Source organism: Megalobrama amblycephala, linkage group LG3 (assembly GCF_018812025.1).
Source record: "Megalobrama amblycephala isolate DHTTF-2021 linkage group LG3, ASM1881202v1, whole genome shotgun sequence".
In the NCBI taxonomy this organism is placed as follows: Eukaryota; Metazoa; Chordata; class Actinopteri; order Cypriniformes; family Xenocyprididae; genus Megalobrama; species Megalobrama amblycephala.
Window position 1 is genome coordinate 42,641,365 of NC_063046.1, and position 69,640 is coordinate 42,711,004.

The 69,640-nt window shown below is 35.7% G+C and overlaps 5 protein-coding genes across 22 annotated transcripts in view; 2 read left to right on the top strand and 3 right to left on the bottom strand.

Annotated features, from left to right (window-relative positions):
- clcn3 (chloride channel 3) overlaps positions 1–4,238 on the top strand; it is a 61,505-nt gene extending 57,267 nt beyond the window's left edge. For 10 of the 11 annotated variants that reach the window (XM_048185534.1, XM_048185527.1, XM_048185532.1 and 7 more), the window contains one exon: positions 1,871–4,238. Coding sequence is in view for 9 of the 11 variants with exons in the window: in XM_048185527.1 (XP_048041484.1) it covers positions 1,871–2,035 (165 nt within the window). In the remaining 2 variants the exon portion in view is untranslated. The remainder of the gene's footprint in view (positions 1–1,870) is intronic. The other variant, XM_048185535.1, reaches the window with a different exon arrangement.
- Positions 4,239–10,780: 6,542 nt separating this feature from the next.
- mfap3l (microfibril associated protein 3 like) lies at positions 10,781–23,903 on the bottom strand. 2 transcript variants are annotated; one of them, XM_048185555.1, is made up of 3 exons: positions 23,496–23,903; positions 22,352–22,774; positions 10,781–13,434 (listed from the first exon to the last, which is right to left on the bottom strand). In XM_048185555.1, the coding sequence occupies exons 2-3, from the start codon at positions 22,629–22,631 to the stop codon at positions 12,539–12,541; spliced, it is 1,176 nt and encodes a 391-aa protein (XP_048041512.1). In that variant the 5' UTR covers positions 22,632–22,774; positions 23,496–23,903; the 3' UTR covers positions 10,781–12,538. The 2 variants fall into 2 exon arrangements, with proteins under 2 accessions (XP_048041512.1, XP_048041511.1); XM_048185554.1 differs by having other exon boundaries at positions 23,659–23,899.
- A 1,280-nt stretch (positions 23,904–25,183) lies between these two features.
- On the bottom strand, positions 25,184–39,349 carry aadat (aminoadipate aminotransferase). 7 transcript variants are annotated; one of them, XM_048185548.1, is made up of 14 exons: positions 39,276–39,349; positions 38,320–38,390; positions 37,667–37,835; positions 36,898–37,030; positions 35,671–35,745; positions 35,346–35,555; positions 34,169–34,234; positions 33,878–33,960; positions 32,346–32,442; positions 30,051–30,112; positions 29,797–29,861; positions 29,009–29,115; positions 28,206–28,307; positions 25,184–26,317 (listed from the first exon to the last, which is right to left on the bottom strand). In XM_048185548.1, exons 1-14 carry the CDS (start codon positions 39,299–39,301, stop codon positions 26,276–26,278), a joined length of 1,308 nt encoding a protein of 435 aa, XP_048041505.1. In that variant the 5' UTR covers positions 39,302–39,349; the 3' UTR covers positions 25,184–26,275. The 7 variants fall into 7 exon arrangements, with proteins under 7 accessions (XP_048041505.1, XP_048041503.1, XP_048041506.1 ...); XM_048185546.1 differs by lacking the exon at positions 39,276–39,349 and adding an exon at positions 39,111–39,255; XM_048185549.1 differs by lacking the exon at positions 39,276–39,349 and adding an exon at positions 39,111–39,245 and having other exon boundaries at positions 38,320–38,415.
- Positions 39,350–39,621: 272 nt separating this feature from the next.
- Positions 39,622–46,334, top strand: ino80b (INO80 complex subunit B). The gene is made up of 5 exons (XM_048185556.1): positions 39,622–39,954; positions 40,277–40,469; positions 41,836–41,993; positions 42,097–42,269; positions 45,176–46,334. The coding sequence occupies exons 1-5, from the start codon at positions 39,912–39,914 to the stop codon at positions 45,638–45,640; spliced, it is 1,032 nt and encodes a 343-aa protein (XP_048041513.1). The 5' UTR covers positions 39,622–39,911; the 3' UTR covers positions 45,641–46,334.
- Positions 46,331–59,124, bottom strand: intu (inturned planar cell polarity protein). The gene is made up of 8 exons (XM_048185552.1): positions 58,056–59,124; positions 57,618–57,680; positions 55,887–56,093; positions 53,273–53,806; positions 49,600–49,694; positions 49,220–49,409; positions 48,244–48,383; positions 46,331–46,998 (listed from the first exon to the last, which is right to left on the bottom strand). The coding sequence occupies exons 1-8, from the start codon at positions 58,056–58,058 to the stop codon at positions 46,887–46,889; spliced, it is 1,344 nt and encodes a 447-aa protein (XP_048041509.1). The 5' UTR covers positions 58,059–59,124; the 3' UTR covers positions 46,331–46,886.
- Between the last annotated feature and the right edge of the window lie 10,516 nt (positions 59,125–69,640).

A 69,640-nucleotide genomic window follows, 5' to 3' on the forward strand; every position in this document is an offset into this window, starting at 1 on the left:
CTTTTCACTTTCTTCCTGTCCGCAAACATCTTGCAGACATTTCACAAACATTTCACAAAGGTTTGACAATCGTTTCACGAGCGTTTTATGCCTCTAGTTTGGATGGATTCTCGCATTTCCGGCCCTCGTCAAAATTGTCACACCTTTTATCTGTGATACAATCTGTCATCAAGCTTAAATCCCTTTTTCGAAAGCAAAATCAAGAGCATATTTAAAGTAAAAAGTTGGTTGAACACCTACATTTAGAAAGTTTATCAAGAGAAATTAGTTTGGGTACAGATACTGTATCTGATTCTGAAAAAAAAAAAAAAAAGTGTTGGAGGTAAAGCGTTACAAGTAACGCGTTACATAATCGCATTGTGTGACTAGAAGCCTGTTACTTATAAAACAAAGTATTGAGTTACTTTTTTTGAATTCACACTATAATGCCCAATTTTTATTTTTTATTTTTTTTTTTTACAGTTTTATACTAATAAACAATACATAAGCAGTGAAGATGTAACAATGTGGTGTAGTTACATTTTCTTAATACTTTTTATGAATAATGTAACACCTGCTGTAATGCAGTAATGTCACTTTGTCTGTTGAACGCCTATATTTCAAAAAAATTATCAAGAGAAATTAGTGTTTGGGTACAGATACTAGAGATGCACCGATATGAAAATTTTGGCCAATACCATTAATTCATTATACTTGAAAACTGATAAATTGGCCGATAAATGTAAATCCAAATATAGTGATGCTTTGATATATTGGCCAAATTTTCTTATTAGGCCGATAACGATAACATTAAAAATGAACATATATCGGCCAATACCAATATTGTGGCTGATATATCATGCACAAAGTAATGTCACTATGTCTGTTGAACGCCTATATTTCAAAAGTTTATCAGCAGAAATTAGTGTTTGAGTACAGACATAGATAAAGTGTGTTGCAGGTAAAGTGTTACAAATAAGTTACATAATCACATTGTTTTAGAAGTAACAGGCTATTACTTATGCTGTTACATAAGTATATTACATATACTTATTTTTTTAAATTTATACTATAATGCCCAAGCTACTTTTACACATTTTGACATAATGTACAAAAGTACAGAAAAAAAGTGTTCTTGAAATAAATTGCTTTTTTAATAAAGTAATGCGTTTGTAGAAATATTGTAACACCTACTGTAACACAGGTACATTTAGAAAACAGTCTAGAAAACACTGATTTGATTTGATTTAGATTGAACTGTTATTATGAGTAAAATGATGTAACACTTAATATAACTAACATTGTGTTTGACATTGTGTCTATGCTGCAAATGAGTGAAACATGACAAAACTAGAAAAGCAGTAACGCAATAGTACTTTTTCAAGTCACATTCCCCCAACACTGTGAACAAATAAAATGCACTATATCTGTACATCCTTTAAATATGCTCTTGAATTTGTGTTGGAAAATTAACTTCACTTTCTTGTTCACCAAGGCCAGAGTGTGTGGATGAGATGGAGGCGTTCACTCACTCTGTTTCACTTCTGTTTCGCAACACTTGCTTTTCACTGTGTAGGTGCTGTCGGCTCATAGAAATAACGTAGCGTTTCCTGCCCTGAGTAACACGGCATAATCTTCCACACTCTCTGCCCTTCTTTAAACCAGAGACTGTCAGCTGTCTGTTGCCAAATTTCATCAAAATTCGAGCAAAGATTTGATTCTGGATCAAAACATCAATTCAATCCATCTGAGAATGGAGTTCTACAAAAAACGCTTTTCGTTGGGACCTTCCTGCAAAATTTGGCAACAGAAAAAGATGGCAGTTCTCTCCACACCTGTCAAAAATGTACGTAGTAAATTTCTCTACCTCTTTCTGTCTCTCTTTTTGTAGGCGCCTCCTTGGTATTATTACAAAAAAAGATATCCTCCGTCATATGGCCCAGATGGCAAACCAAGACCCCGAGTCCATAATGTTCAACTAGCATCCTCCTCTTCCCGATACAAAGAAGATGAGAGTGAAGAGGAGGTCCATTTACTGGACAATTCATCCCTCTGACCACACGCCCCTATGGTACCCTAAACCACCCCAGTAAAAACAAAAAAAAACTTTGCCAGATGGGATCCCAACCTGGTCACAACCTCTGGATACTTGCACAAGACTCGAAAAGGAGACTTTCGAGGAAGAGCCTGGCTGCTTGAAAAACTTGAGAGTTTTGGGAAAAGCTCAAGTCTCGGATGCCCCAAGTGGAGAAACTTTCTTCAAACGCTAACTCTCACACACGCATGCAAAAACACCCACCTGCTGTCAACACACCTTAACTTCCGCCTTTGGGTCCTGCTTCTTTGACCTCTTAGCCTCCTGCCTGAGAAAATGTCCAAATGAGGTGAAAGGTCAAGATGAACCGCTCGAAATGCGAGGAGGGACCTTCACCGCAGACCACCGTGACCCCTCACTGCCCCACTAAACACCCCAAAATGGACTCTATAACATTGTTTACTTGTTGCGTGTGTGGGAGAGATCCGGGAAAGAGACGGCGAGTTAGATCGTGTTTGAACGCACCCCAACATTCCAATCGGGATCTGATGCTGTGAAGCCGAAGAGATGTTCAGTGTCCCATACATATGGATGCGTTGCCCGCGCAAGTGAATTTTTATGAGCGATCTGTGAGGATCAAGTATTCAAAATTGTGAGATGATCAAAAATACAAACGTGGATTTTGTGCTACCTAGCAAAAGGATGTTGGAGGAGAACAGGGTGAAAATTCTCTTCATTCATCGTCTTCAACCTCTTCAACACTACGACGGCCAGTCTAAAGTGCAATGGGATTGTGGGTAACTAGCTAACCAAGTTCTATGAGTGCCCATGCTTTATGAAGTTTTGTGCTTTTGGTTCCTGGGAATGAAAAACAAAGACACTTTTCTTTTACAGCTGCTATCCTGGCTACTATATTTAAATGTACTTTGCAACTCCTAATAGTTTGAAAATAAAAATGTGACTTGACCAACTGTTTTTAAGTTTGCAAACAAGCATAAATGTTCAAACTGTGTTGGCTCCAGTGCAGTTAAAAATCACAGTTCTCTGTATGTTATAGTCTCAACTGCTGTTCATCCTTTCCTAACCAGTCAAATGTTTGAAGGCTCTGAAATTAAGCGACAATATCACAAATTGTACATCCGCATTTGACGGCTAAGAACAGGCTAAAGGATAAATCTCACAAAGAAATGCCCATGTCCTATTTGATCCCCCCCATCCCCCAACCCCATAAAGACAATAAAGCCTGTTTTGAGACCATTAAGATTTTGCATTTGGACACATTTTCATGACAGCGAAGCATATTTTACCAACAAATTGTCATCACTGTAGTGCAAAAAAAGAAAAAATCTTATTACTGAAGTTAAAATAACCAAACCATCTCGACAATGATTTGAGCATAAATTGTGTAAATAAATTTGAATAAATGAAAAGCACCATAATGTATACAAAAAACGAATTGTCCAAAAAGCAGGCTTCGTTGTTAAATTTTCTTCTTGTAATTTTGGGATGACATTTCTTGACAGTTTTTTGTGAGAATATAAACAACACATGAATACAGGCTACTTATAAACCAACTGAAATGTTTTTGGAGATACTGAACCAATCAGATTCAGCCATGACTGCACAGTTTCTTATTGGCACTGAAAAAGTGATGTTGAAATGTGACTGTTAGGAATGAAGCTCTAGTTCATTTGTGATAACTGCTGTTGGCTCCTTCAGTTTGTTTGTTTTTCCTGGGAAATACGTGGAACAGTTTTGCGCAAATTTGACACTTGTGGTAATCATTGCTGTGTCCCGTTCTGTATGTCAAACTACATATTCTAACCTACCAGTTGCATTACATCATCTGTTTTCCTGAAATTTAATTTTAAATTACATATTAGCATGTCATTTCTTTTTCCAAAACAAGGCCGAAGTGTTGTCTTTTTACAGATTGGTGAAATTATGTCCTTTTGCTTTTAATTTCATGGTGACCGGCGTTAGAACTTTTCCCGCTTATTAATTAACAGTAAATGAGCAGGTGTGGGCGGGGCCTCTGTTCTCATTAGCCTTTGATGTTCCTTCTGTTAATCAATGAAGAAAACAATGTTGTTATATATTGATCTCATTTTTTTTTAATTTTTTTTTTTTATTTATACTAGTGCTAGAGTTGTACAATATGGAGAATTTTACGTATGATTGATGGTTTGATTGTACATTAAAAGATTAAATTGTTTTAAATGAAGTATAGATTCTGTGTTTGTTTGCTCTCTCAGTCTGCGTACAGTGATGACGGCCGTGAGCACAGACCTCAAGGCCACGTGTTGAGGCGCTGCTCTCAGGTGAATCAAAGTGAACGTATGTATTCCAGTCAGGGAGTATGAAATCCATCAGCTTCAAATTTCATTAAATGAAGTGTCACAAGAAGTTAAATGTTGTAATGTTTTTACATAACTTATGAGTAAAGAGTTTGCCCAAATGCAGATGGGGAGTGTTTCAGAGACATGTTTGAAAAGTTCAGTTTGGTGATGACAGTTAAATGGTTAGTTCTCCCAAAAATAAAATTTGCCATTAATTACTCACCCTCATGTCTTTCCACACCCGTAAGACCTTCATTCATCTTCAGAACACAAATTGAGTTTTTTTTTTTTTTTTTTTAATCCTCCATTGAAAGCAATGAAATTACCCCATTCAATGTCCAGAAAAGTAGTAAAAACATGGTTAAAATAGTCAACGTGACTACAGTGGTTCAACCTTAATGTTATGAAGTGACGAGAATACTTTTTGTGCGCAGAAACAGAAAAATTAATCTCTCCCCTTTAGTTCTGCTACACTATTTTCATCGGTTCTACGTCCAAATGACGACTCAGTATTGGCCGACGCTATTTATGTGAGCTTTCCAAGAGACGTGTTTGATGCTGACGCAGGAGCCAGCCAATGACGAGCCAGCATTCTGACGTAAACACGGAAACGCAGCACTGCGCCAACTGCGTAACAGATTGACAGAGAAGAGGAAAAAAAAAATTGTTAAATAAAGTCACTTTTTGTTTTTGTGCACAAAAAGTATTCTTGTTGCTTCATAACATTAAGGTTGAAAAACTGTAGTCACGTTCCCCATTTTAACAATGTTTTTACTACTTTTCTGGACATTGAATGTGGTAATTTTGTTGCTTTCAATGAAGGATTAAAAAAAACCTCTCGGATTTCATCAAAATATCTTAATTTGTGTTCTGAAGATGAATGAAGGTCTTATAGGTGTGGAACGACATGAGGGTAATTAAGACAGACAAATGACAGAAATTTAATTTTTGGGTGAACTAACCCTTTAAGGTGATGTTTAATAATTAAAAAAGTTTTGCTTCCATTTAGCTTCCATACAAGCAATTGCACACGTTTCTTGGGAGAATTTTTTTTTTTTTTTTTAATACTCACTCGTCATTACATGCATTACTAGTAGTAAACATATTAGTGTTTTTTTGTTTTTTTAATAAAAAAAAAAAAAACTTGAGCATGCCTATATTGTAGAGGTAGATAAACATCAGTACTGTAAAACAAGTATATCCAATGTTTGGGACAACTATATGGAATCTAACCTCTATAGGTTTTCTTATGGACATGAAAGTGGTAAAATAGAATAAAAATAACTTTGCTCAAAAATTCTCCTGATTTATAAATTATGAATTTGTACACTGAGAGGTTGTACCACACTGGGAACAAAGGTATGGTTTCCCATTGTGGTTGCACAGGTCATTAGCAGCAGCGGCAGACTTTCCTGCCTGGGGACAAGTGTCTCAATTCTCACGCACACACATTAAAAATTTGTTTAATTTGAGACAACTGCATATAAGGTTCAGAAGAGGGTAAACACTGTGTGATGGGATACAATAAAAAGTTTTTAACTGGTGTCTGTTCTGCATGAGTACTATTTAATTTTTAGATCTGCACATTTTCAATTCTCATTACAAAACAGATATTTTGGTTAAATGGATCTTTAACTATTTTGTCAAATTAAATAGTAAACTTAAATAGATTGCATTTCTAAGCCTTATAATATGGTTTATGCATGTTTACTTGCATGTGGTGTCTGAAAATATTTTCATAAAGCAGAAGAAGTGTGAAAGCTATTTTTAACAATTAAAAGCGAAAAGCACGTTCACGTTTATTTGTGAGTTAGTTTCATAAATTAAGTGAAAGATGCTTTACGGTAGGCCATCATAATTTAAAATATTTTCCACATTGTGGCCATGCTAAGGGACATTTCCAGTGTGTTATTGTCCCTGTTCCCAGAGGAAACCTCTTTCACTTGTGTCTCACTTTTAAAGGCCTTTCATTTGAATGGGTTTTCAGTAGAGCTTTTAGCCTCTTGTCATCTGCAAATGTTTTGCTCTCTGAACATGTAAATGAATCATCACAGTGTTTGTGCAGGTGGAACTGCATGTGCTACTGCAGATGGAAATGTTACCACATGTGGACATGTTGTCTTTCTAAACTAAGGGATGGGTTTTTTTTAAGACTATATAAACTTGACTTTAGTAAACACCTGACATCAGAATGTTTGGAGGTGGCCCTTTTTTAGTCTTAACCACATTCCAATATGGTCTAAAATAAAATATTTTGAGAAAACCATCTGTTAGCATTTTCTTGCTCATAGTTATTCAGTTTGAGATGTTTCAGGAGAAATAGTTTTTTTTTTTTTTTTTTTCTGCTAACCAGACAAAGCTTAACTCATTGGCAATGAGTCAATGCTTTTGGTTTGGTACTGTGGTGGCAATGTTTGATTTGGTTCTTTAGAGACACTCCTTCCACACTGAAGACAAGTGTGTGGTTTCCCTCCAGGATGAACTTGTGTAAAGAAATATTTTTTTCTATAAATCACAATTCTTGGAAGTAATTTTAAAATGTCTTCAATTTGTTTTAAGCTCATACTTGACATTAAGAAAAGACAATTTCACAGGGAAACTTTTGATACATAATGCACAATAGAATAATACCTCTTTGGAAACTTGCTTTTACTTCATCAGACTTAATGTTTTTATATAAAACCTTGTCTATATGTGTTTGATTAATGTTAATTGTCAAGCTTTATATTTAAATGTTCATGCCTGCATGAAGCCTGCAACCCATTTCAAGTTTACAAAAACTGTCCACTTGTTTAAAAAAGTTCCAGTTTGGGGGTATTTTATGAGCCAAGCCTCAGACAAATATGGTTGTCTTTGTACTCCTCACCTGGTTTCTGCCACACACGCTTGACACCATCTGAACCAAATAAGTTTATCTTGGTCTCATCAGACCACAGGACATGGTTCCAGTAGTCCATGTCTTTAGTCTGCTTGTCTTCAGCAAACTGTTTGCGGGCTTTCTTGTGCATCATCTTTAAAAGAGGCTTCCTTCTGGGACGACAGCCATGCAGACCAATTTGATAACACACCTGCTCCCCATTCACACCTGAGACCTTGTAACACTAACGACACCGGGGAGAGAAAATGGTTAATTGGGCCCAATTGGACATTTTTACTTAGGGGTGTACTCACTTTTGTGGCCAGCGGTTTAGACATCAGTGGCTGTGTGTTGAGTTATTTTGAGGGGACAGCAAATTTACAGTTACACAACACTGTAAAAAAAATCCCAGTAAAATTTACGGTAAAAAACCGGCAGCTGTGGTTGCCAGAACTTTACCGTAAAAAAAATCTGTTAAATTTACGGTAAAATAACGTATTTCATTAACTGATATAATGTTAATTTACCAACCTAATGAAGTACTAATATCTGTTTTGCACCTTTATAATACACTGACAGTCACCAAACACAGTGGTGATGAGAGTCACATGATGAATCAAAGTTCATCACAAGCAGCTTTTCCACAAGCTGAGGAGGACAATACTAATATATAGAAGGTGCACACAGTGTCATTCACACACACACTAAACACCATCATGGTAACATGCATGAAATTTTAAAAATGCAATAAACATTAATTTAACAACATTAGATGTAACATAAAACCCTAATGTACATAACTGATTAGAAAAAAATGAGAAAAACTAAGAAGAAAGAGTTATTTCAACGAAAATATATCAAATGTGAAGTGTCACGCAGGGAATTGTGGGAATGTCAATTTACAGTTTTTCACTGTAAATTTTACAATGAATTGTTATTTTTCACTTCCAAAAACGGTATTTTACCGTAAAATTACATTAAATGTACCGTTAGATCTATTACAGTTATTCGCCGTATATAGTACGGAAACTTTCTGTAAACCAATTGACAGTTTTTCACCGCAGCATTTTTACAGTCTTTTACTGTTAAAATCACGGTCATTTTTTACAGTGAAGCTGTACACTCACTACTTTACATTGTCATTTCTTCAGTGTTGTCACATGAAAAGATATAATAAAATATTTACAAAAATGTGAGGGGTGTACTCACTTCTGTGAGATACTGTAAATGTGCCTCGTCTCAGAAATTCACGCCAATTCAGGGTGTTGCCAGATTGGGTTGACGATATCCAGCCCCAAAGCGCTCAAAAACCCAAATCATTCACTGCCAAAAGAATGTGCTAGATTTCTATTGTCACGACAACCAATGTGTACAACTACCATTTAAACTAAAACTAAACAATGATGAGAAAATAAAATTATAGAAATGAATCAATTCTCCTGCCAGGAGAGAACAGAAACGTCATATTTAGTAAAAGAAAATTAGGAAATGACAAAAATGTTTCTACCCAAACAGGTAGAAACTGTTAAGAGTGTCAAATATTTGCAAACGCAGTCAAGAAATTAACAGGGTTTAAACCTTGCACACACCTTATGCAACTGTTTTCCATGGTTAACCTATTTGTGTTCATAATCGTTAAAGCAGAACTAAGTAACTTTTTTACCTTCATAAATAGTTTTCTAAGTCCTTACGATCGTTAATTGACTTGTAGTGGCGTGTTTGAGGTGTGCACTAACCCCCTCTGGCACAAAAAACAGCACTTGCAAGTTGAGCTGCGCCGACCCGACACAATCTCGTCTCATGTTCACGTTCACGCGAGAGTGAAGTTTACGGTAATTCAAAAACAATATATATATTATGACTTTATAAGACAATTTCGAAAATTACCCATCTCCATCGAGATTTCTTGTACTGTATTTGCAAAACTACTGCACTGGTGAGCGTTGTAGTCGTCGTAGTCCAGAGCTGCGCTTGGAGTATTTACGACAGTGTGATTCACTGAAGGAACCTGTAGGGGGAGCTTCGCAAATCTTACCGAGTTCCGCTTTAAACTAACCATAACTAATTAAAAACTCACATCAAGAATAAACACATCAATAAGTGTACATCATTGTATGTATTTTTTAATATAATTAACTCTGTTCAAGCAGCATTTTAAACAATGATCATGTGCTTTTAGCGCCAACACCCGACCAACATAATGACATGAATTCATTATACCTTCTTTCTCGTTTATTTCTTTTAAATTTTAACGACTGTTTCTTGTGACACTTCCCTCTGTAAACAGGTAGGTGACGGCTAGGCTACTCGTCATTTCAAGGTAATGTCATCATTAAATTGGACTAATCTGGACAGTCACGCTAAAAGTTTATTATTTTAATAAGGGGAGTTTAAAGCTTCATGTCTGCGGGGGAAAATAAAGTGTGTCATACGATACGACTACACTCTTGTGTTATTCAATCTTGTGTGAAGAGTCGGAGTCAACCTGGGAAAAAAAACACCCCTACCAGTCAAAGAGTTTCTCTGCACGTGCAGCTTTGCTTTACGAGCAAACGCTTAAAGGATCACTTTCAAATGAAAATTACCACAAGCTTTACTTGTTTGGTAATGCTCACTGCCATTATACAGCTTGAATGCATCAGGATATTTATTAATATATCTCCGATTGTGTTCATCAGAAAGAAGAAAATCATATACACCTAGGATGGCTTGAGGGTGAGTAAAGCTTGGGGTAATTTTCATTTGAAAATGAACTAATCCTTTAAGGGCATTTTGAGGTTGATGTTTACATACAATTATAACATATAACATTAAATTGCACATTTTGAGTGATTAATATTACTGTTCTATACTAATGAGTAAAAAGTTGCACAATTATTATGATTATACTCTTACAAATGGTATATTTTCAGTGAATCTATGCTATATGACTGCAGCCCTGCACTACTACACTATTACTGTAATTGAATGAAGTCTAATTAAAAAAACAAAATATGTTTGAGGAGTATAGACCTAAATTAATGAAAGGTCAAGTGAATAATTAGTCATTTTTCATTTTGCATTAACTATAGCTACCTTGAATCCAGACACTGAAGGACATCTTCATACACAAATCCATAAGCACTTGCCCACACATTAACAAGATCAAGGGCAAGTTCAATAATGCATCAGTCACATTCAGCTCAATTTTTACTTATGCAATTCAAATATCTATGTAGCGTTGTATTCATGCATTTTAACACTTGCATACCTAACACAATCTACTGCAGCATTTTTACCATTTAACTGAAAACCTTTTATTTGATCACTAAAACACAATCTACTTAAGTCAATATCATTCAAAACCTTGAGGGGAAAAGTCATTACAAGAAGAAAAATACATTTAAAAAAAAAAAACATGTATTTGTGAGGCAAGGATCTTTGAGGCTTTTCAGACAAAATAAAATGATCTGCAAGGCACTGACTAGATCAACAAGCGCCTATGAAGTATGAAGAAAGAAATTATGATGATACAAAAGCTTATAAAAAGTTTCCCTCCTTATACCTGAATGAAGGCAAACACACAGAAAATCATTGGTACACAGCAGCTTTATTTCACTACTTAAACAGCGTTTTAAAGAGTATCATGGCCATCGTTTCCTCTGACAAACCTGACCAGGAACATTCTTAGTGACTAGAGCTTAACCTGTTTATCAAGCAATTACCAGTCCAGTGGACCACAACTGCAGGTTACTCTGGCTTTAGAGGTCAAAAAAGCAAGATGATCAACACTGAAGAAATCTAACACATTTGCACTGAAACTAAGAGGTGAGCCTTTTTAAAGAAGCAAAACTGTGGGTCTATATTAAAAGAGATTAAACATTATCAAGAGCTCTTTGTTGGATCCACAAAGACAGTTTTTAAAAATAAAACACACTTGCAACAGTTTACTCTTAGAAAGAAAGAAAAAGAAACCAAGCTGTGCATTTGAAACAAATACTTACTGTAGTACTACTAATAAAGTAATAATACTATCTTTAATTACAGTAACAGTATAAGGACTCCAGTGGAAAATCAACTGAATAAAATGCCTAAAAAAAATCCCAAAACTGAAATTTCTACAGTGTTATTCAAGGTGTCGATGCCATTTACCTGGCCAACATGACACAAAAGATAAATAACACATAGCTGACAAGTTTACACAAACTAAGGTTTTGTCTCTCCAAGTCCAGCAATGAAAAAAAGATCCACATGCATTCTTCATGCATTATAAGAGGGAGCGACACCTTAAAAATTACTATCCATCTCTCTTGAAAAATGTTTGATTTATATTAAATGAAAAGTGCACTTCAGCCTCAAACAGTATAGGAGTTTTTCTTTCAGCCAAGTGTATTAATCAGTCATCCGTTCTCATTCATTCATGAAATGGATAATCTGCAACTACATCCAACAGGAAAACTACTTTCTGTCTGCCAATTAAAGACATAAGATGTGAGCTTTATATGAGGATATCCCTCAACAGCCCTAGTTTCTGTTAACTAAAGAAAAAAAATTATGGGCAAAACTGGATTTTTTAAATAAATAGAGAACTTTGCCTCAAAATACATTCAGCATGAGAATTCATTGTCATTGGGAAGAATAACTTAGGTCAGTCTCATAAAAAAATGACAAGGTTATATTTTACCCCAAAATCAAGTTTTTTTTCCCCCATAAAGGAAAATTACATTTTTAGGAATATTACTAATGTTTGGGGATTGTGAATCATATAAAGCAAATTTTGCCCCTAAATTATCTTTGCTGTAATGCTAATAATAATAATAATAATAATAATAATAATAATAATAATAATAATAATAATAATAATACAGTAATACAAATACACTTCAATTTTTATAATTATTGCAATACAGCAATGACAATAATTCTGTTCAGACATTTTTTTTAAACTCATATTCAGTTCTTTTACAAATTCAAGCATGATGTATAATTGAATGAATATTGAATATGTTTTAAATGCACAGTAATGAGAACAACATTTATTGCATTACAATAGCTTCTAAAAATGGTGGGTTTAAACTGCGTAACTGAAATGAAAGTCACAATGCTATGCAAAAGCTCTGAAAAACTATTTTCTTTCTGCAAAATTTAATTTCTCTTTTTTCGATCGATTTTATGGTGAAATACGACCCTGACATTTTTTGAGTTGAGAGATTCACATAAACACAAATGCATCTGTTTATCATTTCTAAGACAACTAATAGAAAGCAACTTCTGAAAATAAAATAAAATCTTGACCTTTTTTTTCCCCAAGAAAATGCATAGCGAGGTCATTATCCTTCGTTTAGGATATTACACATGGCTTTCATAAATGACTTGGGTATTCTGCGTAACACCAGCCTCTTCTACAGACTCCTCTTTAATTTCATTTTCATCAGACTCCGCCTCCAACGGCAGCTGAGCCAATGGGGGTGGAGACGAGACTACTTCAGATAGAGGTGGAGCTTCCATGTTACAGCATCCTGCTGCAGCTAATGGCGGATGAATTGAAACCTGAATGGCCATGTGTTGAGGCTGCTCGTGAAGCGACGCGTCATCGGAGTCCGCGGCAGGAGACTCACTGCGTTCCCTCTCCCTCGCCCGCTCTCTCTCGCGCAAGATTGTGAAAACATCGCTGGAAGTGCCGGCAACCGCACCACCGGGGGCTTCGTGACTCTCGGGTGCTTGCCGGACAAAAGTGTGTCTCATTTCCTCCACGCCGACGACCTCGAGAATCTCCTCCATGAAGGTGCGGCAGTTCATGATCAGCGGCGGGAGCGGTATGCTACGCGCCAACTCCTCTATGTAGCGCGCGAACTCCATGGTCTTGAATTGCGTGACCTTGGCCAGCTCCAGCGTTTTTGCTGAGGTAATGATAGGAATACGCTTTGCGATCTCAAAGGCCTTTTGAAGCTTTTCTGCACCTTCTGTGCGGAAAAACTCATTGATGGCCTTCTCGGTTTTCTTCAGATGGCTGCTCATCATGCAGAGGCGAGTGATGTTCAGAATCATTATGATGGTGAATGTCACCAGACACACCACCATGTAGTACACACCCATATCTCCATTGGTGAAGACCACGCGCAGTGTGACTGTGCAGTTGGCCTTGCCGTGCGCATTGGAGGCCACACAAGTGTATTTTCCACGGTCTGCAAATGTGATGCTGGTGATGTTGAGGATGCCATTGTCCAGAATCCACCATTTACCATCTGAGAGAAAAAGAGAGAGAAAAATCACATACTGGAGATGCAAGGTTTAATCTGTTTACTAAAAGCAGATCTTGAACTTGAGTGAAATCTAAAAACATGCTTGAATCCAGTGTGTTTATATGTACAACAATATTATGTCAAAAAAAAAGTGATCGTAGAGTCGAAAGTGATGTCTGGTGGGGATATTTGTTTGATTTGTTTGATATTACCCTACAAGTTTGATTAAACCATCAATATATGTGTAAAATATTTTATATTCTTAATATGAGGGAAGAACAAAACACTATACAAGGTATTAATCTGACAAAATTACTTGGCAAAAAAGGCAAACTACAGGTTTTGTTTTACTTTACTATTAAAAAATGCATAGAAAAACAAACATTCTTTCTTATTTTTGACAGTGTTCATATATTCCTTGTATGACAGCCTGGATTTAAATTATGTCCGCAAAATTTGGCATGTTTCATTTCGTTATCAGATTCCAAACACAACTACACCACGTTCCAAATTATTATACAAGTGACATATCAGTAAGATTTCAGTACAATAAACATTCAGATTTTAGTTTTTCTAAGAAAATGTTTGTTTGTTTATTTATCCATGTTTTTTTTTTTTTTTTTGATAACTGGTATCAATCTCAGACAAAATAATTAGCCAGGTCTATGGAAACCCTACTTAGAGGTTGTTCCACATTATTAAGCAAGTCACAGTTCTCATGCAATATGGGGAAGAAGAAAGATCTTTCTGAAGATGAAAAGCATGAAATGTGCGATGTTGTGCAAAAGGCATGAAAACAACTAATATTGTGTGAAACTGAATGGAGATGATCAAATTATCATAAGATTTGTGAGTGATTTAGAGCACAGCAGAACTCAGAGAACAGAGGCTTATTAATGAAAGTTCTTGTCAAAATAATTAATTGTATTAAAAGGGCAGCTATAAAAAAAAAACTGGTATTTGAAGTTTCTGGTGTCTCTGGAGTCTTGAGACCCTCTCCATGCAGGCTGGCAGTTGTGCATAAAGATGCATTTCAGCCACTCCAAACCAAAGCTCACAAAGAGAAACATTTATAGTGGGTTTAGAAATACATGAAGACTCATATTTAAATAGTTTTATTCACTGACTAATGCTGTACTACAATGGATGGTCTAAATGGATGGATTTCTGGATGGTTGGTGAATGGCCACCACAACGACCACAACGCAGCCCTGAAGTATCAGCAGAGATCGAGTCAACTAGATCATCCATTGTGAAGACATCATCAACACGACATCCAGTACCACAGTTCCTCAACAAACCGACCATACCGGCGTGATGAATACGATCCTCAATTGGACATGACCACAACGCAGCCCTGAAGTATCAGCAGAGATCGAGTCGACTAGATCATCTACTGTGAAGGCCTCATCGATACGACAGCCAGTAGCACAGTACCTCAACAGACCGTCCATACCGGCGTGATGAATACGATCCTCAACTGGATGGAACTGAAATAAATACTTTGAATGTTGCGATCCTATCAAATTTATGATAGAAACCTGATTCGTAACAAAGCACTGTTCGCCAGAAGAGAACTGGCCCCCCGACTAAGCCTGGTTTCTCCCAAGGTTTTTTTTTTTTCTCCATTTTAACACCTATTTGCCACTTAGTTGCCACCTGATGTCACCTGTTGGAGTTTGGGTTCCTTGCCACTGTCGCCTTTGGCTTGCTTAGTTGGGGACACTTGACATTGACTTGACATTTGATATTCAACAGTATTCTTGATTCAACAATTATTTATTCAACAGTGCTTTGATCTGCCTGCATTGACACTATTCTTGAAGAGCTGCTGTGCAGCAAAAATTATGTACCAGTTATCAATGTAAAGCTGCTTTGATACAATCTGCATTGTAAAAAGCGCTATATAAATAAAGGTGACTTGACTTGACGTTCCAACAAGACTGCGACGTCAGCAAGGAGCTGGCGGGTGATGATTTGGGCTGGAATATTGGGAAGTGAGATGGAAGGTCCCTTTAGGGTCTCTGAGGGTATTAAAATGACTTTTGCAAGATATGTGGAGTTCATAACTGGCCATTTTCAGCTGGTATAAAAAGGAGGATAGTGCCTTCTGAAATACAATGCACTATGCACTATCCCATGCTGCAAAAAAACACCACAGCAGTAAAACTGTTTGAAAATGTATTTCTACACCCACTGTAAATGTTTTTCTTTGTGAGGTTTAGTTTGGAGTGGCTGAAATGCATCTTTACGCACAACTGCCAGCCTGCATGGAGAGCTTCTTGAGACTCTAGAGACACCAGCAGCTTCAAATACCTGTTTGCTGCTCAACACTGGCTTTTTTATAGCTGCCCTTTTAATACAATTAATTTTTTTGACAGGAACTTTCATTAATAAGCCTTTATCTGAGTTCTGCTGTGCTCCAAATCACTCACAAATCTTATGATAATTCAATGATCTCCATTCAGTTTCATACAATATTAGTTGTTTTCATGCCTTTTGCACAACATCGCACCATTTCATGCTTTTCATCTTCAGAAAGATCTTTCTTCCTCCCCATATTGCATGAGAACTGTGACGGATAAATAAACAAACAAACATTTTCTTAAAACTAAAATCTGAATGTTTATTCTACTGAAATCTTACTGATATGTCACTTGCATAATAATTTGGAACGCGGTATATGCAATATGTTTACAAAGTCTTTAACACATTTTTAATAATAAAGTGTAAACATCAGGGCTTGACATTAGATTTCTTGGTCACCAGCCACTGTGTCTATTGGTTTTCCAAAGTTACTAGCCACTCAGCATTTTCACTGGCCACAATCAATACCATGGGGGAAAACTGTCATATAGATATTTTTATTATCTCATGATTTGGCAGCAGGTATATTAGGCTGCTGTCACTGAACGACTTCAAGCAAATGATTAAGCAGCTTTTTACTTTTCCATTGTCAATCACTGGAGTGTCTGTACTAGGGATGCACCGATAGGATTTTTTGGGGCGATACCCCTTTTAAAAAACAATTATTGGCCGATACCGATATTTGTCACTTCCTGTGTTTTGAAATTTTGTCATCAAAATAGATAGTATTTTGATCATGTTTTAAATCAGCAAAGTTTAAAAACACCTGCATTAAATTATACTATTAGGTTTATTGCTGCATCAAATAATTTCTAATGAACAAGGTTTGGATCCATTTAACATTCAGCAAGTCTACATAAATACAACTGAACAAAGATACATATGAAATAAACATTGCTTTTTAATAGTATTGAGGTAAAGAAATAAAGTAAACAAATGTAAAATAGCACTGCATATTCTTCACTGTATAAATTAAATACATATTAATCCTTTATTGTAACAGAATTTATTGATTAATCTTCTAATTTGTTTTTGTATACATTTTATTATTTTTTGTAAGTTTAAATATGTATGAAATCTGCACTCTCTCCTTTACTAAGGCGGGACTCTTATTTTGACGGGTGTTCGTCTAAGGAATGACAAGGAGAGCACGCAGTTCTTCAGAGATATTCTGCAGATTTAAAGTTTATTAACTTTAAATCCCCCCCCCGCTACACTTATGAAAGTTAAAAAAGTTGCTTAGTCAAGAATAGTGTGCGATCTTTTGTTATTTGATTAACATTAAAGCACAGACAGCGGTGCTAGGATTACGCAACAGTCATTATAAAGCTCAGTGCCTTCACGCAATTAGTTGATAAACTATCGGTTTGTTATATCTGCCTTTTTCCTGCTAAAGCTGATATGCCGATGGTTGTAAATTGAGCAAAAATCATCTGATAAATACATAGATAGATAAATCGATGCATCCCTAGTCTGTACCTCTTACTGTGAGAAAGAACATATTATTAAGATGTTTTGGGGAAGTATTCTGTTTAGAGTTACAGCTCACCAACCAAGAAAAAGCTGTGTATCTGTGTGTGATAGTATATATATTTTTTTTTTACAGATCCTGTACGCATACGAGCATCGACCAGCATATGAGTGACCTAGGTCAATTCGTGCCTAAACCATGTTCTTGGTGTCATCCGATGGAGATGTGCTTCTTCCTATCAGTCCATGTGTGGACATTATCTAAGTTTCTTAACCGATCAGAATCATTCAACCTGAAGTAATGATGTAGTTAGTGGACTCTGTTAGAGTATAATTGTGGTTGTATTGAGTGTGTACGCAGTGTGGCCTACGAACTCCTTGTGAGTGCTACAAACTATTCTTCAGTAAAATTTTCTTCAATTTATTTTTTTAAACTCTTGACACCAGGTCTCCATTCATCATATCTGGTCTTTGGGTCTTTAACTGTAAATTCTCCTACACACGGATCCATTATACGGTTACACATGCGTTTTCTTTCTCAACTGTTTACGTGAATAATTGCCAAGACCGGCATTTTGACATTATTTTGTGTTTGACAGTTTAAGCACAATAAGCAGTGAAAAAGAACTCAATTTAGTACTGAGAGGTGGCTTTATGATAAAAAAATCTGCGGGAATGAGTAAAATGATGTGCAATACGAGCAATCCCATGTCGAAATTCAAGCCCTGTAACACCAAAAATATTAATCCGGAGCATATGAAAGGAGGAGGAGGAAAGGGGGAGGCGGGTTTGTATGTCAACTTTCCGTCGAAGAGATAAGAGAGAGCTGCTGGTATATATTGTGTATCTATTCTGCAGAAAAGGAGGAGTATGGAAGTGTTTCAGATATTTCAGTATCGATACGAAAAATGTCAAATAAAAAAAAATGTACAGTAGACTTCTTAATCATAATTTCTGACCATCTAAAAGCAATAAGCACTAAAATAACTCAGCAAAACATGCAGTTCTGCTCATGGCTATCTAGTTTACCTGCCACTAGTATATTCTGAGATCTGGGATCTATTTCTGATGCCACTGAACTCCAGTCAGTGATTAGCCCTTCAGCAAAAGCGCTCAAAAACGCAACCCAGTATCTCATAAACACGTAAAAAACACCACTTCATGTCTCCCAGGAGTGCTTCAAGCGCTTCCCATGTTTCTAGGTGACATGCATCAGATGTACTAAATCGATTCGATAATGCAAGAAAAACATCTTGACATTACGACAACATAAGAAAACGTGTAAATGAACTGATAAATGAGGTTGCATGCAAAGTGAAACTGGGATAAGAAGCAATGATCTCAGGTTGAGCAAACCATTTAATTTAAAGGATTAGTTCACTTTTAAATAAAATTTTCCTGATAATTTTCTCACCCCCATGTCATCCAAGATGTTCATGTCTTTCTTTCGTCAGTCGAAAAGAAATGAAGGTTTTTGATTAAAACATTACAGGATTATTCTCCTTATAGTGGACTTAAATGACCTCCAGACGGTTGAAGGTCAAAATTACAGTTTCAGTGCAGCTTCAAAGGGCTTTAATGTGCTTTATAAACACAAATTATCTTCTTGCATGTGCTTCCGCTTTCCGCATTCTACAAAAAGCTTACGCCGCATGTCCTACACCTTCCCTATTCTACTTGCAGAAAAAAACGAAACCGGCAACACGTTCATTCCATAAGTTGAATAGGGAAGGCGTAGGACATACAGCGTAAGCTTTTTGAAGAATGCGGAAAGCGGAAGCACGTGAAAGGCGAACATTTGTGTTTATAAAGCATATACAGTTGAATTTTTTTTGAAAATGACCGATCGTTTCACCAGATAAGACCCTTATTCCTCGTCTGGTATTTTTTAAAGCCCTTTGAAGCTGCACTGAAACTGTAATTTTGACCTTCAACCGTCTGGAGGCCATTGAAATCCACTATAAGGAGAATAATCCTGGAATGTTTTCATCAAAAACCTTCATTTCTTTTCGACTGAAGAAAGAAAGACATGAACATCTTGGATGACATGGGGGTGAGTAAATTCTCAGGAAAATTTTATTTAAAAGTGGACTAATCCTTTGAGAACGTAGTTGTTAAACATATTCATGTTAAAATATTAAAATATATTATTGGTGTACAATAAACCCACACTATTCGTAAACCCAATTCCTCAAAATGAAAGTACAAAAAGTGGTTCCATGAATACTGTGGCCACGATTAATCGACTTTGCATAATCCACATTTACATACGCACACTGATACAGGCTCATGTTACTTTACTTTACTTTATTTATTTAGAAAGGGACCATGTACAAGTTTTAACATAAATGTTCCCATTCTATGCATTGTACCGGATTTAGCTAAAAGCTCATTTTCACCCGCAGTCTTTCTGCCTTATTTGTGTAGAAACCAGATAAACTGATCTCTGATCTTTAAACTTTCCACCTGGTCCAAAGGATGCTCATACATAATGCACAAGTGTTTTAAGTGCTGAGGGAATTTATAAACTCTATATCAATATTAATAGCTCCATTTTTGGCACCAGTCTGTCAATGCATTTCTTACTGGAAGCAACCTGAGATCATTCAATCGGGCCTTATTCAAAACAATTCAGCAATTATGCAAGCAAAGTAAAATCAATTGATCTTTGCACTCATGGACTATGGCTAAAAGTAAGCAAGTAAAGTGAATAATATCAAATCTAAATGGACTGTTTACTTTTTATAATGAAAAATCCAGGTCTTATTGTGAATGAATAACATGCACAGCTGACTCAAATCAGCTTTTCTTTTCAGCTGATGTAATCTAGACTTCTCAAGTTTCAACCAAACAGTTTCAAAACTGATGGCTAACAATCCAAACAATTCCTGACAGTTAAAATGAAGTTCCTCTCCACATTTTTTCTACTTCTTCACTAAAATACAATATGAAAGTAAAATGGGTTGCGGATGTCATTTAATGTCACTTGAAAGATAACCACTATGCCAAATCATCCTGATTATGACAGAAATTATTTAGTCTAATCTTAAATATGAAAAGTGTCCAGTCTGCTGTGTCATTCTGTTCAAACAAGCTGTGCAAGATGAGACACATCAACAGTTTTTAGTCACACTAATTCTTCACACTGTAACACACCCAATCCAACACACTTTTTCAGCAGGACTTTTTTTTTAGATAAAACATTGTTAGTATTTATTTATTTTTTTTAGCATGCTATGCCTGCCTCAGACACCATCAGTAATCCTCCAAACGTCACTCATCAGTCTATTACACTACAGCTGGGAATTACTGACTCACGTTTTATATCACCAGATGAAAAGATCAAATCGTTGCATAACAGATTAATCTCAAATCTCAAGAGTGGATGTAATAAATCATGGATAATATCCACTGTGGTCATTCCCAAAACAAATAAAATCCATCTAAAAATCAGCACAAAATCCTAAAACACATTAAAGGCATTTGCAATTTAAATAAAACCACATGGAAATCTAGATGTTGATTACCCTGGTTTCATTTTGAATACGCAGACGTAGCATTGTTGTTGCATTTATCAATATTCATGTACATTACAAAAGTTAAAAAAGTATGTTCAAAAGTTTGGGATCAGTAAAATGCTTTTTAAGGTATAGTTAACTCAAATGAATATTCTGTCATTTATTACTCATCCTCATGCCGTTCCACACCCGCAAGACCTTCATCTTCGGAACACAAATTAAGATGCTTTTGATGAAATCCTGACTCCTCCATTGAGAGCAATGCAATTACCACTTTCAAGGCCCATAAAGGTAGTAAAGACATCATTAAAATAGTCCACGTGACTACAGTGGTTCAACCTTAATGTTATGAAGCGACAAGAATACTTTTTGTGTGCAAAAACAAACAAAAATTACTTTATTCAATCATTTCTTCTCTTCCATGTCAGTCTCCTACGCTGCTGATGTTGTAAAACACAGTGCAGCGCTTCCGTGTTCTGTGTCCGAATGCTGACTCGGTATTGGCCAATGCTGATCACATGAAGCAGGAGCCGGCCAATAATGAGCTGGCATTCTGATGTAAACATGGAGGCCCTGCACTGTGCATACACCGTCAACAGCGTAGGAGAGAAAAAGTATTCTTGGCGCTTCATAACATTAAGTTTGAACCACTGTGGTCGCATGGACTATTTTAATGATGTCTTTATTACCTTTCTCAGCCTTGAATGTGGTAATAACGTTGCAGTCTATGGGGGATGGGGGTCAAAAAGCTCTCAAATTTCATTGAAAATATCTTAATTTGTGTTCCAAAGATGAATGAAGGTCTTACAAGTTTGGAATGACATGAGGGTGAATAATTAATGATAGATTTTTTTTATTTTTGGGTGAACTAACCCTTTAAGAAATATATACTTATTTATATGCGGTAAATGAATCAAATATGACTGTAAAAATATTTATAATGTTACAAAAGGTTTACATTTCAAATAAATGCTGTTCTTTTGAACTTTCTACTCATTAGAGAATCCTGAAAGAATACTGTATCACAGTTTCCACAAAAATATGAAGCAGCACGACTGTTTTCAACATTGATAATAATCAGAAATGTTTCTTGAGCAACAAATCATCATATTAGAATGATTTCTGAAGGATCATGTGACACTGAACACTGGAGTAATGATGCTGAAAATTCAGCTTTGGTCACAGGAATAAATTACGATTTAAAATATATTCAAATAGAATATTACAATTATTTTAATCTGTAATAATATTACTGTTTTACTGTATTCAAATAAATGCCACCTTGGTGAGCATTAGAAAAATTGTGTAAACCCTTGATAAAAGTTATCATTTTTGTTGTACATATTCATAGACAGGAGGTCTTTACACTTGGGTAGAGCAATTGCAAAACTTCAACACTGACTGCCAGTTGGGTGAATCTTAATGGAAGTAAATTCTATTACATGCGGGAATAGTAGATCGGATTTATATACATTTAAGATACATTTAAGACATCAAAATGAATGAAGTGACCAAGTGTAGGCCTAATGCATTGGTGTCTAAAAGTGTTTTTACAGTAAACGTACCACTTGTCTTTGTGTCAAGCAGGTGTCCGTGTGAGTTGAACCACTGGATATTTGGAAAAGGGTCGCCAGTGATATTACAGTCAATTAAAGCACAGTTTCCCTCCCGAGCAATGATCTGGTTTATTTTGGTGAGCACCACGGGAACCGAGCCGTCACCATCTGCCTCCGTTCCGTTCTCTCTTACATCTCCATCTACCGTCGTGATGTTCAAAGGCCCTGCCGCACAGAAACTTATCACGGACACTAAATAAATGATCACGTATCCGTTCACCCTGTTCATTTTCTCTGGCTTTCAGTAACAACTGCTGAGATGAGATGTCATTCTCCACCGGTGCTCGTGTTACAGTCACTGGTTATTTGCGAGCCGGCCATCATGGAGAACACAAACAAACGGTGTACATGAACTTTCCTGCAGATGCATCACTGGAGAGACAAAATAAAGAGAGGAAAAATAAATGAGAAAATGTATTTGATTGGTCAGAAGGGCTTTTAACTCAAGTTTTGCACACAAAAGCTGAGACTCCTCCTCCTCCTCATGTGATCTTATCAAACAAGAATAACAAGATATGCAAAAACAAGAAGTGACTCATATTTGAGAGGCGGAAATCATCATATTATGGTTTGAAGTCAAACAAAGCCATTCAATTTTATGCTAATTTAAAACACTTCCCATATATAACGTTAAGCTCTATATGACGTTTATTGTACATTCAAACCATTTGCGTCCTCATTATTAATTTCTGGAGAAAATGAAGTGAAATTAACTTATTTATTAAAAATGGGCACAAATTCGCCTTAATATGACTTATATGAAATCAAATCTTGACCCGTGTACTATTAGCCGGATGTCATTTTAAAAGCTTCTACGAGCAACAAATCGATACATTTACAAAACATTCAAATACAAGCCAACTAGGACAAAATTTGCGTTTTCTGGTAATGATATTCACAGGTTTTGATGTCTAAATCATATTTGACACGTTAAAATGTGTTGAAATCTGCTCAAGCTAACAGCGGCTAACTAACGTTAGTCATGGCGAGTCACCATCCGCTAAGGAAGACAGAAAAATACAGATTTTCCCCCACACACATTCATAAGCTTTAACCCTCACAATTCAACACGAAGATAAAACAAAACACCTACCGTTTACGTATAAAGCAAGTGAATGTAAAAACACAGTCGCAGTACATATGGCTGAATATGCCGCTAGCCTAATAGCCGAAAACAGCTGCGTTTCCTTTTGTTAAATTTCGCTAAAAGCTTACAAATACGGCGAAATTTGCTCGATTAACAGCGTAACGCTTACACCATGTTGTTCCCCCGCTGTTATCTGTCGATGTTCGTCCTGAAATGTGAATTGGCGATGCTCATTTGAGGTTCTTGTTTTCTGGGTTTGGTTTCAGCTGTGACTTGACTGCGAGTTGTGACCCAATAATCGTTTGAGAAATTCACTGACCCCAAAATAATGCACTGTGAAATATGACAGAGTAGACGCGTTATGTTTGGTCTTTAACCCCTCCTATCTTCTGTGCCTATCTGCTTTCTATTCCTCCCCCATCCTTTTTTTTTTTTTTTTTGGACTCAACTGACCCAGTTTTTCCTGTAATTGGTTGTGAATTTGAGCTGACTTCGACACCCACTTTGATTTATTTCCTCAGTTAACTGGTTTTGTTGCATATCTTGCATACAGTAAATGTTAAATACCATGGCTGTACTGTGGTACAGCAATAACATTAGTAAATGTACTACATTTACTACTGTCTACATCCACAAATGCAGTCATGTGGATATTGGGTGTAACATAGTATTATTTTTAAGCAGGCCTAGAGTGGAGAACTCTGTAAATACCATAATATATCAATATGGTAATCAGTCATTGCCATAGTATTTCAAAGTGCAATGTACAACAAGGTACCACTGTATTTGCTTTCCCCTTGGACACATATAAAGGCAGGTTTATTTTGATAATGCATTTGACATGGATTTGATGCACATCAATGTTTTTAATAGTATAAAATCAAGCCTAAACAGGGAAGCTAATGTGAAAATACTGTGGTGATGTGTATACATGTATCTTAACACACTGCAGATTGCACATTCAGACTTAAGAAATCCAGTTTAAGTATTAACTGCCCTTGTTGGTCAATGTCAAACCACTTTGCAGCACTTTGACCATTTATTATAACCAGCATGTTAAACCATTAAAACCTCAAGAAACTCACGTACACGCTATTAATCTGGCCTTTAAAACAGTTATGAGTGCATAACTCTGAGCTTATGCACCATAATACCAAGATTTATCGCAGTCGTCTGAGTGATTGTGTGAGTGTGTGTGTGTGTGTGAGAGAGAAAGAGAGCCCTTCTTAAGCACTTTCCCTGAGTAGTGTACACAAAGAATCTGTTGTCACAGAAACAACACACACAGTGTGAATGCCAGTACTCTAAACTCTTAAAAATAAAGTTTTTTTTTCCCCCCCAGAGGAAAAAAAAAAAAAAAAACGGGGTTTCCCCCCAAAGAACCTTTCAGTGAACAGTTCTTAAAAGAACCATTATTTTCTGGTCATGAAGAACCTTCTTCCACTATAAAGAATCTTTTGCGCAATGGAAAGATTCTATTGATATTAAAGGTTCTTAATAGAACCAATGAAGAACCTTTATTTTTAAAAGTGCAGTGAATTTGTGTTCAAATGTTAAGGAATTACATTTTACATTGTTAAAATCTCCATTGTTCTCCATTGAACAACCAATGCAATGGAATTTCATGCAATTAAATAAAGCAAAGCTTTGGTAAATGCACAATGTTGTGCAAGAATTGGCATTACATACAATAATGGAGTTTGTTTAATGATTTATTCACCCCTTTTCTGTCAGAAATGTCTGGCATACACAATTACATGCAAGTCCAAAGGACTATAACAACTACATACTTACTTTTAGTTTTATTAACCCATATTCAAGTCAAATGGTGATCACCCTTTTCATGTTTCTGGAAGACAGAAGAAACTTACAGCAGGGTACAATTCTATAGGTGTATATTGGAGGTCATCACAAATATATTTTTACGTTACCATTTGCTTTAACAGTGAGAGAAAAAAAAATCCAGTATTGCATTCCTACGACTTTTAGAAATAACAAAAAACAGAGAGAGAGAGAGAGAGAGAGAGAGAGAGAGATTGATTACGGCGGTCATGTCAAACTTGCAGTCGCAAGGTATGGTGATAAAAATGTACATTAATTTAAAAAAGAAATGCAGAAATGCGTCATCACAGTCTGTGATGAGAGTCCGTTAGCTTAATGTCATTTTAAACGCTGCTTCGTGAAACATATCAATACATTTACTCATCACTTGTGTTGAAAACAGCTTGAGTTAACAGCAGCTAACTAGTCACTAATGAAGACACCGAAATCAACGGCTTTAACCTTCACAATTCAACATGGAGGTTTAAAATAACGGACTATTACAACTAAATACATTCACTTGACCTTCACCTTCTTATGGTTAAACATTTTACACAATAAACCAGTTTTAAAAATCACACGAAGTTGCACTGTATCTCCATCCACCGTCGAGATGTTTAATGGCCCGGCTGCACAGAAACTAATCACGGACGCTAAATAAATGATCACGTATCCGTTCACCCTGTTCATTTTCTCTAATCCAACTTCAATAATTCTTTCTAACAAAGAATACAAATTTAAAGAATTAAACCTCTTGAATCTTGAAATAGTGTTAATAAACATTTTTTCAAATGTGTTCATGTGGTACTGACTCAAAGGGAAAACGGGTTTGTTGTTATGCAAAAAAGGCAGAGAATTGAGCAGATACAGTCTGTGTATGTGGCATGTGACAGCAGCATTTAACTGATGATACTGGACATTAAAAACATCAGACCCATAATTCCTCCTTCCTGGAGATCAACGGCTCACATGGCGTCCTTGATAAGATCAGCGAGTCTTCTAAAAGCCTGTGGATGAAGAGGAAAGAGGCATAAATGACAAAGTAAGGCCTTATGCTTAAATACAGATGAATATTGGATGTGCTTGAGTCAGTTAGTGGTCAGAACCAGAACTTTGTTCAACAGACTTCTTAGGCATAATATAAACTAAAACATTGAAACTGAGACTGATCTGAAATGCTCTATATAGGTTCTATAATAGACATCATAACACACACACAAACAGCAACTGACTTCAACTAACAAATTATTTTATTTTACTAAGCTATCACAGTGACACTCTAAAAAGCAAACGATGCATTTGTGTAAAATAAATTATCCATATTTAACAAGTACTAGATATTTTACTTTATAACTTGTAAAATATGGATATTTTATATGAATATTCTCCCCTGGAGATGTGTGGAGTATGTTTATGATGGATGGATGTGTTTCTTCAGCTCATACTCACTGATCCCGCTCACTGTCATTATAAAGCTTGGATGCGTCAGGATATTTATTAATACAGTTGCAAGAAAAAGTAAGTGAACCACTTGCAGAATCTGTGAAAATGTGAATAATTTTAATAAAATAAGAGAGATCATACAAAATGCATGATATTTTTTATTTAGCACTGTCCTGAGTAAGTTATTTTACATAAAAGATGTTTGCATTTAGTTCACAAGACAAAACAATAGCTGAATTTATTAAAATAACCCCATTCATAAGTATGTGAACCACTGAATCTCAATACTGTGTGTGGTTACCTGATGATCCATGACTGTTGTTTGTTTTGTGATGGTTGTTCATGAGTCTCTTGTTTGTTCTGAGCAGTTAAACTGAGCTCTGTTCTTCAGAAAATTCCTCCAGCTCCTGCAGATTCATCAGTTTTCAAGCATTTTTTGCATATTTGAACCCTTTCCAGCAGTGACTGTATGATTTTGAGATCCGTCTTTTCACACTGAGGACAATTGACGGACTCAAACACAACTATTAAAAAAGGTTCAAACATTCACTGATGCTCCAGAAGGAAACATGATGCATTAAGAGCTGGGGGGTGAAAACTTTTGAATTCAAATATCAAGGTAAATTGTACTTAATTTTTCTGCCGGGAAACATGCAAGTATCTTCTGTTGGTTCCGAAGGGCAGTACTAAATGGAAAACAATGATATTTAAACAAAATAAGAAAAAATTGTGACATCTTCATCCTGTTCAAAAGTTTTCACACCCCGACTCTTAATGCATCATGTTTCCTTCTGGAGCATCAGTGAATGTTTGAACCTTTTTCAATAGTTGTGTTTGAGTCCCTCAATTGTCCTCAAAATCCTACAGTCACTGCTGGAAAGGGTTCAAATATGCAAAAAATGCTTGAAAACTGAAAAATCTGCAGGACCTTCAAGAACAGAGCTCAGTTTAACTTCTCAGAACAAACAAGGGACTCAAGAACAACCATCACAAAGATCATCCAGGTAACCACACACAGTATTAAGAATCAATGGTTCACATACTTATGAATGGGGCTATTTTAATAAATTCAGCTATTGTTTTGTCTTGTGAACTAAATGTAAACATCTTTTATGTAAAATATCTTACTCAGGGCAGTACTAAATAACATGCATTTTGTATGATCCCTCTTATTTTATTAAAATTATTCACTTTTCACAGATTATGCAAGTGGTTCACATAATTTTTCTTGCAACTGTATATCTCCGATTGTGTTCATCAGAAAGAAGAAAGTCATATACACCTAGGATGGCTTGAGGGTGAGTAAAGCTTGGGGTTATTTTCATTTGAAAGTGAACTAATCCTTTAATATTTCATTGTTTCTTGTTTTTGCACTTTCATAATTTCTTTGTATAACAGCCTGGATAAAAATTATATCCGCACAATATGCGCTTGTGCGCGTGCGTGCTGTACCTCATCGATTTGTTGAGGTGTGGAGAGAGAGAAGGCCGCTCTAACATACGGACACGGATCTGAGCTGTTGATGTTGAACACTCCTCCAGGAACCAGAAGAACCTGCAAACAAACACACAATAAAGCTGACAACAACTCTAGAGAATCACTCGAGGCCCTTTAACCAATAGACACTGAACCTTTGTGACCTAGAACAGAGACTTCAGAAGAAGCTAAAGTCATGTGTGCAGTTGTAATTCTGATTGGTAATGTGTCGTGCTGGTGCAGATGCTCAAATGCACCACATGGCTTTACTTTTTATATCCCTGCGTAATAAGCTAGAATAATAAAAGTATTTTAAAATCACTCAATCACCCAAGTACAAATGCAACAATGACCATGAACAGTTTTTCAAAATGAATTAAATCCAGGATGTTTAATATGACTCCATGCTCGTCTGAAACGAAAAAAGACACTGTATTGATTGTGTGTGTGGGAGGCAAATCATGTGGTGTGTTTTAAGGATCAAGTGCTTCAGTTCATTTATACATAAACACACACACGCACACACATATTCAAACTTTGGCAAAAAGCCTCAGTAAACCTGCTATACTCTATCATAAAGCGCCAGCGACACTACACACACACACACACAGACGACTTGCACTCACAGGAAGTGTTTGCAATGTATAAAGGAAAGTGCTTTCATACAGCACAGTAGTACATGAGATAATTTATGTTATTACATTTAGCACATTGTAAACTGTATGAAGATTAGTGTACACGTGATCTGAACAGATGTGTGTGCGAGTGTGTGTGTGTACCTCTTTCTCTAGCGCTCTCTCCATGATCAGCCGCTGTGTGTCTTTAATGCCCTTGAGTTTAATCCACAGGAACATGCCAGCCATAGGACAATGCCACTCGGCTACATCTACAAAACACACGTGAGAGGAAGAGAGAAATTAAATACTGTATATACCGGATATACCACATTATTTACTTATTCCAACAAAATGTCTTATGTTCAATACAACTTAATCTATGTATGTAGAGCATCTGTTGCTCGCTGTTTAGTCTCAACTCTCAGTTTGCAATATCAGCATCAAAAATTATATCATGCATTGCACTGGGATAAATGTTAAAATTCACTCTGTTTGAAAGTATAGCCTCAAGACTTAAGCATTATATGTGTCAACAAGAGATTAGCGTGATAAAATCACGTGTCTGTACAAATTTATATGCAAAATTTGATCATATCATGATTATGTAAAACTATAAACAGCCATTTTCACTGTATGTATAAGAATACCAGGAATGGATATGATGTAAATATCCGCAAAACACTGCTTACACAGAGAAAAATACACACACACACACACACACACACACACACACACACACACAGGTGAATTACAATTGGTAACGTTGGTCTAATTGTCCAAAACTAAAAAAAAAAAAAAACAGACTTAATAAGAATATAAGCACATTCACAGGAATAAAAACAGCACATTTCTGCACATTTTTAAACCCTCAACTGTAAGTGCATCACTGTAAATGTGATTTTTGTTTGTCGTTTACTCCGAGGAACGAGTCTGAATTATTTTCAACAAACCTCTGAGCCATTTGTCTGCTGAGGAGAGCATGGCGTTTCTCTGAGATCTGTAAAATTCAATCACCCTGAGGAAGAGGAACAACAAATGTCAACCATAAGCACATCTGAACTTAAATAGAAGCATATGTAGAAAAACATAATGAATAATTTAGTTGCACTAAGCAGAACCCTGAAGCTTATGGGCATTTACATGATAATACAGAAATACAGGAATTGAATCGGATTCTCATTGGAAATAAAAATCTCCAACTCACCCATCAACGTGGCTGAGAAAACCAGTTTGACCCCAGTTATGGAGCAGCTGAGAGACGATGAGCTGAAGACACAAAGACAGAGGTGACATTATGAGTGTCATTATACAGTGAATAATGGGAGGCATGATCAGTTTATTAGTAACACTTTACAATAAGGTTAATTAGTTAAACATTAGTTAATGTATTAACTAACATGAACATGAATAATGTATTAGTAAATGTTGAAATTAACATTAACAAAGATTAATAAATGCTGTAAGTGCAGTTCATTATTAGTTAATGTTATCTAATGTAGTTAACTAATGAACCTTATTGTAAAGTGTTACCAGTTTATTTGGGCTACCTGCAAGAAACTTAATGTGGCATGTATTTCACAGGATACAAGATATCAGAAAAGTTTATAATATGTTATATCAATTATTAAAACAAAAACAGATTGTTTTTCATACATTTAACGTATAATAATGTCATTAATCACTATTAAAATCAATGTAATTTAATTATAATTAATTAATTAAACATTTAATGACTGATAACATATGTATTTTGCAAATCATTAGACCACAGCGACAAAAAAGAAAACATTTATTTGATACATTATTTAATGTATGAAATAAATATTACTAATTATTATTCAAATAAATATTAGCTAATATCTTTTAATATTTATTAATCTTTATTTATTGACTTTGTTGATATTAATTGAAGTATTTTGCAAATAATCCCACCACAGCAACAAAAAACAGAATACAATATTGTATAAATTTAATGTATAAAATAAGTATTAATAATTATTAAAATAAATATTTTATATAATTTAATATTAAACATTATTTAATGACTTTGTTGATCTTAATTAAATAGTAATTTGCAAATCATTACACCACAGCAACAAACATAAGAAGCAATATTTATTTTATACATTATTTAATGTGTAAATTACATATAATTGACTTATTAAAAAATTATATTTAATATTATATCATATTTATTAAACATCATTTAATGATTTTGCTGATCTTACTTAAAGGTGCTAAAGAGGATGTTTTGCTTTATACATTTTTGCAATATTACTTGAAACTGTCTTTATTAACTGATAAAAGACTATTTATTAGGTACACTGAAAGTAATAATATTAATATACATCATCTGTGCACGAGGTAGGGCCGTAAAAACATCAACACCTCTGGCTTGTCAATCACTGGCTTGTCAATCACAATCGTTCCTTGTGAGAGACGAGTGCGGCTGCGCTCTCCAGTAACTTTCCACACTCCACAGGCGCCGCATGCAATGTTTTTGTCAGGAGACAGGAGTAACAACTGCAGATTATGAGTTACCTGCGGTGAGTCCGACATAATGAATCCACTAACACGACACAGCGAATGCCGGTGGTAAACACTCGTGTTCCAATACTCGTGCACGAGTTTTGGGAGGCGTTCCCTTGAAATGAGCTGTGAAGGAGGGGGGTTGTTCTTACGCCTGCGCTCATTTCAAAAACTCACTAACAAGTCTTTGGTTTCTCAGTCAACGAAAAGATCCTCTTTAGCACCTTTAAAGACCTTAATTAAATTTGCAATTCATTCCACTATAAAAAAACCTGAAAAACTATTTATTTTATAAAATGTTTAAAAATACATATTAACTATTATTAAATTGGCTTTTATTAAAACAAATGTTATTTATTACTATTTAATATTTATTAAAAATTATTAATTAAAATTACAAATCATTCCACTACAAATGTGTATATATATATATATATATATATATATATATATATATATATATATATATATATATATATATATATATATATATATATATATATTATTAAACATTATTTAATAACTTTATTGATCTTCCACCACAGCGGAAACAGAATGGACGTTAAGTCTCAGTGTTAAAGGAGCCTGTGAGCTTGTTTTTCTCTGTGAATCTCTTGAGATTCACGCTGTGAGAATAATTAAAGTTCAGATTCATCAGCATAGACACAGAGCTGCGCACCGCTGGGATCTGAAACACACGTTCATTACAAACACGCCACGCCACGGGAGCCTGCGTCCTCCTCCTCATCATCACATCCACTCCCACACTCTCAAAGATTTGTGCTTTTAGTGTACGTGTTCAAAACAAGAACACAACGGCTGTAATTTACGGATTACAGCTAATGTGGAATGAGGAACAACCCTCTACTGAAGCTATTGGGCTGCTAATGCCTGTTGATTCAGGAAAGATTGTGCAAAATGAGTCAAGAACGAAACAGGATAGACAGGAAAAATGACTGAGTCGTCTGACCTGTGTGAAGGTGCTGGTGTGCATCGTAGAGGCCTGGATGTGCAGCACCACTCGGTCTACTAACGGCTTCGGCCCAGTGACGAAACCAATCCGTAACCTGCCAAGAAAATACCACAAATACACACAAATCATTCCAGAGAAAATAAATAAATAAATAGAATTCACAAACTGAGAAAGGTAGTAAGGTAGAATGTAATTACTATCTTTTGGAAGTGATTTTATTTCATGGTAGAATATTAAAACTATTCAATTATTTTTTTTTCAAGATGTATGCATGCATGTATGTATGTATGTATGTATGTATGTATGTATGTATGCATAATTAATTAATTATATAAATCATATAATTAATATAAATAATAAATTATTAAAATAAATATACATATAATTAAATTACAAAATATTCACATATATATATATATATATATATATATATATATATATATATATATATATATATATATATATATACACACACTAATTAATTAAATGTATATTAATTATTTATATTAAATAATTGATAGTACATTTTACATAAAAGTAAATGTAAAGTACATAAATGCTATAAATGCTATGTAAATGCTATGTAGTTATTTATATATAAATAAATAAATAATATAAATAATGTATTAATATAAATATTTAATATAACTAAATAAAATACATATTATATATATGAACATATTGTTATTAAATTATATGTACATAATTAGATTAATAAATAATTGATAGTACTATATCAAAACTATTGAATTAAATGCAACCTAATTATAGATATATAATTAAATAATTACTATTAAAAAATCATTGCAGAAAAAGTTTAAAATAAATAATTCACAAACTGAGAAAGGTCGTAAGGGAGATGGTAATTAATATCTTTTGGAAGTGATTTTATTTTATGTAAGAATATAAAAAAAATAATTGAATAGTTAAGTTGTATGTATACATAATTAAATAATTAATTAATATAAATTATTAAAATAAATATACATATCATTTAATTACAAAATATGCATATTATATATATTAATATTTTGTTATTAAATTAAATGTATACTAATTATTTATATTAAATAATTGATGGTACATTTAAAAAACTATTGAATTAAATGCTATGTAATTATTTATATATAAATAAATATTTCATATAAATAATGTGTTAACAAATATTTAATTTAACTAAATAAAATATACATATTATATATGAACACTGTTATTAAATTATATGTACATTAATTAGATGAATAAATAATTGATAGTACTACATAAAAACTATTGAATTAATGCAGTTTAATTATAGAAATATAATAAAATAATAATATAAAGGTATATGTAAAAATGTATGTGAAAGATGTAAGTGACAGCATTTCCAGTAGATTTCTTGGTGTTGCCGTACATTTCTTTCCCTGTTCTTTTCTATCTTGAGTCAATATCATGACCCTGACAGCTGTGTCTCATGACAAAAGCACTACTGTCCCAGTGAAACAAGTCATTGACATTTGAAGCACAAACACACTTTCGACAGCACCCACCCCGATGACAGAATCTTAGACAAGGAATCCGTTCGGAGGACGCGTCCGTCTACGTCCATGGAGAGAAATGTTGGAGCCCACGGCTGGATGACAGCAGAAGAACAAAAGAACAGAGGAGAGTGACATTACACTCCTGTGAGTGACATTACATTATCTTTTATTGAGTGTTATCTTATCGCACCAGCAATAGAGAGGCTATCAGAGAGGTCAGTATATGACTACTACTTCCTGCTGATCATCACACAATACAAACAGATGCTGTGAAGAGAGCAATAAATCAGAGGAACTTACTTTTTGGAATTGCAGAAAATAATAGGGGTCATCCTCAATGATAAGCAAATCATATGTCCTGGCAAGCTGCAAATTAAAAACACAAATGACAATATCGTGAATTTAAGGGGATTCTGGATATCCTGCTTTTGATGTCACAAAAAAGGGGCTAATACACATGCATATGAGATGGTCGGATAGTCTGCAATTGGTCAAGACCTTCGTTCATCTTCGGAACACAAATTAAGATATTTTTGATGAAATCCAAGAGGTTTTTTTTTTATCCTCCATACACTGACTGTCAGAGTTTGTGGGGGAAAAGAAGTGACTTTTGGGAGTTTAGCCACATTGTTTTTCTTTTTTCAGCTTCGCTGGGGTTGCTGCATTTCATTGTTTCTTTACATTATAAACCTTGCCTTTTCTCACTCTTGCGTGCTCTATCTCTACCAAACTCTGTCTGCTCTTATCTGGCAGTGTCGTTAAACTGCTCGCACGTGTGCGGGATGATAGGAAAGTTCCACAATTCATGACGATGATGTTGGGTATGGGGGGCCATACAATACATGATAGAAAGCTAATAAGTAATATATGATTTATATAGGCTTCTTGGTATTTGTCGGGGAACCCCCTAATTGCCCAGGGCCCTAAGCGGCTGCTTACCAGCTTAATAAGGTTTATTAATATTTTCGTTTTAATATTTTCGTTTTAATTTTAATTTGAAAGGTCATGAATGGCATTTTTTATTTTTTTATAATGTTTCCTATTTTATAATGTTTTATAATGTCATAATTTAGAAATAAATGGCATTTTTCTACCCTGATTTTAGTCCTCTGATTTGAACGCTGTTTGAAGGGGAGTGGGGATTATTATTATTTTTTTTTATGTTTATAGCTTTCATTTATTTTTATTTCAATTTTAGTAAATTCAGTACATCAACTTAAAATTTTTTAATTATTAAATTTCAACTTTTTTAAAAAACTGTTACTTAATAACAACACTGGATTACATTTTAATTATTGTGTATAAAACATGATAAAAACAAGAGCACATAAATACACTAAATCATATATCACAACATCTGAATGTTGTTGTAACATCATACAGGACCATTTCAGCCTCATACTCTATGGAAATTTGCAAACGCAGAAATGGACAGCGTACACTGTACGTGTGCATTGAGGAAATAAACACTGCTTACTTCATAGACTTCCTGTTTCCTCTCATAAGTCATGGACGCTCCTGTTGGATTGCCTCCGTTGGGAATGGTGTACAAGACTCTTGGTGCGGTGCTGCCCGGCTTTAGTGTGTCTGTAGGGTCCCACCGCGCCAGAACCTTCCCGAGTTCTTCTGGGATCATGCCATGTTGATCGCTTGGCACATTAATGATGTTGCAGCCCAGCGGTTGCAGCTGTTGATGAAATAGTTGGCAATAATTACCATGTAAACATGTTCCTTTAATGGATCAAGAGAGATCACAGGTAAAACATGGTTGATGGGAAAATGTGGTCCATCTTTGTCCTTACGGCTGCCAGGGTTCCTGAGTATGTGGGAGCATCAAGGATGACGTTGTCTCCAGAATTGACAAGCATCTCAAATATCTGATGAACAGAATGAAGAAGAAACATGGAATTTTATTATATAGCAAATTGGGGAGAAATCACCATAATCTCTTAGGCCCGCTGCTCATTATAAGGATGAAAAAAGACAACAAAAAAGCAAGTGTAAGATAAAAACTGCAGCTTTACTGAGGAACAGCAAACATTTCAGTCATAACATGACCTAATTCGGTGCTGAAGGTGACCGAAACGTTTGCTGTTTGAGACGTTTGCTTTTTTGTTGCCCTTTTTCACCCTCATGGTGTGGTAGACTTTTTTGCAGCTTTTATCTAGATTATGGCACATATGCATATAACTAATAATATCAAGCATAATTCTCAGTTTATACATTAGGAAAAAATGATCTCCACAAGAGCATTTAATTTTAATTTAATGAATATTAATTTAATTAATATTTTGAATTAGCTTATGCATTATTTTCCATTTATCTATTTATTTTATGTTCCCCCGGTTTCACAGACAAGGCTTAAGCTAGTCCTAGACTAAAATGCATGTTTGAGCTGTTTTAACTGAAAGCAACTTGCACTGGCAGATCTAAAAATATGTCTCAAGATGCACAACAAAGATGTTTTTTTCTAGTGTACATTTATAAAAGCTACTTAAATATCCTAAATGAACTAAGGCCTAATCCTGGTTTAGGCTAAGCCCAGTCTGTGAAACCAGGCTTGAAGTTTTAGTAATTTTGTTGGGTGTTTTTGTTGTTTTTATTAGTTTTTTTTATGCCTATATATTTTTTTTCATTTATTTTTATTTCAATTTTAATTCTGATTATTTTAGTACATAAAGTTAAACTAAAAGAAAATGTGAAATAGCTGAAATAAAGTTTAATAATTTATTTTATTTTAGATAAGGTTTATTTTCTTTAAAGTAATGGTTTTAGTTCACATTTATGCATTTAGCAGACTTTCATTTAAACCAGCTTACATTGGATTCAAGGTACACATTATCAGTTCTTGCTTTCCCTGGGAATTGAAGGAAGGCTTAATTAACAATAATGACCCTGACTAGGGATGCATAATATAGTGGTGACCATATTATTATTGCCCATAAATAGCACTGTAAAATGCTCACTATCTGTCTGATTATGTCCAGATAATATCATGCATGATGTTAGCGGTGTGTATGAGGTGGTACTTTGCAGAGGCCCTCCTGACTGCCGGTGGTGACACACATCTCCATCTGTCCTCTCTCTGGACTGTAGCCGGCTGTGGGAGGATTGTTGAGGCTTTTCTGAAGATCTTTCATCCATGAGACCAGCTCTGGAATACTATGAGCACACAGACACACATATGAGCCAATGAAGCAGTAGCAGTGCTTACAAATTGTAGTCCATTACTGATTACAAATTACATGACGAAAATTGTAGTTAGCAAAATAATTGATTAGATTACACATTTTATGTAATGTATTGGCAACTTTTAGATTAATTTTGACCAAACTTGTTTATTACATAGATTTAAATAAGATTATTTTGTGCCATACTGATATAAAAATACAAAAAATTTAAATATATTCCAATCTTTGTTATCAAAAACATGCATTCATTGCATTAAACATTACATAAGGGTTTCCCAAACTAGGGTTTGTAAAGTAACTGGAAGACTTTCCAAACATATATAATGGTAGGCTTTTTTGGAAAGAAAATTTTGAAAGAAATTAGGGGGGAAAAGAATTAAGAAGAATTTACTGTCATTGTTTTGAATAATGTTTCAATTCCGGGCTTCAAATCCCGGACGAGCCCCCAATTTATAGACCCTATTCATTTAATCCATAAAAAAGTAACTGTAATCTGATTACGAGCAGCATTCTAAAATGTATTATAATCTACAGTAATTACAAGTACTTTATTTTTGGAATCAGATTACATACAGATTACACTGAGCAATAGTGTACAGTTTGATACCCGTATGAGCCAGAGTACTGCAGCGCTCTCTTCATAAGTGTCTCATCCAAAACCACAGCATCTCCTCCCTTCACTTTAATGCTGGCCGACTGGAAAGGGAAGGTGTTGGGATTGGGAGCTCCTCCAGCCAGAGAGATCAGAGACGGAGGAGATTGCTGCTGCAGCTCAGCTGGATCATGATGACAACATAAATGAGGCCGTGTTTATTAAGTCAAGTCATCTTTATTTATATAGCACTTTATACAATACAGATTGTTTCAAAGCAGCTTTTTTTCAAAGTAATGATAATGATCAATGATGCAAACTTCATCAAATAAGAGACACAATCAAATTCTGCTGTACAACAGCTCTAAAAACAATGGAGTCATTATTCAGCTCAAGTCAGTTCAGTGTTGATTCACAGTTCAATAACTGTATAAAATTCATCAATTATGAAATGAGCTCAATTCATCTGTAAAGCAGCTCTACAGAAGACAATAATAAATCAATAAGTTTTGTCCTCATCCTCATCCGAGAGTGCAGTCAAATCGATAATATTACTGAACATTAAGTGTCTTTTTGGTAAACATCTCGTCATGAAGTCACATCTGAGTCAGGCAGTTCATAGCAATCATGGTAATAAACAGTAATATAATAATAAAAATCAGACTCACTCAGTAAGCGAATAGCTGATGGTTTTCTTGCTGCGCTCACAGCTGTCAGAAAGCGAGCGTAATTCATGCTTCTGATGGGATGGAGGACATTGAGAACTTTATTTTTAAACAGACAAGGCAAAGAAAAGTGATTTTAATTTGTGTGCATCTGTACTGCAGAGTTTATTACAAAACTTCAGAGGAGTGCTAATGGGAGCAATCCTAATGGGAATGGTATTATCCAGATTTTACTGGATAGAATATGATTATAAAATAAATTAATCTAGCAATGCAATCATTTAGACATTTTAAGTGTAAAAAGCCCATTAAAGGAATCTTGTTAGACAGGGATTGGTTCCAAATTATGATATAAACTGCAAAAAAAAGAAAAAAGAAAAAAAAAAAAATTTATAAATAAAGAAAATTGGTTTATTGTGCAACAAAATAATAATAAATAAATACTGATCCCATTTTTTATTTTGAAACTTGAAATAAATTTCTTATGCAACAGGTGGAACAAGGTGCATTACATTCTCTCTTTGACTAAAATCTCGATATCTTGAAAACTTAACCTTAATTTTCGAAGAGAAACTTATATTTATGGAAAACATGATTTACTGACATGCTCCTCATGCACAGCTGATCAACTCCAAACGTTAACATCCATGAGCGTGCAAATAAATCACACGCAAATCAACATAATCACCATTCATATAAATAAATACATAATACGAATCATCAGAACGTCAAGCTTTGAAAAACGACCCACAATTTACAAACTACAAGCCTAACCTTTAAAGCACGTTACTGACCCGTAACTTCCCGTACCGCTGATCGTCTCCCGCAAAGCTCTCTGGGTCGTGTAGTTTTCTTTAGAGAGACAATTTGTGCCTGTCCAATTTGTGCCTACCATAGACTGTCCAATTTGTGCCTACCCACATTTGCTGTTTTTGCATTTGACCGCTACTGATACTTACATGACGTATTTCCGGAGTTTGGTCATAGTGTTCAAGTGGCCAAGGCCGCAAGTGTGGGTATTTACACAGGCCCAAAGATTTTGGCTTAAATAAACACACACGGTAATCACAAAGGACTCTGATTGGCCCAGTCTGAGCAGCGCTGAGAAAAGTAACAGGTAACAAATGACATCGCCATTAGCAATGGACATTAAACCTAAAACACACAATCACGATTTAAAAATATAATAATTATGTTGCGTTCACATAATAAAAAATAATTTACAACTAGGAAAAAATCACATCTACTGTCCTGCGTCAGAGGATATGTGACGACATGAAGAGCAGCGGAGAGCGAGCGAACTACATTACCCAAAATGCTATCCAGTAGGAAGCACATTTGTAAACAATGCTAGAACGCTAAAGGAGAAAGATGTCTACGAAAGGCTTGGCTATATTGCTATCTTATCATAGTTGATATTTCGTTTTAATACTAGAGTTAGTTTATTAAAAGAACTAACCGGCGGTTTGCGCAGGAATTAGTATTTTTTGCGTTAATCTGATCTGGTCTGCAATTGGAGGAATAACGTTACAGCTATATGTATTCAGTATGATTATTGTGGCGATTAATTAAGCTCAGAATCATTTTACGTGTCCATGGGGAAAAGAAAAGACATGATTCACCCCAGATTTCTCGCTGGTAAGTCTCATTTAATGCTCTCGTAGAGTATTATATTGAGTGTTTCTTTACCCACGTGTCTTCTTGAGTATTAAAAACATGTTAATTAAAGGAATAGTTCACCCAAAAATAAAAATGATCCCACAATTTACTAATCCTTAAGCCATCCTATATATGACAGTACATTATGGGATAATTTTCATTTTTGGGTGAACTATTCCTCTAACACGCACAGTAATGTAGAGCTGGCAGTTAAGTAGGACCATGAGAGTATTTTTATTCCTGCTTTCTAATCAACTACATTTCATCTGAACTGTGTGGTTGGTTGATGTTTGTTCCTCAGGAAACGGGGATGATTATAACCTCCACAAGAAAAAACACAAAAAGCACAAGAAACACAAGAAGAAGCATCATAGGGATGATGGACACAGTTTCTCCTCTGAAGCTCTGGAGTCAGATTCCGGGATGTTGGTGCTCAAACCTCCTCAACTCAAACTCAAGATCAAACTTGGAGGTCAAACTCTAGGAACCAAGAGGTCAGTGATCTTGCAAACAATAAATTAGACTGAGACTTGAGCTTTTTGAATCGATCCCTTTAGGAAATGGTTCCAAATTGTGACAGTAGTTCCATTAGAATTCCTTTTAGAAAATGTTAAAATGTTTTTTGATGCATGAATTTCTAAGGTCTCTAAATGATCAATATGATCAAAATTCATTTTTCTGAACAACCTGTTGTACACAATCTACTACACGCCTTTTTCTGACCTTTTATTATAATTGTAAAAAATGTATCAGGTTGTGATACATAAGACTTTCACAATTTTTTTATGAAGTAAACATAAGAGTAACTTTTATATTGTTCTTAATATTTCAAGGTGAACACTTACTGGATTGAAGCAGCTTAGGTTTACTAGATTATGCATACAATATTGTTATTATTAGAAATATAGTATTAAATATGATACCATATGAACTCCTTCTGCATTTCGCTAGACAACAAAATTACAATTTAAAATGTTTCAATGAACACCTTTAACTGGAAAAGATTAAATTTTCAATGAGAAAGAATACAGATATTTTTATGCAGTATGGAGACTTTATTATATTGTATTTTATATTTTTTCCCACTCCTTTATTTGTTTTTTACTAACATGCTAGACTCTTATGTTTGAACATTATTCTACATAATATCTGCTGAAATATTTGTTCCAATTTGGAAAACTTCATAAAGATAATGTTAAATATATATGCACATATTCTTCAATAGACAAAGCAAATAGGAGTGATTTAAATGTGCAACAGAAAGCACGCATTCATTTCCTTTTTGAAATTGTAATTTTAAATAAATAAATAAGCTTCAACAAGGTGTTTGTAATTCACTTCTTCATTAAAATCTCCTTGTCTTGAAAAATTCACCTTATTTTTAAAGAGAAACATGTGCATGGAAAATATTTTATTGACATTTTCCTCATGTATGTTTGAATGTTTTTACACATCATTATAGTATCAATATATTTAAAGTATAAAAACTCATTAGTGTCATTGTCTTACTGAACTCATGGAGTGATAACCAGAACAAAATCTCTTCTATATGTTAATGTAACAAATTAATACATATTCTTTATATTGGTTTATTGTTGCTATAAATGAACAGTTCACCCCAAAAAAAATGACAAATACATTTTAGAAAAAAAAACTGCTTTTGTGTTTCACTAAAAATATTAATATAGTTTAAAGTAAATGATGCCTATTTTTATTCTTAGATGAATTATTTCATGGTGTATGTAGACTGGGCTGGCAACCAGAAGTTTGTAGGTTCAAACCCTGCAAGAGGTGATTCATAAAGTGTAATGTTTTCTCTGTAATAACTCAGGTTTGATAAAGCGTTTTGTCTTTTTGTAGTGTGCCCACGTTCACAGTGATCCCGGACTCTCTGCGCTCCGTGTCACCTCTGAACGTAGAGAGTGATGATGATGGCGATGATGATGACGACGACGACGACTCTGATGATGACGTGCCCTCAGAGGGAGTTCCTATAGAGCAGTACAGAGCCTGGCTGGGTGAGGGGAGAATTTGAATATGCAAAACCTTGAGCGAATATAGGAAAAATAGCCAGTCTGAGCCATGTTAATGTGTATGAATGTTTTTGTGTGTAATACCCAGATGAGGACAGTAACCTGGACCCGTCTCCTCTGCCGGACATGGACACGGACTCGCTGCTGGGAGGCCCGATGGATGAGGAGGAGCGATGGCTGGAGGCGCTGGAGAAGGGAGAGCTGGATGATAATGGAGAGCTGAAGAAAGAGATCGATGAGTCTCTGCTCACGGCCAGACAGGTGCCGTATTAAAACACACATCTGACCAGTGGGATAGGGAATAAACTATTATACAGCCTAAATACAGGGTTCCTACACATTTTCCATTTCAAGACTCTGTACTTTTCCAGACTTATCTGTGGATTTTCAGACCATATTTAACATTTGCTAAATGATATAAAAAACATGTTACATTCTATGTATGTTTCCAAATAATTGCCAGAGTATTGTAGCTAGGTACTGTAGCTCATACAAACCAATTAACAACAAACCGTTCAGCATTTTATTAAAACTGCAATGCTAAAATACTGGATTATGTCTGATACGCTTTCATGCTTTCACTGACTGCAAACTTTTTAAATCCATATTATATGTTTTAAAATATTGCATTTTTAGAAAATATTTTGAAAATAATAGCAAGATATGCCATTCAGTAGCATAATGTTTGCTATACTATAAACTTATTGATGAAATCATTTATTATCAGGCATTATCACTTCATACAAGTCCCCATATACCCATATCATTCACCCATATAGCATTATTTTCATATTCAATATTTAGTACAGTCCTCTGTAAATAATCACACAGTGCATATCCACTCTTAAATGCTTCTAAACAATATTTTAGAAAATAAAATAGGGGCAATAGTATGGATTAAGTTGATCAAAAGTGACAGTAAAGACATTTATAATGTTACAAACGGTGTTGGGGTAACGGATTACAAGTAACTTGAGTTACATCATCAGATTTTACCTTTCCAAGTAACTAGTAATGTAACGCATTACTTTTAAATATACGACAAAATATCTGAGTTACTTTTTCAAATAAGTAATGCAAGTTACTTTGTTTTCCTATTTATTGACTGACAGCTCTCCTGTCCCAATGTCGAGAGAAATTGTATGTGCAGAGGCGTTGTGTATGAACATGATGTTTATTGTAGTTCTAGAGATTTACTCATCTCACTTGCACAAAACAGATTCAGTATTGCTCAAAAAGAATAAACAGCAAAATGCAAACTCAGAATATTACACAAACCTGCAATAATGAAATATTTTTAATACCACAAATATACTTTATGTACTTAATCTCACTTTATGACCTGTGTCTTTGCTGCTGACCTTCAATGATTCAATTTATCCATACTATTAAGCAAAAATGACTTCAGATAAACATCACTTTTGTGTTTCATTACTTTGTTTTCATTGATAAAGTAAGAAGCTAGATGCAGCTTCTTACTTTAGCAATGAAAACAAAGTAATGAAACCCTTTCGAAGGTCCTCCGGAGGTCACCTTTGTCGGCTGCATACGTCATTGAGGCTGCTTCATTTCATTAAACCAACCACTACATTCCAAAGTCATAAGGAGACTACAACAATTTATGTTTCCTTAGGAATAACGGTCAATTTTATAATGGTTACTCTTCTGAAATAAGACATCCTTTATGACGTATGCAGCTATCAAATGCATCTTCCGGATGACGCAGCCTTCAGAATAAGACACAGCTAGAGTGTTATGTTGTATTCGAAATTGCCCCCTATACACTCATTCACTATTCCCTACATTAGTCCACTAATATAGTTCACTTGAGGGAGTGAATGAAAACGACTTGAATTCGGACACTGAGTGCACTGGAAAGGCTGCTGCTTTTGCATAGTTTGTGGTTGCTGTTTAATCATCATTTGAAACTTAAACTGGCAGCTCCAGTAATAAGATGAAAATATTTATTTTGAACCCTGTCATGGAAACTTGCATGTATAAACCTTATTAAACTATTTAATAATCACTTAAAAATGAATTTATACATGTATGATATTATGCTGAATGTATGATATTAACCACATCGGACCAGCGGTTTGGAAAGTGGATGGATGGATGATTCACATGATTTTGTGGGTGCCATCTTTTGGTCAGACAAGGGAATTCATTCTGCACGTGACTCTCAAAGTGCATTATGCGTATTCTCTAGCCGCTGAGCGTACATCAGTTGTACACTCGTTATTGCAGTGCACTGTGGGATTTAACAAGTGCACTCGGTATCGTCCACTATGGTTTTGGACACCACTATAAATGTATGTCCCCTCAAATGGTGCCCTATTTAAGGGTATAGTGGGTGATTTCGGACACAGCCTTAAACTTTCTTTTCCTGCGTCGTATTCTTATTGAATCCAGAATGGCAGCACAGCTGAAAAGTTGCGCCCTCTACTGTACAGCCGTGAATTTGCATTTCTTTCAGCCTGAGGCTTATCATTTATTATTAAAAACAAACAAGCAAACCAATAGTAACGCAAAAGTAACCCAATGCATTACTTTCCACAAAAAGTAATGCAATTAGTTACTTTTTTGGGAGTAACGCAAAATTGAAACGCATTACTTTTAAAAGTAACTTTACCCAACACTGGTTACAAAAGATTTCCATTTCAAATAAATGCTGCTCTTTTGAACTTTTTATTCATCAAAGAATCTTGAAAAAAATAAAAATTATTATGGTTTTCGCTTAAATATTAAGTAGCACAACTGTTTCAAAGTTTCTTGAGCAGCAAATCAGCATATTAGAATGATTTCTGAAGGATCATGTGACACTGAAGACTGGAGTAATGATGCTAAAAATTCAGCTTTGATCACAGGAATAAATTAGTTTATTATTCAACATATTCACATAGAAAACAGTTATTTTAAATTGTAATAATATTTCACAATATTAGTTTTTACTGTATTTTGACCAAATAAATGCAGCTTTGGTGAGCAGAAGAGACTCATTTCAAAAACATAAAAAAAAACATACCAACCTTAAACTCTTGAAGAGATGTGTTATCATATAAAATACGATTTGATAAGTTAAAAATGAATAGTTTTTGATTTAACAACTTCAAATAAAGTACTTTAACAATCTTTACCTTGACAAAGGTTCTTCTCTTTTTGAACAGAAAGCCCTCTTACATAAGCAGCAGATCCAGCCATTACTGGAGCTTCCCATGGGATACAAAGAGAAGGAGCTGACAGCCGAGATGATGCAGAAACGCGAGGAACGCGCCCGCAAAAGACGTCTTCAGGCGGCCAAGAAAGCGGAGGAGAACAAGAACCAGACCATCGAGAGACTGACCAAGACCAGCAAGGCCAAGATCAAGAGCATGAGGGAGCGCAAGTCAAAACAGGCCCAGCTGCCCATGGTGAGGTACAGCAGTAACGCCCAGGGCGCGGCCGTTTCCTACCCCATCGGGATTCCCGCTCCGATGCCTGCAGCGCCGTCAGCGTCTCCTCCTGCACCGGCGAGCTGTGGGGTGTCGGGATGCTCCAACCTGAAGAAATACTCCTGCTCCAAGACCGGGACGCCTCTGTGCAGCCTGGAGTGCTACAAGAAGAACCTGATTCTGCTGGAGGGAGTCGCTTAAAGAGTGCAACTTTGTGTTCGAGAATGATGTGTACTTAAAAATAGCAGGTTGATACAATTATGTTGAACAAAAGATACAATTGTTTGAATAATTAGTATAAAATCATGCTGAAGTTGTATTTATTTTGTGCATTCAAACCCACATCAAGCATAATTTGTTAACATTAGTTACAATTAACAACTTTTTACTGCAATTATTAATCTAAGTTATTGTTTATTGCTATTGGTTCTTTTATAATACATTACGTAAGTGTAAACAACTGTAAAATGTATTGGCATATGTAAAAATGAACATTAAAAATGTAATAAATGCAATAAGTAGTTTTCATTGTTAATTTTAAATATACCTAATGCATTAACTAATGTTAACAAATTTAAAGTGTTACCCACATTTTTTTTATTATTTAATTCAGTGTGACGATTAACTAAGAATTACAAATGATTTACGGAGAAATTCATAAATCACGAGAGTGAATTTCTTTGAAAATAGTTCATAAAACTACTTTGAATTGAGCTCAATGACATAATGGCAAGCAAATGTGTTTCTACGTAAATGGAAATTGTCACATTGAATTTGAGTATAATGGTGATTTGTAACAAATTCATTCTGCTTGTGTTTACTGGATGAACAATCTTGACATAAGAGCGGGGTTTATTTTTCTAAAAACACTGAAATAAAGAACACCTGAAGTAAATCTGCTTTCATTTATTTGATAATGCACTTTTGTTGGATGAACAATGTATTACAAAGTTTCAACTTAAAGGAGAACATGAAGTTCCATACCTTAAATAAAATACAAAAACATTTCATATCACAAAGTTCAGGTAAGGCTGTGGTCATAAACGCTGCATAGCTGCTGCCAAGAAAACATCATTCCACTTGATCCAGCAAGGAAAAGTCAAGTGAAAAAAATCTTTTTTCTGGTGCGAGTGTTCGTGAGCCTGTAGCTTGTGAAATTTAGCATAGTTTGAGGTATTAAAGTTGTCCTTTTTCACCATACAGACATTGCTGACTAGTTCTGATTGTGTTTAATTTTCATTGTTTAAGTCCACAATGACATATGAACACCACAAGGATCATAATTTAATCTAAAGCATGAACCAGTAGCACTTTCTGACAGTAGCAGTGTTTTCTATCTCTAGTGGAAGGCTCATTTCCACACATACCTCTCAAAAAAGCTTCTCATGCTGTATGACAGGGTGTCGCGTTACGGATGATGACTTGCAGGCATCTCTCTGCCCCTGGACTACACGGCCAAGCCGAAAGACAGCCGGAAGGCCATTTCCACAGGAACCTCTGCCACGGAGTCATGGAAGCACACGTAAAACTCTTGAGGGACGGGTTCCAGAAGCATTCGCCTGGAAAATAAACGAGAGATTGTGAATCAGTGGTGGAAACATGCTTTGATGTTCTCTGCTGTATGCATGTTGATGAATCACAGTAAGAGAAGGATTATGGGAGGATGTTTTTAGTATAAATAATCCTAAAATAGCAATGGGCCACATGCTTGTTTATCAGAAAAAATGAATAGAATAAAATGTTCCTCAAGGACAGTTTATTTAGGAATAAATAAGCAAAGCACTGTGGAGGATACTTTTATTTGATAGGATTTTATTGTTAAAAAAAAAAAAATAAAAATTTAAAATATTATTAAAAATTTGTTTTTATGAGTTGAACGTCACCATAAAGTCGTAATTACGAGTGGGAAACTGGATTTTCTGTAAGCCCCGATTTTCCGTATAACATATCAGACACAATAACAGTCTATATTAATGGCAAATTTGTTAAAATTAACTAAACTATTATTTTTTTCAAGTTGCATGTACAAAATACCACAGCATTTTACCATTGCGAAAAATAAATGACGATTCAATTTACAGCACCTTCATAAATTGAGTAAAAACATAAAGCAAAAACATAATCGATGTGCATACTTAATTCATCATTTTGTAGATTTAGTTAAATTCTATTGCCATCTTGCTCCGACCAAAGTGATTGAAAGCACCACTTCCCAACTTGTAAATACGAATTTCCCAGGAGCACTTGAAGGCACCATTTCTTGCATCTCAGAGTGCGCAGACAAAATGTAATAAACGCTGTAATGTTATCTTGTGTTTGGATACGAAAACAGTCGTGTAAGACGCTTCTGGGAGAGAAATAAACAATCATTCTGATGACAGACTTTGGCTCAGGCATTTCAGAATGATCAAATGATGCTGTTATCCAATCACATCCACTGTTGTGGCAAAGTCACATGAGTTTGTTGTTGCACATTGAGGGATTTATTCTGTCAACGTGTTTCAATCGTAGTTTATGTGCATGTCTTCTTATTGGATAAAAAAATCTATCCGCCTCAATTGAGCGCATACATTTTTTATGTGCATTTTTAGAATTGCGCATCTTGGCATTTCAATCCAGTGTTTTTTTATGAGATATCCCAAATTGTGCATAAAAATATGTGGCTGGAAACTGTTAAAGGTCTGTGTTTCAGGCTAATTAATGTGCAAAGACAAAACTTATCTCAACCGATCTCAACCTATGGAATACGTCAAGTCGTTCATTGATTTGTCTTGTTATAAGCTGATGGAGGTCAGAACATGTACCCAATAACCCAGTAGGTCATGGTGGGAGCTGGTTTCTTCTGATCGGTCCAGTTTTCAGGTTTGCACTGGAACAGAACTCCATGTTCTTTCACTGGACCCAAACCTCGAGTGCTCTGCGGCCGCTCCGTCCCTCTCCGATCCTGAGACACATTTACACGTGTGTGAGAGATGACCAAACCATGTTGATATTACTACAGCAGAGAAATGACCAGCAATAATACTTAGCTAATACATTAGCTTATTAATTAATGTTATGTTTAGGACTATATAACAGACTGGTTGGAATACATAGGAATGCGTAACAACTGTTACAAATAATACAAATAAATACTAAAATAAAATAATAATAAAAATATTAATAAATGCTGTAATAGTATAATAGTATATAAATAATACTACATGCTTGTTTATCAGAAATTATGAATGTTTTTTTTTTAAATGTATTTGTAAATTTATTTAGAAACCAAAACACTGAAGCAACTTCTAATAAAAGTAATTTGCAGTTTGCAACTCAAAATGTCTCTAATATCACCTGAGCAAAACAAATTTTTACTGTAAAAAAATAAAAAACTGTACACATAAATAGATAGTCTTTTAAAATTGTAATTAATTATAAAAACATATTCAAATTCAGCAATTTAATGTTTTTGAAAATCTCTCTGGCTGCATTTATTTGATCAAAAATACAGTAAAATTGTGAAATATTTCAGTTTAATATAACTGTTTTCTATTTGAACATATTTTGAAATGTAATTTATTCTTGTGATCAAAGCTGAATTTTCAGCATCATTACTCCAGTCTTCAGTGTCACATGATCCATCAGAAATCATTCTAATATGATGATTTGCTGCTCAAGAAACATTTCTGATTATTATCAATGTTGAAAACAGTTGCACTGCTATATATGTGTGTGGAAATCATGATGCATCTTTTTCAGGATTCTTTGATAAATATAGAAAGTTCAATGCGATGTTACCCGTGTGGGGAGGCTCTGCTGGAAGGCCTGCCGTATGGACAGACAGCAGTGGTAGAAGTTGTGGATGAGCTGTGGGTGGATGGAGCCGCTCAGATGATTGACTTCTCTGTGTGTGGGAGCGATGAAGATGCCCTGCACCGTCTCCATCAGCACGTAATGGAACAGCGTGTTCTCAGCACCCGCTGTCAATCTGTCAACACACACACACACGAAAACTGACTTCGTCTAGAGCAGCATTAACATCAGCATTAACATGATGTGAGGTCAAACCACTCACTCTGTTCTTGATAAGCACAGAGTCATTTAGACATTTAACATTGTCTTACAGTGTTACAACCCTGCATGACATTTTTTTTTCAAAAAAAAAAAAAAACACTCACTTGAGAACATTGTGCATCTCCTCAGTTTCTCTGTCAGTCAGACTCTTCTTCAATGAGCCCAGGTAGAATGGGTTAGGGTGTTTTAACCTGGGAATCTGACAGAAAACATGCACAAAAGACAAGAAAAATGCACATAAGGATTGGATTACTGTTTGTGCTGGACTATACAAAAATATATTGAAGTGTTATTGTCATTGAAGTGCATTTTAAATCTGGAATGTAAAAGAAAAAGCCTAAACTAAAAAAACTAAACTAAATTAAATTAAAAATAATAAAATATATAGAAACTATAGAAAATAGTATAAAGTATAAGAAAAATCCAAAGCTTCCAAACTAAACTAAACTAAAAGTCAATAATGAAACTGAAAACAAAACAGCACTGGCCTGTTTTTATAGCAGTATATCTTTGGTTGATTTTTATCCAACTTGGATGTATAAATGTTCTCTTTCTGTTGCCCTCTTAATCTTGAGGACTGACTCGATAAATGCGATGAAAGCTAGTTTCCATGCGTTTGGTTAAGCTTGTCTCTCTCTATTAAAATTTATGAGCCTGAAAGGTCCAGGACGTCCATTCTGTAAAATATGTGCCGTCAGCTAAACTCAGATGGACGTGATTTATAACAGTAGTTCCTGATGCTGCTATACAAGACACAGTTTTGGCAGATACTCAAAAGCCATTCTCAATAATAGATGACCTGGCCATAATTCATATGCAGTGAAAACGGCAGAGCTGATATACGCACCGATGGCATTGGCAAAAACATAATATTAATAATATTAGATGTCACTTTTCTTTTTCTGCAAGTTGTCATGGGAAAGTACAATTTTTAATGTCAACCTTTCTATAAACACTGAGACAAAGTTCAAAGGTCAAACTTTAGTAGTGTTATATGTATGTGTATTTATACCTTTTCCTTTAATTACAGCCATTCATCTTTTTGGGTATGTCTGTACTAGCTTTGCACACCTAGTTTGTGGAATATTTGCTCATTCTTCCTTGCAGAATTGCTCAAGTTTAGTCAAATTCTGTGGTGAGCGGCAATGGACTCCACAGATTTTCTTGGATTTAAGTCAGGGCTCTGACTTGACCACTCAAAGACATTCACCTTCCTATCCTTAAACCATTGTATTTGTTCTTTTGGCTTCCATTTTCCTTTCAATCCTGACCAATAGCCCAGTCCCTGCTGAAGAGAAACACCCCCACAATATAACACTGCCATCATCATGCTTCACAGTAGGTATAGTGTGTTTTGGTTGGTGTGCCGTGTTTGCTTTTAGCCAAAGGTCGGTTTTGGTCTCATCAGACCATAGCACTTTTTGCCAGATGGCATCAGAGTCTTCCAGGTGTGTTTTTGCATAGCGCAAAAAAAGACTGAGTGTGGCACTTTTTCAGGAAAGACTTCTTTCTTTCAGTGCTATGTTTGGCGAAAAGCAAACACTGGACTATTGGTCAGGATTGAAGGGGAAATCCAAGCACATCCAAATTCTTGAGGAAAACCTGAGTTCCTCTGCTAGACAGCTGAAGATGGTCAGTTCATTTACCTTCTAACACGACAATGATCCTACACATACCGCCCAAAGAACAAAGCAATGGCTTAAGGATAGGAAGGTGAATGTCTTTGAGTGGCCAAGTCAGACTTGAAGAGAGAAGTTCATTGCTGCTCACCAAGGAATTTGACTGAACTTGAGCAATTCTGAAAGGAAGAATGAGCTAATATTCCCAAATCTAGGTGTGCAAAGCTAGTACAGACATATCCAAAAAGATGAATGGCTGTAATTAAAGCAAAAGGTGGCTTTACGAAGTATTAAATCAGGGGACTGATGACTTTTCCAACCCTGTTATTCCAGTTTTTCATTTTTTTTAATTAATTTTCAGAACTGTTGCTTTTTCTTTCATTAGTTTGATGTTGTAAGGCAAAACTTGAAAATAAAGCTAGAAAAGATTATTATTATTTTTTTTTAATTGGCTGTTATTTCAGGCTGTATGACAACTATTTCAAAGGGGTATGATGATTTTCTATAGGCACTGTATGTATGTATGTATGTATGTATATATATATATATATATATATATATATATATATATATATATATATATATATATATATATATATATATGTATGTATAATATACAGTACAGTCCAAAAGTTTGGAACCACTAAGATTTTTAATGTTTTTAAAAGAAGTTTCGTCTGCTCACCAAGGCTACATTTATTTAATTAAAAATACAGTAAAAACAGTAATATTGTGAAATATTATTACAATTTAAAATAACTGTTTTCTATTTGAATATATTTCACAAAGTAATTTATTCCTGTGATGGCAAAGCTGAATTTTCAGCATCATTACTCCAGTCTTCAGTGTCACATGATCCTTCAGAAATCATTCTAATATGCTATTATCTGCTGCTCAAGAAACATTTAATGTGTACAATTGTACAAAATATTTGTGTACAATATTTTTTTTCAGGATTATTTGATGAATAGAAAGTTCAAAAGAACAGTGTTTATCTGAAATCTAATCTTTTGTAACATTATAAATGTCTTTACTGCTACTTTTGATTGATTTAATGCATCCTTGCTGAATAAAAGTATTAATTTCTTTAATTTCTTTTCAAAAAAATAAAAATAAAAAATATTACTGACCCCAAACTTTTGAACGGTAGTGTATAATGCTACAGAAGCTTTGTATTTCAGATAAATGCGGTTCTTTTGAACTTTCTATTCATCAAGGAATCCTGAAAAAAAAAGTACACAACTGTTTTCAACATTGAAAATAATCATACATGTTTATTGAGCAGCAAATCAGCATATTAGAATAATTTCTGAAGGATCATGTGACACTGAAGACTGGAGTAACGATGCTGAAAATTCAGCTTTGCATCACAGGAATAAATTACTTTGTCAAATATATTCAAATAGAAAACAGTTATTTTAAATTGTAATAATATTTCACAATATTACTGTTTTTTACTGTATTTTTAATTAAATAAATGTAGCCTTGGTGAGCAGACGAAACTTCTTTTAAAAACATTAAATGTCTTAGTTGTTCCAAACTTTTGGACTGTACTGTATATATATATATATATTATATATATATATATATATATTTATATATCTCCCGTCCTTCGGATAAGACGTTAAACTGAGGTCCTGACTCTCTGTGGTCATTAAAAATCCAAGGGGTGTAACCCCGGTGTCCTGGCCAAATTCCCTCCATTGGCCCTTACCAATCATGGCCTTCTAATAATCCCCATCCATTGAATTGGCTCTATCACTCTCTCTCCTCTCCACTCATAGCTGGTGTGTGGTGAGCACACTGGCGCCGTTGTACTCGCTGCCGTTGCATCATCTAAGTGGATGCTGCACACTGATGGTGGTTGAGGAGAGGACCCCAGATACGATTGTGAAGCGCTTTGGGTGTACAGTAGAATATATGAAAACGCTATATAAATGCCTCATTCGTTCATTCATTTGTTCATTCGTTTGCCTCATTTGTTCATTCATTCTTAATTTTATTTATGCTCATTTATCATTTTATTTATTATTATTTTTTGATTTTAGGGATGAAATATGGCCTGAACATGTTTGTGACATTTTTTGTGAGACTGACCTCTGTAAAATGTAACAATAGTAAAACAGCACATAAACTGTAATTAATGTAAGACGAACACCTTAAAAAATCCTGCACTGCCCAAGCTGCCGTCTGACCCTCCTGAGCCGAGAGAGTCTCTGCGAGTGCCACTAGAGGGCGTCCGCCGCACTGCGTCCGGTGTGGCATGAGGACTCAGACCTGAAGTAAAGGACGCGTCCGTGTGACCCTCGCTGCCGCTATCAGACAGACTCCTCTGAGGACTCGGTCTTCGTCCTCTAAGATTTGATGACCCCGATCCCACCTCCCCAAACAGACTTCGCCCGATCATGCCCGGTGATGGGGGTTTGATGGCTGCTGTCAGCCGGTTGAGAATCGGTGAGCTGTTGATGCCATCCTGTCGGTCCCGCCCACCGGCAGGAAGGAACCAATCAGCGCAGGAGAGACAGGGGGTGGGCGGAGCAGAGAGACGCTCCTCAATGGCAGCATCCAGACTCTCCAGCTGAAGCAGTGTGGCTTTGACCTGGTCCACATAGACGCAGTCGGGACCAGGAGATCCCAGAGCAGGTGACGCACAGCCACCGGCCTCCAGCAACACACACTGCATAAAGTGCCTCTGGAAACACAAGTCAGGAAAAACTGCATTTATACATTGGGTATGTATTACATCTTCAATAATTCAATGTTCAATCACTGCGCTTAAAATACAGTTACAGAATGTACACTAGCATTCAAAGGTAAGCGGACAGTAAGATTAGTATTTTTGAAAGAAATTAAGACTTTTAAGGCCTGTTCACACCAAGAACAATAACAATAATGATAATGATAAAGATTTAGTTTAAAAAAAAAATCTTATAAGTTTAATAGAATAGCAGAGTCGACCCTATATATTGTGTCCACAAGCAGTTAGTAATTAACTTTTTTTGCTCACCAGCTACTGTGGCTAGTCGTTTTCCAAAGTTAACTGGCCACTCAGCATTTTTACTGGCCAGAATTTTGACCTTGATACCATGGGAAAAAACTGCCATATAGATATTTTTATTATTACCTCATAATTTGTCAGCAGGTATATTAGGCTGCTGTCACTTTAAGACCTGACGCACGGATCCATTATACTTTTACACGTGTTTTCTTTCTCAACTGTTTACGTGAATACTTGCCAAAACCAGCATTTTGAAATTATTTTGTGTTTATTTGACTGTTTAAGTTTAATTTATTACTGAGAGGTGGCTTTATGTGGCGCACTTTGGGTGTGAGCACAAAATCTGCGGGAATGAGTAAAATTATTCACAATACATGTAATCCCACGCCTAAATTCAAGCCCTGTAATACCAACAATATTCATCTGGAGCAAATGAAATGAGTGAGTGAGGGGAGGTGGGTTTGTGTTTCAACTTGCTGTCAGAGAGATGAGAGAGAGAGAAAGAGCAGCTGATATCGTGTATCTATTCTGAGGGAAATGAGTATTGGAAACGTTATTTCAGTATCAATATGTATCAAAAAAATTCTACATTTTTGACAACACAACACTAATAACTGTGTTACACACTACGGCTGAAATCGACCCGCATTTGACAGGTGTTAATGTCAAGCCCTGTTCACAACTATACAATATCGACTATAATGTCAAAAGTGGGGACTGCAATTACAATAAACAGATGTTATCGTGCATTGGTGTCACCGGTAATATAGATATCTTTATGATTTTCTTTTTAGTTATCATACTTGGTATGAATGTCAATGTCAATTTTATTTATATAGAACCATTAAATACAACCAAAATTGACCAATGTGTTTTACAACAAGATATATAAAAGACATATTACTTAAACTAAAATAAAACAATTAAAACAGTAAAATAACATCATAAAATACAGTGCAATCGTGCTTCATCATTGATTATATGCCTGAACAAGACTTTATTCAGCAAGAACGCATTATTTTGATCAAGTGACAATAAAGACTTCTATAATGTTACAAAACTTTATATTTCAAATAAATACTGTTTTTTGAACTTTCTATTCATTAAAGAATCCTGAACATTTTTTTTTTTATCAGTTTCAACAAAAATACAGCCAAAAAAAAAATCTTACAGATCCCAAAATTTTTAACAGTTCTGTACAAGTAAAAATGTTTTCACACAATATTTCCATTTTCCTGTCAGTCCATGAATAAATCCATACACCAGCACCAAAACATCAATCACGACTTGCTTATCTAGTAGCTTTTTGCTTTGAGTATGAATTAGGGTTGATACATTTCTTAAATTATATTGGCTTTGGTAAACAAGTACACCACCATTCAAAAGTTTAGTTAGTGTCGGTAAGATTTTCTCATGTATTTTTTAAAGAAGTATCTTATGCTCAGCAAGGCTGCATTTTTGTGATCAAAGATACAGTAAAATTGTGAAATATTATTACAATTTATTTATTGGTTTCTATTGTAAAATACTTTAAAATGTAATTTATTCCTGTGATCAAAGCTGAATTTTCAGCGTCATCACTCCAGTCTTCAGTGTCACATGATCCATCAGAAATCATTCTAATATGATGATTTGCTGCTCAAGAAACATTTCTGATTATTATCAATGTTGAAAACAGTTGTGCTGCTTCATATAAATTTTTTTAATGATAGATGAAGAGAAGGATCAAAAGAACAGTGTTTATTTGTAATCTGTAACACTGTAAATGTCTCACCAGTCCCACAATGAGCAGGAAGTGTCGTCCGAGTGGCTGGGAGTATCCGGGGTTGAGCTGGGCTCTCCGCTGCGGAAACACCTCCCTCCACACCACTAGTTGCCCCACACGCTGCTCGGACGCCAGCGGCAGCAGACAGTAATGCTGACAGTACAAACACACGTCCAGAAGGTCTTCTTTAGGCAGGTGGTTCGCTATGAGATATCCCTGCCAGACAGATGGAGAAGTACAGATCTGTGTTCTGGATAATCAGTAGTGTAAAAATGAATTGTGACAATGAAAATATAGGGAAGACCTGGCATAACACTGCCAACAAGTATCTCAGTAGTCTGTAGTGAAAAAACAGAGTGTTTTTGAGTGTTTTAACCCTATTGTGTCATATTTGATACACACATTTCTAAGGCCTCTACAAAAATTTGCTGTCGCACAATCTACTAAATGCCTTCTGTTGTCTGATTGATAGTTCATACTTTTTTAGCAAGTAAAAGGCCTTTTAGTGTACTTGTAAAAAACGTCTCCCATCAACTCGTGGTTCACGTGTCTTTATGTTGTGAAAATTTTACTGATTTTCATAAAGTAAACTTAAGAATAACTTTTATATTGCTATTAATATTTCAAAATGAACACATACTGGACTGAAGCAACTTAGGTTTACTTGATTATCTATAAATCAATTTTTAGAAAATCATGTTCAAATGATCATCAGGCTTTTGAGGAAGGTTTATTTGTTCATCTCTCTATCATCATTGTATTGCACTGCATTACATGTTTTAAAACTACAGAGCTTTTTGATCATGAAACTAAGCATTTAAATATCTTACTAAGACATATTATTGGCAGATATAGTGTGACATCTCATATTCATATGCATTTTATGTAGATATCTGCTATACTGTTATAAAGATCTCAATAATTTATATTAAAGCTTTCAGCATTTCATCTTATTTTTTGGTCATATAAATATTAGCATCTGCACCAAATCGCACATTTTTGCTCAGTTTGGGCCTCTGAATAAAACTAAATTTTAGCTCCTATAAGCCAACCAAGCCATGTTTCAAATATGATACTCAACAAAAAAAAAAAACACATTCAAATTTAAAAAAAAAAAAAAAAAAAATGGTTACTTAAAACCTTTATGTATAATGCATTATAAAGGTATTAATAATGTATGCTATAATACATTATATATTTTCATAAATAATTGTAACCAAAGTTAAAATGCATTATAATATTTGTAAATTCCTTGTTACATCTGAAACTGGTTGTTTGTCTTGTGTTTTAATGCATTATACATTCTAAAGGTGTGTTCAGGTACTATAATGTATTATAGCTGTCATTACAATTATTCATGAGATCGTACAGCGCATTACATAGCACAGTCAATGCAATAAAAATACTTTTATAATGCATTATATTTATAAAGGCTTTAAGTAAAGTGTCACCAAATTATTTTTCTGACTACTATTACAGGGTTAAGGGAGCAACAGTTGTAACTTAATAACTAATCAATCCTCTTCACATCATCATTCATAATTAAAATGTATTCACATGAAGTAGCATGTCACCCTTCTGTCAGACTAATATATTCAAATATTAAACCTGAACGAGACTCTTTTACATGCACGATTAAATTTCAATTACTTACTGACAGCAGCAGTGTAACGCTTTCCAAATGTGACACTGAGAGACACAAACATGATAACATGTGGCTTCAGGAGGTTCAAGACTCACCTTGTAAAACAGACAGGAGCCCAAAATGACGTACAGACGCCTCATGCCGTAAAAATCTTCAGACTGACCAATGAGAGAACAGAAGGATTAGTGTATACAGGCCACATCTTTTTACCAGAGTTAATTTATCATATCATTGATATACTATTATTGTTTTTGTTAATATTTTGAACATGTTCTGTTTTCGCTTAAATTTTAAATGTTAAAGTTTTGTTGTTTTTGCCAGTTGTTTTATAAAAAAAAAACGTCTCTATAGTTTTTATTAAGTTTTAGTAATCCTTTAACAATAACAATATTGACATCAAATCATAAAGACCCATTATCATTTTATTCCTTAAATTCATGACGTAACACCACCTCTTTCCATAGTTATAGAGTTATGACAATAAAAAGACATGACATTCTAGCCAGATATCTGAGCACAATAACTCATCTTACCATGTCACCAAAGTCTGACGACTCAAAGTCTGAGAGGATAGTGTCCACTTCAACCTGGAGAAACAGTCAAAACATGATGAAAACCTGAGGCGATGTGTCCTTTATTAATGTGCCCACAACTGTACCAGCTGCATGAGGATGTTCACCGAAAAACATAACAACATATAGATTTGGATCAACATGAGAGTGAGTAAATGATGACAGAATTGTCATGTTTGGGTGAAATATTCCTTTAAACTAATGTATGTGAAACATTATTTGAGACATTTAGTTATAGCTCATGCATCAGCTATATTTCCATCTACCTATTTTTATGCAAATTTTGGGATATACTGTACCATAAAAAATGCTGGATGGACACACCAAGATGCACATAAATTCCAAAAATTTGCATGAAAAACTGATCTTTTTTTTAGCCAACAAGAAGACATGCACAGAAACTAAACAAATGTACAGAATAAATCTCTCGATGTTCAACAACAAACTCACGTGACTTTGCCTCAGCAGTGGATGTGATTGGATAACTGGACTAACCAGTGGACTAATCGCATCACGGTGTCTCATATGTTGGTTTGGCCATTCTGAAATGCCTGAGCCAAAGTTTTTCATCAAAACGTTTGGGTATAATGACCTCCCAGAAGCATCTTTAAAGATTGCATTCCCAAACACCAGCATCTAATCTCAAGATAACATGACACCATTCTGTCAGACTCATTTCAAATATTAAACCTGAACGAGACTCTTTTACAAGCACGATTAAATTTCAATTACTTACTGACAGCAGCAGTGTAACACTTTCTAGATGTGACACTGAGAGACACAAACATGATAACATGCGGCTTCAGGAGGTTCAAGACTCACCTTGTAAAAGAGACAGGAATCCAAAATGGTAAAGTGAGCCAGCGGATGGTTTATTTCCCAAAAAGTGACGTAAGCAGTGCGTCTTTATTCGCAAATGTTTTATGCAATATTCCAATATTGTGCGCAAGTTAAATTACGCAACTTTGGATGAAAACATAGCTATTAAAGGGTTAGTTAACCCAAAAATGAAAATTCTGTTATTAATTACTCACCCTCACGTCGTTCCACACCCCTAAGACCTTCAAATCTTTTGTTTCAAATCAGTGGTTCGGAATGTGTATCAAACTGCCAAAGTCACGCCCCCCAGTGGTGAACCACTGAAATTTCGAAACACCTATGACGTAATGATGCCTTGTTTACTGAAATCACGTGACTTTGGCAGTTGGATACCAGTTTGATACATGCTCCGAACCACTGATTAGAAACAAAAGATTCGTAAAGCTTTGAAGCTTCATGAAGCAGTGTTTTGAAATTGCCCATCACTAGATATTGTTGAATGTTGAAGTCGTTATTTTTTTATTTTTTTTGGGTGCACAAAAAGTATTCTCATCGCTTCATAACATTAAGGTTGAACCACTGTAGTCACATGAACTGTTTAAATATGTCTTAAGTAGCTTTCTGGACATTGAAAGTGTTAATTGTCTTGCTGTCAATGGAGGCCTCACTGAGAAGTGAATCACACTTGATTTTATCAAAAATATCTTAATTTACGTTCTTGTAGAACGACATGAGGGTGAGTAATTAATGACAGATAACCCTTTAACTAGTCATATGCAGTGTTGGGCATGTTACTTTAAAAAAGTAATTAGTTATTGTTACTAGTTACTTCTCACAAATAGTAACTGAGTTACATCATTATAAAAGTAACTAATTACCAGGGAAAGTAACTATTGCGTTACTTAAAAAAAAAAAAAAAAAAAATCAAATATGTCAAACAACTTGGATGCCCCCAATATTAAATATAAGTCTAAAAATAAATTATGCTTGATCCGTCTCGTGACTCATGATCCGTTCTTCCTCACGACATGAAATTTCTCTGTACTGTACTATGTGTTGGTAGCCATTAAAGAAAACGTAGTTTCATAGTAATGTTTAAATAGGCCTATGTTATGTATCTATTTGATTATGAAAAGTGAACAGCATGAGTAAGATAAGAAGATACATGATGCGCAATATATCGGCAGACATGGGGTGGGTCAGACATGATTTGACCACTTCATTAAGTTTTGTTTTGCAGAAAACCTTTCTTTAAAGTGAATTTTGTTTCGTTAAAATTGTATCTTAATTTTAATCAATGTTTCATCAACCAATTGTCTGGATTTAATACATAAGAAGCAAATACAGCAGACAATATAATAATCAGTGATGGGAATAACGGCGTTACTTTTTTCAGTAACGAGTAATCAAACGAATTACTTTTTCTCCCGTTACAACGCCGTTACCGTTACTGGCAAAAAAATGCCGCCTTACTATAATTGAGCTCACTGAAGCGGTTTTCATCCGAGTAGGCTCTCTCTCAGCCACAGGACCTGCAAAGATTTTTCTCTGGTGTGTGCTGCGGTTAGTCATACACAAATATAATTTTAAACCGATAATAATGATGCTCTGTGTGTGTCTGTGAGCATGTGAGCTCAAACCAGAATACCCTTTATGACATGCTGGATCGAAAATATGTGAAATAAGTTTTTCTAGTCGACTAGTCATTTAAGCCATTAGTTGACTAATCACATTTATATTAATTTAATTTCTTAAATACTGGAGAGAATAAACCTAATGATCGTAATATAGGCTATAGCACCCAAGCGCACGCATAAAGCTTGCCATAAAGAACCGGCAAAAGTAATAATTATGAATGTGACCAAAACAGCAAGGAGACATTTTAATTGTTTATTAATAAAGTAATGTTTTCTGAATCAGTGTCCGCTGTGAAGATGAAGCTAACATACTGACTCTCGTCATCTCCGCATACTGGACGTGCCTAGAGAGAGAATGCACATTTAATCCGGATTAGGCTACATAATCAGAGTAGCCTATTTCTTTTCGTTTTTAGATATTTCAAGCTTTCTATAGATATATTTCTCATGTTTGCGAGGCAAGCAGCCTATACGCTGAGTTTCGGTTCATTTAGCCTATAAGTCGCGCTCCAGTTCACGCGCCAGTGATCGCGCCCGCGCCTGCCATTATTATATTGTCTGCTATATTTGCTTCTTATTTATTAAATCCAGGCAATTGGTTGATGAAACATTGATTAAAATTAAGATACAATTTTTACAAAACGAAATTCACTTTAAAGAAAGGATTTCTACAAAACAAAACTTAATGAAGTGTTTAAAATCATGTCTGACCCACTCCATGTCTCCCGATAGATTGCGCATCTTATGATGTATTCTGTCTCATGCTTTTCACTTTTCATAATCAAGTAAAGGAATTTAAAACATAACATAAGACAATTTAAACATAAATATGAAACTACATTTTCTTTAATGGCTACCAACACATATTGTACAGTGAAGAGAAATTTCATAAGCAAGAGCGGATCATGAGTCACGAGTCGGATCATGATTCATTTATTCTTATATTTAATATTAGGGGCATTCAAGTTATTTGCCTTTTTTTTTTTTAAGTAACGCAATAGTAACTAGTAACTATAACTAATTACTTTTTTAAAGTAACGTGCCCAACACTGATAATCATCACATAGAGGCGCCGGCACGATCACTGGCACGTGAACTGGAGTGCTTCTTATAGGCTAAATGAACCGAAAATCAGAGGCTGCATGCCTCACAGACATGAGAAATATATCTATAGAAAGCTTGAAATGTCTAATTTTAAATGAAATAATTCAAAACGAAAAGAAATAGGCTACTCTCTGATTATGTAATCTGAAAGAAATGTGCATTCTCTCTATAGGCGCGTCCACTATGCGGAGATGATGAGAGTCATCAATGTCAACTTCATCTTTGCAGCCGACACTGATTCAGAAAACATTAGGCTAGTTTATTAATAAACAATTAAAATGTCTTCTTGCTGTTTTTGTCACATTCATAATCATTACTTTTGCCGGTTCTTTATGGCAAGCTTTATGCGTATGCTTGAGTGCTATATAGGCGTAAACGCTCATTATTATTATCTCCAGTATTTAAGAATTCAAATTAATAATATAGCTGCGAGCAGCGATGGCGGGCCCAAGCCCGGTGGCACTGCCACCCCGGTGGCTTCAGGGCAACTGTGCACAGCGGGCAATAGGCATTTAAAACGGTTAAACATCAAAGTACTATGTCAAATTCACTCCACATTTACTGCACTACAAGGTGCCGCTATAGAGCCCCTCCTCCCTGCCCATTTTCAAAGGATTACATGTGCCAAGTTTTAACATTATTCTGATGAATTTTGAAGCAAATCAGGTAAAAATAAGAGGGTGATCTCAATGTATGCTGAAAGTGACACATTTTCTGCTTCCAGTTGGTGGCGCTATGACTTTGAATCACAATAGTCACATCCATGTGATCAGCCTTGTACAACGAAGACTAAGTCGAAGTTTCATCAAAATCAATTAATGTATGCAGAAGTTATAACACTTTGTTTCCCTTTTCGTGCCATAAATTCGTTGCCTCGCCACGGCCAAACCGTTTGAGATATCCAAAATCCGTTTGCAATTAAACAACTTCAATGTGTTAGCAACAAGTTAAAAAAAGCTTGGTATAAATTGGATAAACCCTGTAGGAGTAGTAGTATAAAATTTATAGCCTGTTTTTTCAAAAAATTAACATTCAAACCAAAATAGCCGACTTCCTGTTGGTCGGAGCTAATGAATGTAAATTAGAAAATTGTCCGGCTTGATGAGAACAATATGTGTACCGAGTTCGGTGACTGTAGGAAAAACTAACCCCCCCACTTTTGTCAAAAGGTGGCGCTACTGAGCCCCTCCACCACGCCCATTTCTATGGCTTTGTCCATGTCTACTGGTTGACAATATTGATGTGTGTGTCGAGTTTCATGCAATTTGAAGCATGTTAAGAGCCTCAAAAACACTCAAGAATATTATTAAAGTTTGATGTGTTGCCATGGCAACAATATTTCAAATATCAAAAATCCTGTCATAGGTCTACATCTGCTGTGTATTGACATTACACTGATGAAGTTTGAAGCAAATCAGGTAAAAATAAGAGGGTGATCTCAAAGCATTTCAAAAAGTGATACACTTCCTGCTGCCAGTTGGTGGCGCTATAACTTTGACTCACAATACTCACATCCATGTGATCAGACTACTACAACCAACACACTCGTGAAGTTTCATAAAGATCAATATATGTATGCAGACGTTATAACACATTTCCTGTTTCCTTTTTCTCGCCATAAATTCGTTGCCTCGCCACGGCCAAACCGTTCGAGATATCAAAAATCCGTTTGCAATCAAACAACTTCAATGTGTTAGCAACAAGTTAAAAAAAGCTTGGTGTAAATTGGATAAACCCTGTAGGAGTAGTAGTATAAAATTCATAGCCTGTTTTTTTCAAAAAATTAACATTCAAACCAAAATAGCTGACTTCCTGTTGGTCGGAGCTAATGAATGTAAATTAGAAAATTGTCCGGCTTGATGAGAACAATATGTGTACCGAGTTTGGTGACTGTAGGAAAAACTAACCCCCCCACTTTTGTCAAAAGGTGGCGCTACTGAGCCCCTCCACCACGCCCATTTCTATGGCTTTGTCCATGTCTACTGGTTGACAATATTGATGTGTGTGTCGAGTTTCATGCAATTTGAAGCATGTTAAGAGCCTCAAAAACACTCAAGAATATTATTACAGTTTGACCTGTTGCCATGGCAACAATATTTCAAATATCAAAAATCGTGTCATAGGTCTACATCTGCTGTGTATTGACATTACACTGATGAAGTTTGAAGCAAATCAGGTAAAAATAACAGGGTGATCTCAAAGCATTTCAAAAAGTGATACACTTCCTGCTGCCAGTTGGTGGCGCTATAACTTTGACTCACAATAGTCACATCCATGTGATCAGACTACTACAACCAACACACTCCTGAAGTTTCATAAAGATCAATATATGTATGCAGACGTTATAACACATTTCCTGTTTCCTTTTTCTCGCCATAAATTCGTTGCCTCGCCACGGCCAAACCGTTCGAGATATCAAAAATCCCCTGGCAATTTTTAATCATCAGTGTCTTGACTTCATGCTGACCGAGTTTGGTGGCGATCGGATTAATTGTCTAGGAGGAGTATATCAAATTCCAGAGCATGCGTTTTTCAAACAACCCTTAATAGCTGACTTCCTGTTGGCGTGGCGTTTAACTTAGAGCACGAAAGTTGTTCGGCCCGATGAGGTCTATATGTGTACCGAGTTTCATACTAATACGTGCAAGCGTGTTTAATATATGGACCAAATTTTCAGACTTTTTTCAAGGGGGCGCTGTCGAGCCCCCTGCCACGCCCGGGTACCAGCCTCTGCGGCGTCCTAATGGCCGCGGATTCCAATGTGTGTGCCAATTTTCAAGAGTTTTTGAGCATGTTAAGGCCCCCAAAAAGCCCCGGAAGACAGAAAAATAATAATAAATATAGCTGCGAGCAGCGATGGCGGGCCCAAGCCCGGTGGCACCGCCACCCCGGTGGCTTCAGGGCAACTGTGCACAGCGGGCAATAGGCACTTAAAACGGTTAAACATCAAAGGACTATGTCAAATTCACTCCACATTTACTGCACTACAAGGTGCCACTATAGAGCCCCTCCTCCCTGCCCATTTTCAAAGGATTACATGTGCCAAGTTTTAACATTATTCTGATGAATTTTGAAGCAAATCAGGTAAAAATAAGAGGGTGATCTCAATGTATGCTGAAAGTGACACATTTTCTGCTTCCAGTTGGTGGCGCTATGACTTTGAATCACAATAGTCACATCCATGTGATCAGCCTTGTACAACGAAGACTAAGCCGAAGTTTCATCAAAATCAATTAATGTATGCAGAAGTTATAACACTTTGTTTCCCTTTTCTTGCCATAAATTCGTTGCCTCGCCACGGCCAAACCGTTTGAGATATCCAAAATCCGTTTGCAATTAAACAACTTCAATGTGTTAGCAACAAGTTAAAAAAAGCTTGGTGTAAATTGGATAAACCCTGTAGGAGTAGTAGTATAAAATTCATAGCCTGTTTTTTCAAAAAATTAACATTCAAACCAAAATAGCTGACTTCCTGTTGGTCGGAGCTAATGAATGTAAATTAGAAAATTGTCCGGCTTGATGAGAACAATATGTGTACCAAGTTTGGTGACTGTAGGAAAAACAAACCCCCCACTTTTGTCAAAAGGTGGCGCTACTGAGCCCCTCCACCACGCCCATTTCTATGGCTTTGTCCATGTCTACTGGTTGACAATATTGATGTGTGTGTCGAGTTTCATGCAATTTGAAGCATGTTAAGAGCCTCAAAAACACTCAAGAATATTATTACAGTTTGACCTGTTGCCATGGCAACAATATTTCAAATATCAAAAATCCTGTCATAGGTCTACATCTGCTGTGTATTGACATTACACTGATGAAGTTTGAAGCAAATCAGGTAAAAATAAGAGGGTGATCTCAAAACATTTCAAAAAGTGATACACTTCCTGCTGCCAGTTGGTGGCGCTATAACTTTGACTCACAATAGTCACATACATGTGATCAGACTCCTATAACGAACACACTTGTGAAGTTTCATAAAGATCAATATATGTATGCAGACGTTATAACACATTTCCTGTTTCCTTTTTCTCGCCATAAATTCGTTGCCTCGCCACGGACAAACCGTTCGAGATATCAAAAATCCCCTGGCAATTTTTAATCATCAGTGTCTTGACTTCATGCTGACCGAGTTTGGTGGCGATCGGATTAATCGTCTAGGAGGAGTATATCAAATTCCAGAGCATGCGTTTTTCAAACAACCCTTAATAGCTGACTTCCTGTTGGCGTGACGTTTAACTTAGAGCACGAAAGTTGTTCGGCCCGATGAGGTCTATATGTGTACCGAGTTTCAGACTAATACGTGCAAGCGTGTTTAATATATGGACCAAATTTTCAGACCTTTTTCAAGGGGGCGCTGTTGAGCCCCCCTGCCACGCCCGGGTACCAGCTTCTGCCCGGCCCTGTTGGCCGCGGATTCCAATGTGTGTGCCAATTTTCAAGAGTTTTTGAGCATGTTAAGGCCCCCAAAAAGCCCCGGAAGACGGAAAAAAAAAAAAAAAAAAAAAAAAAATAATAATAAATATAGCTGCGAGCAGCGATGGCGGGCCCAAGCCCGGTGGCACCGCCACCCCGGTGGCTTCAGGGCAACTGTGCACAGCGGGCAATAGGCACTTAAAACGGTTAAACATCAAAGGACTATGTCAAATTCACTCCACATTTACTGCACTACAAGGTGCCACTATAGAGCCCCTCCTCCCTGCCCATTTTCAAAGGATTACATGTGCCAAGTTTTAACATTATTCTGATGAATTTTGAAGCAAATCAGGTAAAAATAAGAGGGTGATCTCAATGTATGCTGAAAGTGACACATTTTCTGCTTCCAGTTGGTGGCGCTATTACTTTGAATCACAATAGTCACATCCATGTGATCAGCCTTGTACAACGAAGACTAAGCCGAAGTTTCATCAAAATCAATTAATGTATGCAGAAGTTATAACACTTTGTTTCCCTTTTCTTGCCATAAATTCGTTGCCTCGCCACGGCCAAACCGTTTGAGATATCCAAAATCCGTTTGCAATTAAACAACTTCAATGTGTTAGCAACAAGTTAAAAAAAGTTTGGTGTAAATTGGATAAACCCTGTAGGAGCAGTAGTATAAAATTCATAGCCTGTTTTTTCAAAAAATTAACATTCAAACCAAAATAGCTGACTTCCTGTTGGTCGGAGCTAATGAATGTAAATTAGAAAATTGTCCGGCTTGATGAGAACAATATGTGTACCGAGTTTGGTGATTGTAGGAAAAACTAACCCCCCCACTTTTGTCAAAAGGTGGCGCTACTGAGCCCCTCCACCACGCCCATTTCTATGGCTTTGTCCATGTCTACTGGTTGACAATATTGATGTGTGTGTCGAGTTTCATGCAATTTGAAGCATGTTAAGAGCCTCAAAAACACTCAAGAATATTATTACAGTTTGACCTGTTGCCATGGCAACAATATTTCAAATATCAAAAATCCTGTCATAGGTCTACATCTGCTGTGTATTGACATTACACTGATGAAGTTTGAAGCAAATCAGGTAAAAATAAGAGGGTGATCTCAAAACATTTCAAAAAGTGATACACTTCCTGCTGCCAGTTGGTGGCGCTATAACTTTGACTCACAATAGTCACATCCATGTGATCAGACTCCTATAACGAACACACTCGTGAAGTTTCATAAAGATCAATATATGTATGCAGACGTTATAACACATTTCCTGTTTCCTTTTTCTCGCCATAAATTCGTTGCCTCGCCACGGCCAAACCGTTCGAGATATCAAAAATCCCCTGGCAATTTTTAATCATCAGTGTCTTGACTTCATGCTGACCGAGTTTGGTGGCGATCGGATTAATCGTCTAGGAGGAGTATATCAAATTCCAGAGCATGCGTTTTTCAAACAACCCTTAATAGCTGACTTCCTGTTGGCGTGGTGTTTAACTTAGAGCACGAAAGTTGTTCGGCCCGATGAGGTCTATATGTGTACTGAGTTTCATACTAATACGTGCAAGCGTGTTTAATATATGGACCAAATTTTCAGACTTTTTTCAAGGGGGCGCTGTCGAGCCCCCTGCCACGCCCGGGTACCAGCCTCTCCGGCGTCCTAATGGCCGCGGATTCCAATGTGTGTGCCAATTTTCAAGAGTTTTTGAGCATGTTAAGGCCCCCAAAAAGCCCCGGAAGACGGAAAAAAAAAAAAAAAAAAAAAAAAAAAAAAAAAATAATCCTTAAAGAACAAGAGGGCCCTGCGCGAATTTTCGCTTGGGCCCTAATAATCCTTAGAAAAACAAGAGGGCCCTGCGCGAATTTTCGCTTGGGCCCTAAATATAGCTGCGAGCAGCGATGGCGGGCCCAAGCCCGGTGGCACCGCCACCCCGGTGGCTTCAGGGCAACTGTGCACAGCGGGCAATAGGCACTTAAAACGGTTAAACATCAAAGGACTATGTCAAATTCACTCCACATTTACTGCACTACAAGGTGCCACTATAGAGCCCCTCCTCCCTGCCCATTTTCAAAGGATTACATGTGCCAAGTTTTAACATTATTCTGATGAATTTTGAAGCAAATCAGGTAAAAATAAGAGGGTGATCTCAATGTATGCTGAAAGTGACACATTTTCTGCTTCCAGTTGGTGGCGCTATTACTTTGAATCACAATAGTCACATCCATGTGATCAGCCTTGTACAACGAAGACTAAGCCGAAGTTTCATCAAAATCAATTAATGTATGCAGAAGTTATAACACTTTGTTTCCCTTTTCTTGCCATAAATTCGTTGCCTCGCCACGGCCAAACCGTTTGAGATATCCAAAATCCGTTTGCAATTAAACAACTTCAATGTGTTAGCAACAAGTTAAAAAAAGTTTGGTGTAAATTGGATAAACCCTGTAGGAGCAGTAGTATAAAATTCATAGCCTGTTTTTTCAAAAAATTAACATTCAAACCAAAATAGCTGACTTCCTGTTGGTCGGAGCTAATGAATGTAAATTAGAAAATTGTCCGGCTTGATGAGAACAATATGTGTACCGAGTTTGGTGATTGTAGGAAAAACTAACCCCCCCACTTTTGTCAAAAGGTGGCGCTACTGAGCCCCTCCACCACGCCCATTTCTATGGCTTTGTCCATGTCTACTGGTTGACAATATTGATGTGTGTGTCGAGTTTCATGCAATTTGAAGCATGTTAAGAGCCTCAAAAACACTCAAGAATATTATTACAGTTTGACCTGTTGCCATGGCAACAATATTTCAAATATCAAAAATCCTGTCATAGGTCTACATCTGCTGTGTATTGACATTACACTGATGAAGTTTGAAGCAAATCAGGTAAAAATAAGAGGGTGATCTCAAAACATTTCAAAAAGTGATACACTTCCTGCTGCCAGTTGGTGGCGCTATAACTTTGACTCACAATAGTCACATCCATGTGATCAGACTCCTATAACGAACACACTCGTGAAGTTTCATAAAGATCAATATATGTATGCAGACGTTATAACACATTTCCTGTTTCCTTTTTCTCGCCATAAATTCGTTGCCTCGCCACGGCCAAACCGTTCGAGATATCAAAAATCCCCTGGCAATTTTTAATCATCAGTGTCTTGACTTCATGCTGACCGAGTTTGGTGGCGATCGGATTAATCGTCTAGGAGGAGTATATCAAATTCCAGAGCATGCGTTTTTCAAACAACCCTTAATAGCTGACTTCCTGTTGGCGTGGTGTTTAACTTAGAGCACGAAAGTTGTTCGGCCCGATGAGGTCTATATGTGTACTGAGTTTCATACTAATACGTGCAAGCGTGTTTAATATATGGACCAAATTTTCAGACTTTTTTCAAGGGGGCGCTGTCGAGCCCCCCTGCCACGCCCGGGTACCAGCCTCTCCGGCGTCCTAATGGCCGCGGATTCCAATGTGTGTGCCAATTTTCAAGAGTTTTTGAGCATGTTAAGGCCCCCAAAAAGCCCCGGAAGACGGAAAAAAAATAAAAAAAAAAAAAAAAAAAAAATAATAA

What these genes read in the sequence shown, in the direction of transcription:
- intu (XM_048185552.1), bottom strand. An exon ending in TCCTGCTCATTGTGGGACTG is followed by an intron (nt 53,807 to 55,886) that starts GTGAGACATTTA and finishes TTGTGTTTCCAG; the next exon opens with AGGCACTTTATGCAGTGTGT. An exon ending in ATGACCTACTGGGTTATTGG is followed by an intron (nt 46,999 to 48,243) that starts GTACATGTTCTG and finishes TTTATTTTCCAG; the next exon opens with GCGAATGCTTCTGGAACCCG.
- mfap3l (XM_048185555.1), bottom strand. Translation starts at nt 22,631, where the DNA reads ATGAACAGGGTGAACGGATACGTGATCATTTATTTAGTGTCCGTGATA. An exon ending in GCTTGACACAAAGACAAGTG is followed by an intron (nt 13,435 to 22,351) that starts GTACGTTTACTG and finishes TTTTTCTCTCAG; the next exon opens with ATGGTAAATGGTGGATTCTG.
- aadat (XM_048185546.1), bottom strand. Translation starts at nt 39,211, where the DNA reads ATGGTAGGCACAAATTGGACAGGCACAAATTGTCTCTCTAAAGAAAAC. An exon ending in ATCAGCTATTCGCTTACTGA is followed by an intron (nt 37,836 to 38,319) that starts GTGAGTCTGATT and finishes ATCATGATCCAG; the next exon opens with CTGAGCTGCAGCAGCAATCT. An exon ending in CACCTCAACAAATCGATGAG is followed by an intron (nt 26,318 to 28,205) that starts GTACAGCACGCA and finishes CTTCATCCACAG; the next exon opens with GCTTTTAGAAGACTCGCTGA.
- ino80b (XM_048185556.1), top strand. Translation starts at nt 39,912, where the DNA reads ATGGGGAAAAGAAAAGACATGATTCACCCCAGATTTCTCGCTG. An exon ending in TCACCCCAGATTTCTCGCTG is followed by an intron (nt 39,955 to 40,276) that starts GTAAGTCTCATT and finishes TTTGTTCCTCAG; the next exon opens with GAAACGGGGATGATTATAAC. An exon ending in GCAGTACAGAGCCTGGCTGG is followed by an intron (nt 41,994 to 42,096) that starts GTGAGGGGAGAA and finishes TGTAATACCCAG; the next exon opens with ATGAGGACAGTAACCTGGAC.